The 72,089-nt window shown below is 38.8% G+C and overlaps 1 protein-coding gene and 1 long non-coding RNA gene across 5 annotated transcripts; one reads left to right on the forward strand and one right to left on the reverse strand.

The window, feature by feature from the left end:
* The first annotated feature begins 15,906 nt into the window (after positions 1-15,906).
* EMP2 (epithelial membrane protein 2) lies at positions 15,907-38,663 on the forward strand. 4 transcript variants are annotated; one of them, XM_082772094.1, is made up of 5 exons: positions 15,907-16,277; positions 31,131-31,242; positions 33,598-33,691; positions 35,350-35,496; positions 36,052-38,663. In XM_082772094.1, exons 2-5 carry the CDS (start codon positions 31,165-31,167, stop codon positions 36,234-36,236), a joined length of 504 nt encoding a protein of 167 aa, XP_082628220.1. In that variant the 5' UTR covers positions 15,907-16,277; positions 31,131-31,164; the 3' UTR covers positions 36,237-38,663. The 4 variants fall into 4 exon arrangements, with proteins under 4 accessions (XP_082628220.1, XP_082628221.1, XP_082628219.1 ...); XM_082772095.1 differs by having other exon boundaries at positions 15,907-16,204; XM_082772093.1 differs by having other exon boundaries at positions 15,907-16,200.
* LOC309883767 lies at positions 37,232-44,922 on the reverse strand. Its single transcript, XR_014318513.1, has 3 exons — positions 44,884-44,922; positions 43,888-43,940; positions 37,232-39,690 (listed from the first exon to the last, which is right to left on the reverse strand). It is a non-coding gene; the product is annotated as an uncharacterized lncRNA (long non-coding RNA).
* Between the last annotated feature and the right edge of the window lie 27,167 nt (positions 44,923-72,089).

A 72,089-nucleotide genomic window follows, 5' to 3' on the forward strand; every position in this document is an offset into this window, starting at 1 on the left:
TTGACCTGCTGGCCACACTCCTTTTAATGCACACTAGGATCCCATTGTCCCTCTTGGCCACGAGGGCACACTGCTGGCTCATGGTCAACCTGTCGTCCAAGGCTGAGTTTTGCATGTATGAAACAGGACGTACCTTTTGAAGAGAATGATCAGTGGTGCATATAAGTCTAGTACCCTGTAGACAGTGTACTTAGGAGTATTTCTTGTATGACTGTCAGACTGTAAGAGCATTTTCATGTGCATAAAGCATTTATAACACTACTTATGTAAATGCTTATAGTTAAAAGAAACTATTCCCAAGATGTCTTAAGTGGATCAGAAATTTTGGCCAAAAAATGGGAGACAAGTCAGACATCAGCTCCACAATTCACAATACTACAACTAAGTCAAAGTTTTCTATAGGAGACTTCTGAGAAGTGCATGATATATATATATATTTTTCATCTAATTCTCAGTGAAGCTCCTGTTTGGTAAACAATGTAAAAGAAAAGTCTTTTCATATTTAATAACATTTCCATTCCCCAGGTTTGGAGGGAGTGAAACAAATGAGAAAACAACCCATTCCGGAATTTTGAAAGTAAAGCTGATAGAAACAGCAAAAGCTAGAGAAAGGTAATTGCTAGCTGTGTCTGTAATCTGAATCTTTGTTTAAAATTGATGTTTCCTTCAGATATTTGCCTCCCACAACATCTGAGGCTGATGGACTCGCTCTGACTGACTTCTCCTAAAACACAGGAGAACACTGTGAATGAAAAGGCTTCAAAAGTTCAGTTCAGAAACTGTGACTGCATCTGTTTTGCTTGTAAAATCGAAGCCTTCAGGGTGACACACAGAATGGTCAGGATGTAATTCCTATTTTCTATTTCTTTATTCACAAAGATTTGCAGGTCCAAAGAAACTAGAGGTAGATTACAGCAGTGATCTTGCAAGCTACCTGCTAGTTTTTCTGCTCCTTATGTATTAGTTAAAATATTACTTGATCATCTCTCTAAGATTTACTGTAATAATATGCTCTTACAGTGCATTTTGTGGTTAAGCAGCATATGTGAGTTTGAATAGTTCTAAAATAAATATTACAAAATAGACAGAGCTTTTAGAATGATATAACCACTTTGTCTTTGGAATAGGAAAAATTTTGGAAGTTAAATGAATAGTAATAGTTACTGTAATATAACTGACTGTATGTTAATAGTGTTGCTAAAATTAGGCATTTTACCCTATGATATTTACTTTTTTTTTAAATTTGGGTATTTATTGCACTGTTAATGACCAGATTGAGTGCCAACCTGGTCTGTTTTTTTAGCAGCACTCTTCCTTTCAGTGTGTGTGTGCAGACCAGCATTACCTCCTTGAACAAAGGAGAAAACACGAGATGTTTCAAACATTCTTTATGTTCACTTCTCCACTACAAGGGCAATAAGTGGAAATTACTGGAAAAAATGAACAAACAAACAAAAGTATTTCATGCTCCACTTTATTATTTACTCCCTGTATTATCTAATCTCTTCCAACTTCTGCTCAGCAGTGCAGTCTGTCTGACTGCAGCTGGCAGATGCAAGAGCAGACCATGCATTACGCAGCCTTGCTATCACGGGAGAAATTCTGCTCTGTGATCTGATCTTGGTGCATTTTTTTTCCTTGTAACCTTCCAGCATGAAATGATATGATGCTCCTGGGATTTTGTTTCTCTGAGCAATTTTTGTTGATTGAATTATGGAAGACCGGTAGTATACAACCCATAGTGTAAATCTACATTGATTATAGACTATAGACTATATCTTCAGTGTATACATATTATATATGCATATATATAGTGTTTATATGTGTATATATTGCTCAGGGAGTGTGATTTATCATCGATGAGTTCACAGTTCTTTGCAAACCATCACATTGGACAAGCTAAATAATTCAAGAGATTCTGGAACAGATATGTCATTGGACAAAGGTTACCATAGAAATGCACTGCAAGCAATTAAAAACTTATTTAACATAGACTTGTACATGTTTCCTTACAAAAGGCATTCTTACTTTTATACTGAACTAAAAGTCCAATTCTTACAATTCCCACTAAAAGTGGCTAGAAATCTTGTGCATTCTGTGACTTCATAAATCATTAATGAACTGAAACATGTTTGCTAAGCAGTAAATCTTTTCAAAGAGGCACTACCGTTATCAACAAAGGATGAACATGGCAGACCCTGAAGAATTTTAACACCCTTCTCGTGAAGTTAAGCTAAACAGATTGCAGACTGCTGTACTGTTTGCTCTTTAAACAAAAAGGCAGATGTCTAATTAGCAGTCAGAAATGAAATTAGCAGTCAGAAATGATTGGGCTACAGGAAGCAAAATTACTGAATGATATTTAGGACTATACTCTTGCTTAATGTAAGTTTATTACAGAGCAGAGGAAAAGATTTTTCCATGTTTTTCAACAAAACCAGCAGATACTTATGAACTCCACTTAAGCCATTGCACTTAAATGGCTTAGAAATCTGAAAAATGATTAGGGCATCAATTTATTATGCATACAACTACATTTGCCAAAAAACACCCATAAATTTTGTCATGACTTCCATGTTTATCAGCTTTCCACAGTCTTGAATGCAAGAAGTGAGAAACCTACATTGTTTTGCATATATTTTACCCATTGTATGAAAGCACATACTGCTACTAGCTGAAATAACCTCCTTTACTTCATAAGCTATGAATATGAAATAACAGAGGAAAAGGAGAAGTAGCTTTATAAAGTTATCAAGTACTATTGGAGATAATGTACTGCATCTACAGTGACTGTCTATCTTAGCATGTCCCCATTCAGTTGCTCATAGAAAACAACAACACATCACTGTTACCTTCCATACAGCTACGTACATGAGCATTACTGATCTCTTATCCTTTCCTTGAAAGAATGCTCAGACTATGAGTAGAGGATGAAACCTTAAAACAATTTTTTCTCCTTTATTTTATTTATATATTCCTTAACATTAGGCTAATTCCAATATACAATATCACCTACACCTACATTCTTATGTCCCAACATCCCCTTAGCTTTGTGCTGTTGAAACAAATCATCTGTCTCTACTCTCAAAATCCTCTTAGGGTAGATACTTTGATTTAGTGAATTATATGTTTTGCCAACCATGCTTGTATATGGACAAAATAAATGCAATCAAAACCTGTAAACTTTACTAAAATGGAAATATTCTCTCACCCTGACACAGTGACAGATTAAACTAAAACAGAGTGGGCCAAACAGGTCATGTGTAACATTCTTATAGTGCTTTCATGATAACATATGGCGCTGTGCCACAGGGAACAATTTTCAAGTGCATATTATTACTTACATAAAGAAACACAGAGCTTTAAATGATGAATTTATACATAACTGGGAGCAAGATAATGTTGTTGCTGTTGTGCGATTAAGGGCCATAGTTTCTTTATCCCTAAGACACATTGTAGGTTATACAAAAATATAAATTAACATATGTCCTGACTGATTTAATATTAAATTTAATTCTCTTTGTATAGAGGCTTCCAGAACATGGGTCCTGCAGCCTCACAGATCTTAATTCCTAGAGTAACCTAGGCACACATTAACACATTTAAGTAGAGACAGCAGAAAATGGTTAGGCACATACCATTCACATTCTATGCACAGCTGTCATTTTTAGAAATGTCAACATTCTGATACCTATAATGATTCACTTATCTGCATCTAAAACCTGACCAAATAGGGAACTGATGACATAAGTATGTCCTTAGATTCTAAAAAAAAATGCCATTGCTAAGAAATTCCTTGTCATCCTCACTACCAAATACCCTCTGGTGAACTGAGCATAGCAAAGTGTCGTGCACCTCAACCCTACAGATACTTCAGTGCTACTCATGAGACACAGCTGCTGTGGCACCACGCTCTCATCTAGCTCTCCTGCTTATTCTCTCCCTGCTTGTTTCACACTGCGTAGTGCAGGAAATTTCACATACATTCTACAAAGAGAGCATTTGTTTAGCTTGGTGAAGAGGAGGCTAACGGGAATTCTAATAACTGCCTACAACTGTTTGAAAGGGATTTATGAAGACATTGGAGCTAAACTCTCCTACATGCTGTTAAACAGCATAGCAAGGGCAACAATCATGCATTGCAGCTCTGAGGGTTCAGGCTTGACATTAGGAAAACCTTCTTTACCAGGAGGGCAGTACAACACTGAGACAGGCCCAGAGAGAGGTGGTGGGATTTCCACCCCTGGAGGATTTAAATACTAAGCTAGACAGTCTTTCTTCTGTCTTTCAAGCAACATTTTTCTGTCTCTATCATTCTTTAGATAAAAGTAAGTCTCAGATCACCACGAAAGGCAAGGCAAAAGTGCATCAGTAAGAACCATATCAGTTCAATGGAAATAAACATACCCACCATCTTGAAAGGTTCATAGAATTAGTTTTTGACAGGCTGATTAAGCTTCGTAATAAGCCTGGATGGCAGGTAAGTATAAAGTCCGTTTCCTAGGTAAGAAGTGATGTGACCATTACAAGAAAAGTAAATCTAGTGAAGTCTCTGCAGTCTTGAGCTTGTATTCTAACCAACAGAATAATTTACCTCAAAAAGAAAAGAAGCAATCCCCAAAACCTTCTGCATTGTTCAATGAGCTCCTCAAGAGAGGGTTTTGGTTACCTGCCCACTCTCAAATAAATAAATAAATAAATGATCAGATTTTGAAACTTTCATTCATTGCTGTGAGTGCCCTCCTACCAAACTTTTAACCTTCAGGACAAGATGATCTCAAGAGAAGACCTTGGCCCATTTGGTTCCTCCACGAGCTAAGCACATCAAATGAGTTACACAACTTGTATGGAAATGTGAACTCATGTTATTCCTTTCCTTCTGAAATATTTTGGATTATATTTGCTGTCAAATCTTTGTGAAGACACACCTGTAAAATGGCTTTGCGCAGGAACAAAATTGAGATATATATTCGCTCAGTAAATCAAAGAGGAAGAACTGCAAGGCTAGCTGTTATATGAGAATACGGTTTTCCACTGGTAGGATTGTAAACAGCATCCTACGTGACATTTTAACTGCAGAGAAAAGAAAGCAACACAGTTTAGATGGGATTCTTAAAAGGTAGAGCTATGAGGCTGTTGTGGTTTTCTGAAAGCAGGCCAGCCTGGGCACTCCGGCCGCATCTCGTTCAATCTGAGCAGCCTGCATGCTGCCAACAAGACATATGTTTCCTTAAAATTGCCAGGAATGCAAAGCAATGCGAGACAAGTCTAGACTAATCGCAGCATAAATGCAAGAAGCAACGAAGTGGATCCAAGTGTGTGGTGGATGATATTTGCCTGGCAAGGAAACAGTTGCAAGTGTTCAAGTCCTGGAATGAGGTAGGGGAAAGGAGAGAGGGAGAAAGAAACCCTTTCCCAGAATAGCACTTGTTTCCACAGAAGATTTCACCTCCAATCAGTGGGGAAATTCAGCTTAGTTAAATTTGCTCTCCTCTTTGTTAGGCAAATACATCTCCCTCTTTCTCAACACAAGTATTTGCAGATCAGGTTGAAGAGCCAGGTCCTGAACGTAGGTACTGTACAAGCCATGCAGTTTGATCTCACTCAAAAATTGCTTTCTGTTAAACCCACCAGATTATGCCCTGAGCTGTTGCTCTCCCCTTCTTTTGCAGGTACCTCCCTGATGCCCCTCCACCTACTGAAAACTTACTTGCAAAAATCCTGTACTTTGCCTTATGTCACTTCTTGATCATCCTAATAACACTACCTCTTAAAAAATAAAAATACATTTTTTAATGGCTTTCACTTAAAACTTACAGTGCTGCTCCTACCTTCCACAAAGTCCTGTCCTTGATCTAAACCCCAACACTGCGCAGTTTGCTCCCAGGGATGCTGTTCAAATTGCCCAACTTATTCAGTACCTATTCTGACAGGCAGACGTCAGTCCTGGACAAACGGCCTGCCTGGCAGAGCACACTTCGATTTCCTCTGACTTACATGTGTTTGTTTCCTGTGGAAACAGGCAGCAGGTCAGAGGGAAAAGGGAGGAGGGCCACACACACCCAGGGCTGCAAGCACGGTGCCGACAGACCTCTCTTGTTAGTATTTTCCTTCTCAGCTTCAAAGTTTTTCCATTCATTAATAGTCTTTGTTTAAACTAACCAGTAGCTCTCGTCCATACCCTTTCTGACAAAGTGATCTTTACAGCTTGCTGCAACACTATGGCATTTACTTACTTCTCAAAGTTTACTTAAAATTAGTGTATATATAGGTTCCAGCTATTACAATACAGCTTCGCTTGCTTTGGGGATTATTTATTTATTATTTATTTATTTATTTTTGTACGAAGACCTGTATAATAGCATTTTAGTATTGCCAAGTACCTACATTCAAACATCACAGAATCACAGAATCACAGAATTTTCTAGGTTGGAAGAGACCTCAAGGTCATCGAGTCCAACCTCCAACCTAACGCTAACAGCCCTCCACTAAACCATATCCCTAAGCTCTACAAAGTACATTTGTACATTTTGTGATTTGTACATTTTGTGATTGGCTTAAAAAATGAGAGGTTTCACAAAATAATTTTGGGCTTCTTTTAGATGATATTTTCTTCTTTTTTTGAATATGAATAAAGCCTTTTACCCTCATACCCAATATTCCTGTGACTGTCTTTGAGAAAATGCTAAGTGCTTTGAGACTCCTAGTGATGTTGCAAGAATTACAACACATGGCTGTCTCTCAATACCCTTTTGCACTGTTTACATAGTAGAAGTTAAAATGTAAAATTTGCAAGACTTGTTAATACCTTTAATTTATGTTTGTTATTAGAATAGTCTGTAACTCAATAAAAACTTTAGTTCTTAGTAATGGTTGGGCTCATGTTATGCCCATTTAGTGTTAATTCTTGTAATCACTATGAAACAAATTCCACTCTGTAAGAAGTTTTTAAACGTACACAGGTCCAAATCCTGTCTGTGGCAATAGCCAGTTAAGTCAATGAGATTTAGAAATGCGTATCTGAGGTCAGAATCTAGTTCATTGTCGTTTCACACAGCACCAAAATGCTCACATAGAGCACATCCAAATCCAAATGCATATCCCACTGACTTTGGTGTGTGCTAAAATCTGTAGAGGCTGAGTTTTCTCCCTTTCCTGTAATGCTTTTCTTGTGAGATTTAGCAAAGTGATCATTAAATACTTAAACTTATGTAAGGCTTCAGTAGGAGCAATGTTCTGATCTTCTAACAGACAGCCTTAGAAGGAGCTAACACTTTGCATGCATGGAGACATACTATAATCGTAAACAAAGATAATGTATTTCCAAATGGCATACAGTAAGAGCTTTTGTAGCGTGTGCTAGCCCTCAGACAATATGTTAATCCAAAAATTCTTTTCAGATGACCCAGTTGATGGACTGGAATTTTTATGTGTACATATTTGGAAGTGTACGTGTGTATGTGTGCACAAATTTATATGCAGAGAAGTGTGTCTGCACAGAGGCTTGCCGTTTAAGTGGGAAAGCTGAAGGAATGCTGTCAGTTCCTGCATGGGCCCCACAGTAAAGCACCTTATAGATGGATGAGAGTCTAGTTCTAGGTATTTACAAGTGCATTGTACAGAACAGTCACACATCAGGACAGGGTCCTCACTGGTCGAGCTGCTTGTCATTCATCTTTTGCTGTGAATGGTAAGTCTCTTTGTGTGCTTGGACATTAATAGAAAATAGGAATCCTAAATAGCTTCTTTCACTTTACAGATGAGATGAAAAATGACATTTATTCATTTCCTACATTCTAAACATCTGATGCTATTTGAAATATGCTGAAAATGAGCAATTATCTTGAGGCACAGGCAAGCAAGTTTTTTAATTTGTTCTTAATGACTTGTGAGCAGTTCAAGATTTCTGCTTTCTGGGTGACAAGGTCAGTAACCAAACTGACAAAATATAATCTTTATCTAAGCAGTACAAGTGGCTACTTTTCAAAATTGTTTCTTTATTGGAGGGCACTTTGACCTTGTTTTGGATTTTGTTTGCCCAATCATATCCTAGTCTTGCCATTTTAACCACACACATCAGCAGATTTCAAACAATCGTAAGTTTTCTGTGACCAAGTCCTTATTTTTAATAACATGTCCTCTTTTTTAATATCAAGATCTAGACTACTGTTTTCATATCTCTAGCACAGTAACTGGTTAGAAGTCTTTTTCTTCTGTGTTTGATTAGTAAAGCTGATAGATTTAGAGGGTTGGGTTGCTATTGCGATTGTTTTGGCAGGATGGAAAGAAACATACAAGTTTATTTGTAATGTATGAAGTCCTTGACATACTGTACTGTACTTCAGAGGCTCCACGATTTATTTTTTAATTGTGGCTTGCCTTTAGTCCTTTCCAATTTCTTTCCTTTCGTTTTCCAAACAAAGCTAGGCTGTCAAAACCTAAGTTTACAGATTTTAACAGCTAGATCCAATTACCGAGCTTATTTTTTTATTTACTATTATCATGAGTCTGCACAACTCATGACTAAATAGAAGATCTCTGCATATGGGCTAAAGAGAGCCACTAGCCAGCAGAAACAAAATATCCTTCTGATTTCACCACTGCTGGACTGAATGCTTTTGCCATCATCATCCATAACCATTTTCTGAAATACTGCTTTTAAAAAGTTCTCATAATGAAATCACTGCACTGGCAAATAGCTTTGTCAGATCCAATAATAACTTTTCTAGGGGCAGCAACACAGTTTGCTTTGGCTAGTTTTGTCAGAATTTTTATTGGTTTCCTTAAAGAAATCTTACTGGTTTCCTACCACTTTAATACAAAAAGAGCATTTTTCAAGAGAACATGCAAGAGTGGGGAAGAAAAGGAAGGGCGAGCTCTTCCTTTTCAATTAAACAATCTCCACAGGTCCTGCAGATCAACATGGGAAAGAAAAGGAAAATTGGAAATAATATATCCTATATGTCTACTGCATAAATCACGGAACAGACTTCCCTGATATTCTGTGCTATTTACGCCAAAGTCTTTCACTTGTTTCAGCAAAGCCTTACTGCAGCTACCTAAAGGCTTTCATTTTCAGGTGTATTTTTGGGGAGGGAGGGACTCACACACCATTTGGTTCAGCAGGTGACAGCAGAATAAGGGGCAGTTGGGGAGTTGTACTCATTGAGATGGAGCCGGGGAAGTAAGAAAAAGAAAGTATCTTCAGAGTTCTCAGGATTTCCTAAGTTTCTCAGAACACTGTTCTATGCTCAGCAAGGCTAAATAAGGACTTCAGTTCTCAAACAATCAAGGATTATTGGGAAGCTACAGCTCTTACTTAACCTTGTTATGTTTCTTTGGGGGGAAGACAGAGTGCTCCCAAGGCTGGAGGGGTAAAGGGTATGTGAGTAAGGTTGTTTACCAAGGGCACACTAGAGGTTGTAAAGGTGTGAAACACTTTCTACAGGTATACCAGGGCTCTCCAGGACAAAAGCAAAGAACCCTCTGACACTGACAGGTGGGAAGAAGTGGTGAGGGCAAAGCTGTGAGAACCTCGGTGTGCCTCAGTGGTTTGTTAGGTGGCTGGTGGCTAATGAAGTCAGTGAGCTGATGTTCTACATTTGGCAGCTCCCTTTGTATGGCCTTTTAAACAACAAAGAGAGAGAAGAAGCCTTGTTGCTTTGTCCCTTCCTCCCCTCACAGAGCTGTCCAATGGTGGAATCATTCTCCAGCATATTTCCTAAGGCCCGCAGGAGGAAGAAATCATATTCATCTGGATTTTGAGCATTAGCAGATCGTGATTTTTCTCCAAAAAACATATGTTTTATAAGTAGATTAATTCTATCCCTAACACTTTGTGTGTTGCATAATACGGCATGGATGTTTCCAAAGAAAGTAGTTTAGGCATCTCAGTTCCAGATTACCAAACCTTCCGAGGCTGAGCATTTACAGTTGTGTTTCATATTACCTTTGAACTATCCAGGCCCTATTTTACAGAACGCCTTGTAAGAATTTTTAAGTCTAAATGAACAAAATATAGGTTTCACCTTTGTATTCCTGCATAGCTATTTGTCAGAACTTACACTAAGAAAAAGTGACTAACAATGGAAAGACTAAAGATGCAGCATAGGAAGCTCTGTGAATGACAGCACCACAAAGTGCAGTCAACTTTTACTGTTCACAGAAAGCACCAGACGAAGTATTACAAATGGCTGTTTTGTGCACCTCATGTGTAAGCTGACCTTTCAAAAACCTAAAGCTGTGTGCTCGTTTTCCCCATGCTACTATACCTGAAGTGCATATGACATTTCTTCTATCAGTGTTCTTTTAAGAATGCTTTGAAGTTCATTCTACACCTTCCTAAGCATTTGGCAATTACTGCCTCTTCACATGAAAAACTAATAAAGAAAAAACACAGCTCAAACAGGAATACAGTCGTTCTCCCTTTTTTTTTTCTTTTTATTTATTTATTTTTCCCAGCCATAGGAATCAATGACTGGGTTAATTCAGCATCCACCCTGCTGGGAGACAGAAACTAAGAGGAAACTTGCAACCTGCAGCCTACATTTTAGAATATAACTGTCAAAAAAAAAAAAAAAAAAAAAACTTGCTATGGAAAGGTTATTTTCTCACTCATTTATACACATCAATCACCAGAAAAGAAATGCAAAGGTAGAGATCCGATATCTCAATCAGATCTAATTTTTGACATTACAGAAGAATAGATGAGAGATCTTATTGGACTTCAATTCAACTAATACCTTGAGGAATATATGAAACATCTGCTGGTGCTTAAAAAACAGGTCTAAACTTGCTAAAGAAGGCCATTATATTCAGACTTTCTTTCTTCTAATTCAGATGCTAAAGTAGAAGTGTTGTACTAAAAAGTTTGTAATTTCAACTCAACCTGAAAAGAGAATAAATTTTTGGGTCATCTTACACAAGCTCCTTATATAAACCCCTTATACCAACCCATGTGCTACTGTTTATGGGTATACATGAGCCACCAAGTCTAGAACGGTAGCCATCCTATATTCAAACACGAGAGATGCAGTAAGTGGGAGGTAGAGCAAAACTAACCAGAACAGATGGAAACAACTACAGGAAGAGAAAGACCCCTTCATCATCAAAGCCCTCTAATGCCTTGGCCAAATGGTTAATATTATCATCATTTTGGTGACATGCAGACTGGCGAACTGGACAATGAATGTTTGGAAAATTGGCTGGCTCAAAGATTTGTGACCAGTGCTGCAATGTCCAGCCGGTGACCCGCAGAATCCTTCGGGTGACAATACCAAGACCATTAACTACTGTTTAATGTCTTTATTAGCGACCTGGATGGTAGCACTGAGGGCATGCTCAGCAAGTTCACAGACTATACCGACTTGAGAGATGCAGTTGATAAGCAAGGTGGCAGGGCTGCTAATCAGAAGAACCTTGACAAAAAGGAACAGACAGGAACTGCATAAAATTCAACAAAGCTCAACAAGTGCAAAGTCCTGCAATGTGGACTGAGTGATGACAAGAAACAATTTAGGCTGGGTGCCAGCTGCCCAGGGAGCAGCTTTGCAGAAAAGGGCCTGGAGACTGTGATGGGCAAGCTACACATGAGACAGCAGCATGTCCTTGCTACAAAGGTTTGTCACCTGCTGGGTCATGTTATCAAGAGCTGTCAGAAGATTAAAGAACGTGGTTATTCCACTGGATTCCACTGGATTCCACTTTTTAGCCAACACAGGGAATACTGTGTCCAGTTTTGGTCTTCCCAGTTCAAGTGAAACATTGAAAAATTATAGAGGGCCAAGAAGAGGGACATTAAGATGATCAGAGAGTTGAAGAACTAGACATATAAAGAAATCCTGAAAGAATTGGGTTTGTTTAGCCTAGGAAAGAAAAGCCTCAGGGGTGGCCTCATGGTATTCCAATACCTGAAAGATAGTTACAGAGAAGGTGGAGGTACTCCCTTCACAAGGACACACAGTGGCAGGACAAGAAGCAATGGGTACAAGATGCTCCACAGAAAATTGTCTGGATATAAGAAAAAAATCTTCATTGTGAGGTTGTCTAAAGAAGTGCTGAATCTACCATACCAGTAATATTCAAGACTTACTCAGACAGCCTCTTAGATAACCTGATCTAAGGCCCTGTTTTCAATACAAGTTTGGAACAGGTGATCTTCTGAGGTCTATTCCAACTTGGATTTTTCTATACTTCTGTAGGTGTAAACACAGCAAAAACAAATAATGTGTGAAAAAGAAAATTATACATAATGCTGTTAATACACATCATGAAAAATGTATTCCCTTCCCACTGTCCTTAAATTTTTAAGAAACTTTTCCATAAATTGATGAGAAAGCCAAGCTATTTTTTAAAAGCAAAATAACGTTTGTATTTCTTTACAATGGAAAAGCTGAGAGATTTTATCGTCTAGTCCCATTTATTTCACTAATGATACATTATGTCTGAAAAGCCTTATGGAAAGTAAGACTCTTCAGCATCATATCTGAGTGCTAAATTAAGGCTTCTATCGCCTTCTTCACATCCCTACATTGAAATCAGCTTTGTCTGCAAGTAATCCTATCTTTTGTCATAACAGTACAGTTTTGGATCTTTCAGCTTACAGATGTCCTGCCCTGTTCAGTGGCAGTGAGAAAGAGCAAGGATACAACTTTCAGTTGGTTGCTCACAGAATACAGACATCCATACCATTCTTCCTAGCAGATTAAGAAAAACTTTTTTAATAAATAATAAAAAGAAAAAAGGCAGCACAACTCACATATTTTTGGCTTGTCCAAAGAAATAGTAAGAATCAAACCCAAGGAAATGGCTTGAACCTGCAGGAGTGGTTCAGGCTCATTATCAGGAAAAGGTTCTTCACCAAGAGGGTGGTCGGGCACTAGAACAGGCTCCCCAGCGATATAGTCATGGCACTGAGCCTGACAGAGATCAAGGAGCATTTGGACACTGCATATGGTCTGATGTTTGGGCAGTCCTTTGCGGACCCAGGAATTGGACTCAGTGGTCCTTGTGGGTCCCTTCCAACTTGGGATATTCTGTGATTCTACATTTCTATGAAACCCTACTGAAATTTCTCAGTGAACAACAACTTTTGAGAACTCTGATATAACATATGTTCTAAAATAAACAGTAATGCTGGAAAGGAGAGATTGTTCTTATCAATACTTCTGTTAGAACACTGATTCTCTGTTTAACTATATCTCATTGTGGAACTTCACTGTTATTTCCTATTTCTACATATTTGTGAATGAAGATTTAAAAACTGTAGCTATGTAATCACTAAATGCAAAAAAAAAGAAATTACTATTATTCTATTTAATTCTAAATTAATCAGAGCAACACTGATATCATGGTCTTCCTTGACATATCTGCAAATCATCTGCAAGCTTTTTCACATCAAAATTTCAGTATCTTGTGCATACAAATATGCTACTAAGACCAACACTTTAGCCTGAATTTCTATAATACTGTCTTGGTCATGATGGCTACACAGCCTGCACTTTTGAGACCTTGTTCCAAAAGTCCCTTGATTATAAAAGTGAATACCTAATAGAAAAAATACTTATTATGGGTAAATTGTGCCCACTGCTCATTCAGAGTACAACAGCTGATAGTGGGAGAGAAACATCTGCTCATTTACAAATTACACCTGCTGGTAAAGATGCAGTCTAGGATATGACAAGACAAGCAGGAAGAACTGACACAGAATGGTTGTCTTGTGTTTGCTCACTAAGAATTCTATCATCAGTAACTTTGCTTTCAAAAGCTTATCCTTCCACATAATCTTGCCAACGGAGGTACTTGGATATGCCACCTTTTCCTTCACAGGGTTATTCTCCATGCAAACAGGTCAAAGAGGAGTCGGGAAAGAGGTCAACAGCACTTTTGAGACACTTAGCAATGCATTAAAAAAGATCACTCGAAGAACATCCGTCCAGCATAAGGCTGAAAAGTAAAATCTGGATAACTTGTTTCCAGTTAAAGCCTTAAGTCATCTGGCAGCGTGTTGATACTGCTTGAAAAATATTTATTCTTAGCTTCTAAGAATGAAATATGGATGACAACTATACAACAATTATAAACACAGGCAAGAGAAATTAATGAAGAAGAAAGATGAAGAAGATGAAGAAGAAAGAACTATTTTTACCACTAAATGTTACTGTGTTTTCTTATAGGGGCAATATTACACACATTCTAGCAAGCAATGCCTTTAATGCAGTATATAATGAGATAGAACAATCAATTTTCCTCTTTCTAGTCACTTAAGTTGTAAGCAACAACATCTTTTGTTTAAAAACCAAGTGTTCTGTTTAATAGCACAATTCCACTGGCACACTTAGGTCTGTGTATGAAGGGAATGTTTTAAATAACTGCAGTTCTAATGCTTCATCCTGGTGGAGGTCAGGCTGCCTATGCTGCTAGTGGTTGGCTCAGAACAAGGTACCACTTTCTTTCCTGAAATTCCCCGGGGATTAACAAGCAGGGACCCCTCTTCTGCTGATGCTCCCAAGCTTCCTTCTTCTGCTCCTTCAAATCTACAAGCCTCTCCTCTTAGAGCCACTTTGTATTCTTATTCCTGTCTAACTACATAGCAATTACCAGAAAATATTGAATGGTCAACAGTAGCAGCCACTAGAGGACTTTGTCAGTCCCTTCTACACAGAAACTTGGGATATATGACCACATAGAAATCTACAGTTCTGCAGTTTGTACTGTTTATGGTACTGGATATTCCTGTTTGTGGTTCTAAACTGATTTATGAGCATAACTTTTTGTTTGTTTGTTTGCTTTTGAAGTTTGGAAATTGTTACAGAGTTAAAGCTAATTGCAAACTGAGTGACTGACACAGCAGCAGGGATTTCTGTCACAATATCATCTTCTCCAGTTGAATTGCTCCTAGAGGTTGGCATGGTGGTGCATGTACATGTGATGGGACTCTTTCACCGTTAGACTGTAACTTTACTTTTTAGCAAGGCAGGAGATTTCCCACAGCTGCTTGTAGCCCCAAGCACTGCACTTCAGAGGGTGAAGGTGCAATGAAGTAATTCAGGTCATGCTACTAGTTTTTGAGTAGTAAATAACAGAGTGTTTTGCTCAACCGTATAGCTACTGTTTGTGTAAAGACTTGAGGAAACAACTTTAAGCAGTGATAGGAACTTACTAGGAACAGCAGATGAGACCTTCTAGCCCTCTGAGCAAGCAAAGAGGCTGTACCAACACTGAAATCTGCACGGCAAACAAAAGTTGAATTAGTCTTCAGTTTGTGAGTAGCATCGCCCGGCTGGCGACAGAATTTTTTTTCTCTCCGACGAAAAAGATGACTTCTGTCATCTCCGCTTCAGCGGAGTTAACGTTCTCCGTGAAGCAGGCTTTGCCTTAACATGACTGTCTCTCCGGTCGGCCTCGGGCCGCTCCCTCACTCCCTCAGCGGCTCAGCCTGCCGGCTCCCCTGGTCCCGGGCCTTTTCGCACCGAGCCCGGCCGGGAGGAGGAACGGGCGGCCTCCTGACAAGCAGCCGACGGCCGCAGAACCGCCGGTCCCCGGCGCCTCAGCGGGGCGGCGGCGCTGAGGAGGCGCGTTACCGCGGCGGGCTACCGACGCGAAATGGCGCCTCCCGGCCGCCCCGCCACGTCCCCCTGGGGGTCTCCCTTCCCCCCCCACAAGCTCCGCTGGGCGCTCCCCGCGCCATCCATCCTCGCTGGTACCACTGAAGGCGCTCGCCGCAGAGCCTGGCAGGCACCGCGCCGTCCCTCAGTGCCGGGCGGCGGGCAGAGCGCGGCACTCCCGGGCGGCCCGTCCCGCCTCGACGGACGTGCATCCTGCTCCCCGCCCGCCCTCGGCGGGCTGCCACAGCCTGCCCCGGGCACACCTTCCCCTTCTGCAGGGCGGGGATGGCGCAGCCCCGCGCTCACGGCACTGCCCCGGCCGCAGGGGACGGCGGAGTGGAAACGGGCGGGGTAAAGTTTCTCCCGTGCTCGCCCCGTCCCTCCCTCTCGGGGCGCGCACACACACACACACACGCACGGAGACACCTCTGCCTTCGCAGGCGGCCGAGGAGCACTTTTGAAAATTATTTTCTTTCCACACCCAGCCCGCGTCTGACATCATTTCTGCAGGAGGGAGGGCAGGAGGCAGCCGCCGCCGCCGCCGCCGCCGCCGGACGGTTGCACCCGGGCGGAGAGCCGCCGCCGGCCCCCGGCAGTGAGTACGGCCGGGCTGGGCGGGGGACGTGAGGGGCTGGGGCCTGGCGCCGGCACCAGGACCGGACGGGACGGGAGGTGCGTGAGGGAAGGGGGGAGCCGCTTTGCAACCGGGGGGAGGAAGAAACCGCGACAAAAATACGAAAATATAATCGGGGGGGGGGGTTGTTTACTACGCTGCCCCCCTCCGTCCCGGCCACGGAGCTCGACCCGGCCGCCCCCCAAGGGGCTGTGTGGGTCCGGGCCGGGCCTCCTGAAGTTCGCCGTCTCTCTTCTCCGCTCTTTTTTTTTTTTTTTTTTTTTTTTTTTTTCTCGTTGATGGGATTTGAAAGGAGTTTGCGTACACTACGGTAAGATTTGATTGTTTTTGGCAGCTCACCCCCTCTAGTGGAAAGAAAATACATTTATATATAATTCAGTGCAGATTTGGGTTTATGGCATTTTTGCCAGTGCTAGGCGTTTTTCCACTTGAGTCGAGCTACAGGTCCAAAAAGCCATTCTGCCTGTCCCGTTGGTGCTTTTTGCAGCTGTGATGCCCGGCTGACACCTGGGACATTAACGTGCTAGGTACTGGAGGGGCCATTCAGCTTCAGCAGCGCAGGCTGCTCGTGGAGCTGGGTATTCCATCTGAGAGGTCAGCTCCTTGTTTGGACATCTCTGAGATTAATACTGCACAGCTCGCCTTTCCCTGACTTCCCTGGGGCTCGATCAGAGCCCACTGCCACCAAGAAATCTGCCGCTCAGTCTCTCTGTTAAATTCTTGGCAGAAATGCTTTGTTCACATGGTGCAGGGAGGTGGTGTGGTTTGGTTTGGTTTGGTTTTGTTTTGCTTTGCTTTTCAGCACCTGAGAATACTTTGGAAATGATGAGTAATTACTGCAGTTGAGCATCGTAGAAGTATCTGACTTCATAGAGGTGTGTGGAGAAACCCTCGGGATAGCTATAATCTGCACATTTTGATGTGTAAAATCACATTTTCTTAGAGTTTTTTAGGAGTTTTAGAAATAGGGTTGGAGTTTTAGAACTAGGGTTGGCCAGTCTCCATCAAAAAAGAAAAAGCAGCACTTTCTCTTCCCTTACTTTCAGACTCCTTACATCCAGTGCTGGTATGTTAACTGTGTAAAGTAAGCCTTCTTGCCTGCCTGAGCAGATATTTTTGCTGTCAAATGAAAAATACCCTGTAATGACACTTCCATCTGGACCTGCTCTATGACTTGAATTTTGGAAGCTTTGTTGCCCAGGCAGTGTTGGGCAGTTCAGGAAAAGGGCTGCCGGGACAGATGGCAGGTGGCTGCAGAGGTGGGCAGGCATGTGATGAACACACGCAAGTGGTTCAGCATGGGGAAAAAGCCAAGGCGCCTTCTGCATCCCATTGTGAACTTGTAAAATCAAGCTGGAGAATGGATACCTGTAGGAAGGTTCCTCCTCTGTGCTGAATAAAGATGCATACAGGTTTTGTCACTTCAGCTGCATGGCTGATGTAGGTTTTATCAAGTAAGCTGCATACCCAGCCAGGCCGGGCTGATTTTGAGGAAACCAGGAATTATTCTGCTAACTGATTAGCTGTCAACATTAAGTGTGAAATGAGTGAAATGCATTAATACCATGAAATCTCTTCATTGGTTTCTTGTTAGCATACTCCTTCAGGAAAGAAAACAGTCTCTTGATATTATTTCAAATAAAAACAACACAATACTAGTAGGCAAGACACTACTGGTGGTGTATGATTTATTTGTGATCTCTGAAAGGAATTCTGTCATAAACACCCAAACAGTGTTGGTTGTGTTGTGGGTCTGCCAGTGAGGAAAAACACTGTATGCTATTTGCTTACACAGATTTAAAGCCTTGCTAATAATGGAAGTTGTTCAACAGACAGAGCAGGTTAAGACTGATGGCTGCTCTTGGCCTTCATATTCTCAGACAAGCTCTATTGCAATTCTCAGATGCCATAGTTACTGTTTCTGGCCAACGCTGCTTAAAAGAAATCATCTTCAGCTTCATCTTGTACTCAGTGATGGTTAACGATTGATCATGCCTTGATTTATTAGCATTTCTTGCTTCCCAGTTGTTTTGTATCCTTCTGTCACTTCCATTTTCATGCCTTTTATTTTGTGGTGTTGTTTGTCTCAAGGTTGTTAACCATCTTGGGTTTGAAGTTCCTACAATGATTAGAAGAATGTTGAACTGATGAGTCCCATATTGGTATTTAGAGGAGCAAGACCTTCCTCTGTTTTTGCTAACTATATTAGTTGTAGTCCGTCTCCTTTCTTAATGCTGTTTTCCTGTCCATTTAAAAATGAGAGGTATTTAAAAATGAAAGGCACAAGGAGACTTTTTTCTTTTTTTTTTTTTTTCACTTCTCTGGTTTGTGCATATTCTGGTTTTGCACTTAGACTTTGTGTTCTATTTGTGTCTAGAATGTCATGTAAGACATGATACCACCTCATAAATCACTACAAGAATGCTTTTAATTAGAGATAAGTAGGTCTCTGGGGACAAGGTTTTTGTATTGCTAGCCAGCAGAAGATATTCTTTCCAGGTCCTACTGCCACATTCCTGTTGGAAGAAGACCCAGCAGAAAAAGGCACTGTTTTATACAGGAACTAATAAGAAAGAGATTTATTCTGAAGTGTACCAAACACTTTATATATAAAATCCATATAATATTTCAACACAGCCAAATTTGAAAGTGGAAAGGAATGCACGTCTTTTATTGAAATCACATTGGTCTCAGATGGAAAGCAGCGCTAAGCCACAGTGCTAAGGAATTCCATTCATGGAGCTGATGGAGCTGTTCAACATTTGTTAGGTTTTGTTTGTTGTTTTTTTTGTTTTGTTTGTTGTTTTTTTTGATGCTCAAAGCAAACCAGTGATCTTTGTGGTGTGGTCTTGGTATTTACTGTCTTTGTTGAAAGCTTTACTATTTTAGAAAGGAGATAATTTTGTAGCATATATCTCACTGTATCAGGTGATGCTCATGACTTCATCAGGAAGATAAGCATCTCAGGTTTTAGAAAACAGATCTGGCTGGGTGGGATTCAAGAGAAAGCCTGATGGCCTGAATTCATCCATCAAAGGAATTATTATTTCTTCACTAAATAAGGAAAATGTAATTACACCTTTTTATGTTGCCTGTGAAGTTTCATGGGCAGGTTTAATGATGGTATGTGCATGCCAGATGAAGCCTCATAATTTGGGTGTGACCTTAAAATACAACCCTCTGGCTGTATAGAGACATTCATAGGAGTCTGTAGGTTGAGCAGAAAGTGGACTGACTCAAGCACCCTTTGGAGATGGCTATAGGATATATATTTGTGGTTTACTTCTCTGGTTCTTAAACACTACACCTTGTCTGGAACTGCACAGGGTGCAGACAGCAGAGGTGGGCGGTCTGAACGCTCCCTTGGGTGCCCAGTGCAGGCACAGAAGGGGACACATGCCCTTCTTCCAGGCAGAAGTCCCTGGTGCTGCTGCTGAGCTATGCGTTTTTTGGGCTCACCTGGTCTGCAAGGCTGGCAGCCCTCAGTCCGTGGAAGCTGTAAACCAGCAGCATAACTCAAACTCAGAACCAAGCCAGGCATGTAAGGGCAGCCCACCCGGCACAGGGGGCCGTGGGGTGGATCGCTGTTGGGGCAGGAGGTGGCCAGGCTCTGCTGCCACAGAGCCATGCACCTGCCGGGTGCAGCTCTGCAGCAAAAGTGGTGTTAGAAGTCCTGCTGATCTTGAAGCTTCCCTTTCCATTGCAACAGTTACAAAGTAGCATGTAAAAATGGTGTTCTGAAGGTTGATCCACTGGAACAGGCTACCCAGGGAAGTGGTGGAGTCACCATCCCTGGAAGTCTTCAAAAGACGTTTAGATGTAGAGCTTAGGGAAATGGTTTAGTGGGGACTGTTAGCGTTAGGTCAGAGGTTGGACTCGATGATCTTGAGGTCTCTTCCAACCTAGAAAATTCTGTGTGATTCTGTGTGATTGATTGCTGGGTTGAGTATTAAATCCAGTCACATGCCACGGTGTTGCTGTGAGACAAAACAGTAGTAGTGGGGGAAGAGTTTGCTTTCTGTTTTATAGCCAACTGTTCTACAGTCAATAGAGATGTTATTTTCACACTCCTGATAGATGATGTGTAAACCCTGAAATAACAAAAATCCAAATTTCTCAATACAGCGCTAGTCATAGCCAAATCAAAACAAGCAGTTTGAAAATGTTACAACAGTGAATGCAACACATTTAATTGCTAGCAATTTCCATAGAGCATCTGCCAAAGTTAAAACAATATCAGCTTTCATTTCTACTGAATTAAACACATTGCTTTCAATCTGGAAAAACAGACCTTTTCTGCCTTTGTTTGTTGGTTAATTAGGTGGAACAACATAAATCACTCAAGCTGTTCTGTTGTATCTGGATTAGTCTTTGGATAAGCAGAAGTCTATAGTCAGTAGAGCCCAGGTTCTTTGTTAATTCTGGAATTAACACTGCAGGTGTGGGTTATGCTTGTTTGTCTCTCCCCTCTCTCCCCTTTTCTCATTTTCTATTTTCTTTTTTGTTTCTTTACTTTTTTTTTTCTTTTTTTTTTTTTTAATTAGATCAGACAGATGACACATTTAAGCTGTCAACCCGATGAAAAAGGTCTGGTGTTACACGTGGTCTGTCCCTCCCTGCCCCGATGAGGCACTGAGTGGGGGCAGCCTCAGCACCGAAACATGGCCACGCAGTGTCTCAAGCAGGGGTGAGGCCTGGCCACACCTCAGTTCAGTTACTTGCTGCAGGAGCAGGTTCCCAGGCAGCTTCCCACAGCTCAGTAGCTCACTGGAGTACCCCATCCATGTCCCTGTCCCAGCTGCAGGTGGCTGTGTGCTCAGCCCCTGGACCTGCGGCAGGATGGTGCCAGCAACCTGCAGTGAGCTCTGCAGCCCCGCACCAGAGCTGCCAGTGCTGGGAGGCAACAGGGGCCTGTGGAGCACCTTCAGGAAGAGGTACAGGCCTTGCTCGTTGCAACTTTACCACCCACCCGAGAAATTAATCCTGCCTTAAAGCCGCTTGCATGTTGTTGGTCCCATGGTTGTGTCCTGTGTTACTCCACTGCACAGATCTATGCTTGGCTTTGCTCCCAGCAGCACCTGAAGTCTTTGAAGGAAAGAAAGGAATCCAGCAGTGCTAAGGCCATGTGTATCCTGCTAAAGCATGTTGCAGAAAATATGGAGACCCAAACCAGGCTGTTGGCAAAACCTTCATAGGTGTACCCAACTGGAGGGACCTCTCGGGTCAGCCCTACTCCCCAGCTTATTCCCACTCTATCACTTAATCCCTGTTTGCGAAGGCAGCTCTTCTATTTATTTATTTTTTTTATTGCTGTGGTAATGATAATGTTGTTCCAAGAACCTGAGAGCTCTGAGAGCTGTAATTTCCAGCCTGAATGTGCTCACACCTGATTTATAGCCATTTATTCTCATCTTTAGGTTACATGGTTCTTTTTCCTTCTGTGTGTCTGCCTTGACCTGCAAGCAAGCACATTGCCAGTCTGTCTTTGTCTTTGGAGGTGAACAAGCCAGAACGAGAAGTTCTTGTCTTGTTTAGCTTAGGAGAACTAGCCTGTAGTACTTTTAGACCAGCTTGATTGTTAGGAGGGTTTTAATGTATGCCACAATTTTGTTTATACTGAAGTGGTGTCTGGAGTACAACTTAGAGCAAACTGGCTGAACAGAAAGGTTGTATTTAATGCCTGAAATGGGATGCGTGGGTGTTTTCCAAATTTGTGAGTATACAATTAAGCTCTACACATACACACTTAAAGGTATTTAGTAGTGTTTTTTTCATGGCTCTGTGAAAGAGAAAACATGCATGTGTTGTAAGAGACCCAAACCTGTAGTATACAGGCAGTTCCTTCTTTGAAATTACTGCTGGATTTTCTCAATTTTTGCCTCTTGAGAATGGATCTCTTGAACAGAATGCTGCCATGGGGCATCTTTCATTTAAAAAGCTAGCATTTTTCTAAAGGCATGTGACTATTTAAAACTGAAGGTGAATGAGCAGATGGTGGAGGTCACAAGCAACAGCCACGTAATGGGAATGAGAGGGGAAGTGTAACCCTTCCAGGTGTTACAGCCACATACCTTACACCAGTGTGCTTTGTGTTGGACAGGTTAAGTCTGAGATTAGGATCTATTGTAAATGCGCAGGTACATGACAGCTTTAGGGAAAAAGCAGAATGTATTCTTTTCAATCAATTTTTTGATTGATTTGTGAGGAGGGTGCTGGTTTGTAGATCTGTCCACCTGGTATAGGTAGCTGGCTTGTATAATTGCAGCTTTTTACCCGCTAAATTTTCTTCTCAGCACGTGGTAGCTGGGACACTTCTCTTCCAGCTCTTGCTGGAGCATTTGAATACATCTATCTTGAGTCTTTTAAGCTCAAGACTCTTTTCCAGGATTTTCAGGTAAGGTGTCGAAAGGCTCCTTCTCCCTGTGAGTGCCACTTCCCCACACCACAGCAGAGCATTGTGCTAGTGTTTTCCCATACGCCCTGCCTGTTTTCTTTTGCTCTTCCCACAAAGGCTCCATGGCAAAGCGACTTTGTAGTGCAAGGCCACAGTGAAAGGAGTGGTATGGCAAGTCTAAACCCAGTCTGAACTTGTTTGCAAATAAATGACTGTCAGAGTTACAGAAGTGGCAGCAGCACTGGCATCCCTAGGTCAAAGCCTTATTAAAAGCATTCCTAAGGAATTAGAAACATCAATTTATTTGGTTCTCAGTAGCTAGCAGCTAGATAGCCAGTTTTGCTGCAGTTTTTTTTTCTTGTTTTTGATTGGAAAGGTATGGGATAGCAGGGTTATAATTTCCCAGACCTCAGAGTTCTGGTTTAATAGCACAGATCTGATGAGGAGGATATGCTGAGAGTGGAGGAAGTCCAGGGAAGATCTGCCAGGCCTCACTGGCAGACTGGTAAGCATGGTCTGTCCTGCTTTTGGTAGTGGGGTTTCTGAGGAGGAGCTAAGATTTAGCATGAAATAGGTGCTTCAGGATCCCCTCACACCTAGGTCATCAGTAGGCCAAGAACATGAGATTATTCACTGTAAGTTTACTGTTCTCCAGGCAGTCCCATACCATGGACAAACATCCAACTGCCATAACAAAAGGTTTTATTAAGCTGTGGGTACACATTAACGTTCACCTTGGTGCAAGCAAACAGCAGACCTCAGGGCGTTGGTTTCAAGGCAAGACTTCCTGAAAGAAGTTGGATGAAAACCCAGGTCACACTGTATTGTGCCAGTTTGTCTCCAGGCCCCCGTACTTCACTGTAAAATCCAACAAGCTGGCACTCTTAGCTGCTGAGATTGAGGCTTTTTAAGATAGCCTGCTGCAAGGGCACCAAAAACATAGATCTGGGGAATGATCCTGTTTTCATTTTTTGCCATTGGATCAAACAGACAAATATTGTAGTCCAAAGAGAAGAAGCTTTAGAAAATGTTGTGAATTCAATTTTTGTGGTATTGATTTCTTTTTCTTTTTTTTTCTTCTTTTTTTTTTTCTTTTTTTTTTTTTTTTCTAACGGAACAGCAGTGGTTGTATATTGAGAACATTGTTTCATTTCCTTCTAATTTCCTCGCTTTGTGATAAAGGACTTTGAAAAATAGCTGTATGTGTAAGGTTCCTTTAAGTCAAGTAACACATTTTACTACCTATTACTGGAAAAATTACTCTTTCCTGTCCTAGCTGATGGGATGCTATCTACAGAGCCAGAGTTCAGATGTATCCAAGAGCAAGGACACATGTACATTACATACAAGTTACAAATTACATACAAATCTTCAGTTCATAGACCTAAGGGGATTAATATAAGAATAAGCATTCTGAATCTTTTTAGATTTTAAAAGTTTGCATCTGACTAGTTCTACAGTATCTTCAATTCCCTGATAACAGAATACGAGCACAAATGGAGAGACTGCCACATTTGCTGGTAAACCTGTATTTTAGCTGCTGAATTACACTTACAAATAAGACTTTAACAAATGTGAAAACAAATTTTTCTTTGCAGGTTGTACATCTGTGCGCTCTAACAGTAGCAGCTCACTTCATGCACCAGAGAGCTATCAATGTGTTTTTCAGGGAATATCAGCAGCAGAGTCTTTACATGCAGTAAATCTACATGCAGTGTTAGTTTTGTGTTAGACAAATGATCCAATGAGAATTAATCAAATGATGAATTAATGTATGGATACTACCACAGACTGTGAATAGGGCCAGTGTATACAGTCATGGGCCACCAGTATTTCATACACCACTAGAGGTTGAAAATAGAAGTGTAACTGGTATGTGAAGAATTAAGGAAGTGATATTCTCTGCATCTCTAAGAAGTTTTAATCCAGTATCACTTGAATGAAAAAGCAGTTGGCAAGAGCAAGCAGTAAGTGTGACTGGAGTTTATATAAGTGGTTTACCAGGAGGTAACTGCATAGTGGTGGCGAGGAAAGGTGGCTGCAGGAGGCTGGTGGCACCTCCTGCATAACGAAGAAATTAACTGGAAAAAAAGCTCGTTAGCAGAGAATCGAGCATTAAAACCATGCTGTGGTACGCAGTCTTATGTGCTGGTTGGCTTGGAGAATATCGAAAGGACAAAGTGTAGAAAGGAAGTATGAGTTTGAGGATTATTTGCCTTGTTTTAAGGAACATCACTCAGTAAATTGTAGCTTGTAATGTTGGTGTTTTCATTTGTTAAATTAACTTGGGCAGAAGTAAGGAAATTGGAGTGAATTGTTTCAACTGGTATAATTGTCCTCTTGATGTTAAATTTCCTGAATTTCTTGTCTTTTATGTTGTTTAATATTTAGGCATTAGAGAACTGTTGAAACCCTCAAAACTTTTGATAGGCTTGCTCTCTGAAGTTACTCCACTTTTGGCTCCAGTTTGGGGAACCACACAAGAAAAACAGAACCCTTTGTATTTGGTAAAAGAAAAAAAAAAAAAAAGTGAAAATGTTTACTGTGTCAATCCATTCCTTGTTAACCAGGGAATATTATGGACCTTTAGAGACAATGGTACAGGTACAACATTCACTGACTCCTGAATTGTGTCTGTGTCATGAGACGCCTTGGGATGTGGCAAGAACTCAGAGCAGAATGAAGTGCTTATCATGTAAATCCAAACGTCTTATGATGCATCACAAGATGACAGGCTTCTCATGAGACCAGAATACAACCTTTTTCTCCTAGCTTCACAAATACAGTCTTAATTATAGCACTGAGGGGCAGAAGAATTGCTAATTAAGGAGGCTCGCTTTGATTCGGTTTTACAGTGGTGACCTCGAGAAAGTTCAGCCGAATTGAATCCTTGAATCCCAAAGACCTGCTGGGCTGGCTGTGAGGAGTAATCTCGGCTCAGAAGGCTGCAGTACGCTGACCTGTTCAGCAGGATCCCCAGCCCCTTCGCTGGGGTGTGTCTGTTCAGCACACCCTCCGTGGGCGACCAGCAGTCTGTGTGCCCAGCTGCCATCTGCACCGAGCAGGAGCTGTGCTGTGGGTGCTCGCCCTGCTATGTGCTGCTTCCAGATTTTCTCTGTGTGGGAGCTCAGGTGAAGATGAGAAAAAGAAGTCATCTTAGGAAGTGAGCGAAGGAGGCGGTGTGGTGGGAGAAGCTCTGGTCTTCTCAATGCAGATGAGCGTGGGATAAACAGACCGTATGATGTACATGCTTCTCTGGTTGCAAAAACTAAGGATGCACAAACATGAGAAATAGCCTGGTAGCAAAATGGAACCACATGGGATGAAATTAAAGCACAGCCTGTGGAGATCACATCTGAACTGGAAAGTAGTGATTAACCTTCTGCTGAGCTGGCCAAGGCAGAGCTTTCCTTTTTTCTTGCATGCTGTACTAAACAGCAGAAGAAATTCAAATAGGCATGCCTCTTTGTACTGCTGGACATTAAAGATAAAGTTTATCTTAGAGATAAAATGAAGCTTTTTTTTTGGAGGTGTAGGGGTGGAGCTTGACATAGAGAGGCAAGCCAGTTTTTGCTTACTACACAGAAACGTTGGGAAGCATGGACTTGATGCCTTTTTTTTTTTTTTTTTTCTTTCAGCCATGTAGTTCTGTGAGTGTTGTATTGTTTTATCTTGTAAAAATGAACTTGCCTCTGCATGTCTTGAAGGCCCTTAGCCACCTCTTATAAAGCACATCATATCATGCTCTAATACTGCAAGTGGAAATTACTGCTTCCAATACTACTGTATCACTGAAAAAAAAATAAAGATAACTCCAACTGCTGCATTTATGCTCCCTGGGCAAAATCAGGCAGCATTAGAGTATTACCCAGGAACAGTTCTTTTGCATTAATTGAAAAAATGTTTGTTAATATAACTGGCCTTCTCTTTTCAATGTGTTTTATGCAAGTGTCCCGCAACATAACAGCATTTGTGGGAAACCTTATTGCCACAGCAAATCTGGATGTGTTCAATAGGATTCTCATAACTTACTCTTCCTGGATTCAATGGTAGGATGCACTTTTAGCTCGGCTGGACCTGTACATTTGGTGTTACCACATACTTTGTGGTGTTAAATGCTGAGTCTTGCAACTGAAGAATTCATATTGTCATCCAACGTAACTCTTAGCACAATCCCAGCATCTCTTTTTAATGTCAACTGCAATGAAGTAAGTCATATTTTAAGCTCTCTGTTCTCACAGCTTTGCTGGACTTTCCTCCAGTGATGCAGTACAGGGTATCCTGAAATAGGTGCTGAGTGGCAGGAGAGCAGAGCTGGAGGCGCCTCTGGAAGTCTCCAGTCCGGAGCCCTGCTCCAAGCATGGGGTTGGCTCAGGATGCTCTAGGCCTTGCTTCAGTTGACTTACAAAGATGTCCAAGAATGGAGAACCCCCAGATTCTTGGGCTCAGTTCCAGTACTTGATCGTGCTTATTGAATATGTTAAAGCATTTTTTTTACGATTGGATTATTCCTTGTTGTAACTTGCGACTGTTGCCTCTAGTCCTTTTGTCATGCATGTCTGTGAAGAGTGGCTCCATCGCCTCTATAAAAAGATATCCGTAGTGAGTCCAAAAAGCTTTTTTGTGTTTGTGTAGAAACTATTAAAATAATTGAAACCAATTTGGAGAAAGATGAATAATATCTTTTGCATCATCCCAGTCTCTGTTCATGCTTCAGGGCAGTGTACTTAAAATTTAGAAATACCTTGACTAGAGAGCATCATGCGTATCACTTCAAATGATAGGAAGTACGGGTGATTCTACCCAGAAAGCTTTTGATCAACACAAATACTCTTACCTATAATCAAGCAACTGAAACAGGAAAGATGAGCAATTTAAGAGTAAGAATCCTGGCAGAGCAAGAAGCCTTTTTATAGCAGCATGCACTAGCACTGGTAGATAGGGCAGTGCTTCCACGTCTGCAAAAAAAGGAAATGAAAAAATACTCCATAATCCTCTGTCACATTACACATCGATACCAAAATTTTGTTTGAAAAGTCTGATCGTTTCTATGAATCTTCTTAACATAGTTGTAGGTAGATTCTTGTTTATATGTAATACTATGAGGTGCTAGAGCACTGGGATTTAAAAAATGTGTTTTCTGTTCTCATTAGTAACCACTTTTCAGCAATATTTTTTCCTGGCTGCATATATATTAAATATAAAAGGTAGAGTTTTAATCTAACCTGAACTGCTGGTGGTTCTGCTGAGCAGAACTGAGCCAAGTTAAGCAGCAGAGCAAGCTGATCTGTTCCAGCAGGTACCCTCCATTTTGAGAGAGGGAGGCAAAAAGCAGATGTTGATTTCGCTGCCAGGTGGCATGCTGCTGGCTTGGCAAGCTTCAGCAGGCATTCAGACTGCTGCTAAAAGCTGGAAACAATTGTGAGCCTGAAGAGAACCCTTGAGGAACAGTTAGCAATGAATAAGAAGCAGAGAGGACTACAGCTAGCATGCAGACCAGGATGCTACCAAAGCATTTTGATAGCAATGAATAATTAAAACACTAAGAATTCTGAATGCAAATGCAAACAGCGTTCTCTGAAATTCTCCATGCAAAAACTTAAGGACATAATTTGCCAGCTCACAAGAGAGGAAAGGAGCTGCCTTCTTCTAGGAGAGGTACCCAGGCAGGCTGCTCTCAGAGGACCAGGGGAGGAAGAGCTTCTTACTTAGAGAGTAAAAGAATCTTGAATATCCAAAATAAACTTTTAAATCCCAGCTTTGTCTGGGCTGAAGTAGGACTGGTTGCTAATGGGCCGAGAGGTGAAGTCTTTTGTGCCTCAAGAGGGGTGTGGATACTGTAGGAGCTCCTGCATCAGCACCAGCTGCATCATAGGAGAAAAGGAGAGATTGAAATCTGCAGGTCTTCCTCTGCTGTCCTGGGAGCAAGCAGTGGTTGTCTTCCCTTAGTATGAACGACCTGGGTTTGGTCTCTCTGCTTCCTTCCCCCCAGGGCATTTAATACCTGTATTTGTGTGCGGTTGCTGTTGTACGGTGTGCTGGGTAGTTGTAGCAGCTCATGAAAGGAGCCAGGCCAGCAAGCCAGGAGGAAGTGTCTAAAAATGGCTGTTAGGAAGGTTATTTAGAAGAGAAGCATGAAATTGCTCTTACTGGCCTTTGTGGTTTTATTTTGTGAAAACAAAACTGAATGCTCTTTCATTTAATCTTGTCTTTATTTGGGAGAAACATACACTATCTTCTCATCACCCATACATGTTTATCCATCCTGTTTGAAACACTTCTGTTTATGGCTGAAAGCAGTAAAACAAAAACATTCAGTTGATTGAAATTAAGTGGATTTTTTTCTGGGCTGGCAGGTCTCGATTTTAGAAGATTGGTTTTAATTAGGTTACATTTTCTCTGTCTCTCTTAATTCATGACACATCACGTAATAAGATATATTGTTAGCCTTAAAATAATAGAGTGCAATTTGATTCTCTCTCCTTATAGGGCAGATGACTTGCATTATAGTCTGCTTAGATGCCATCTGTGCAACAAATGAAACTCTGGAAAAAAACTAACCACAAGACAAGAGAGTGCAGTGAGAAGACTGGTACATTTTACAATGAAAATATTTTGATGTGGCATTATACAAAACCACAAAATATCTTCTTTTCCTTCTTCCTTCCTTTCATTCAAGTAAGGCTCAGTAGAGAGCCATGAATGACATTTCTAGAAGCAGAATGCGGCTGGTAGATTCAGAAGATCTTGAGTCATGTGGTGGAATCAGCTCTTTGGAGGAGGTTACCACTTCTGGTTCTTGTTGTGGCTGAAAAGGCAAGTTTAATAGCGAGAAAGTTGGAAGGGGTAAAAATTTGACAAGCTGCTTTCCTTGTTTTAGGATTTGATGTAGCTTTCCAATGCAATCATTCAAATTAGATATAGAAGTAAATTTCTTGGATCATTTTCTCAAAAGCTCTTTAACGTTGTTTGGCTTTTTGCTCGTTAAACACGGTGCTGCAGTGAAGTGCTATCCTGCAGTGCAGAGGGTGAAGGATTAGTCTGGAACTTCTAGTCTGTATTTAGCATGTTTATATGCTGTCTGTTAACTTTTTGTTAAAGTTTTGCAGAGTAGTTGTATTTTGGACTGATGAGAGTGCCTGTAGAGCTGCTATTCTCTTCAAAAATGCTGTCAAAGTAGTCCTTTTATTTGGTTAAATTCTCCGTCTGCATTACTTGCGCTATGTGTAGTCTGTGAGTGTAGCACACAGCAGTAGGGGAGAGAGTGTTAGACATGAAAAAAATAACATATTTTAGTGTGTTGCATGGATATGATCATTTGACATACAAGAAAATTTCAAAAGCTAAGGAAGTGGAGAAACATACATTAATGTACTGATGAGTGATAACATGCAGATAGTGACACAGATGGTACACATTAAATACAAAGAAAATATCAGCAAAACTGGGGATTCTTTGTAGAATATTGCATATGATAATTGTTAAGAATTTATGTACAATAAGAAAAAGATAACGAATATGCCAAGCAGTTGCATATTCTTATCTGTTAATAACTAGTTTGCCATAACTATTTGTTATCTGTCCATAGATTTCCTGGGGATTTCACATCAAAAAAAGTTCCCTTGTGCCTAAGTTTTTTTTATTTCTTTTTCATTTGAGATTTGAAATGGGCTATATAAGGTAAGAAGATAAGAGGGGCACTAGAGACAGTATTAAGTTACTGAACATGAAATAACTAACTGGATTGTTATGCTGCTAACTGATTTATTCCACTCTATCTGTCCGAGAAATTTATTGGAGAAAATGGTAGCCCTAAATCATTCACCAGTGGGTAAAACTTGTGACTGTATGAACAAAAGACAACCTGTGTGAAGCCTAAGGTACAACACACCTGTTCCTACACATAGGAGGTAGTTCTTTACACACTTAATTTTGTTTTATCAGCATCCTATTGAAATCTGCAGTTCTTCCTGCTTTGAAAGCGTGGTGAAAACAGGACCAAAGCCAGTGAAAATGCCAGGACTAAAACAGGACTAAAGCCAGTGAAATTCTGGCATCAAATGAAAATGAGGCCATAGTTTGAAAAGTACTTCTCTAAAAGTCAACATGAAGGAGTGTTTTATACCCTTGCTGGAGAAGCTTGCAGAAACTTCTCTGTTTGCTCACTGCAGCCATCTCGCTGGCATATTACCTAATACACCTCTTGGCTTCACTTCAAGTTGAGCTTCATCTTAACACCAGTGGTGCTGGCTACCTGTCACAGGTAACAAACTGAAAGCTGTAACACTGATTAAAAGTCTGATTAAGTGAAATCTTGTGCCTCTGGAGACAGAATGTGTGCTCTGGAGCTGAACTGCCTGCGATGTTCCGAACAAACAGCATCAAACACACTCGTGATGACTGTGACCACTCACAGCCACTGTGAAATAGTGTAATGACAGGTTGAGCAGTTAACAGCTTTTAAAGAATGATCATATATACTCTTTTTTTTAAACAGATCTATCTTGGACTGAAGTCTCCTCAGCTCAAGGATGTTGATTCTTCTGGCTTTCATTATTGTGTTTCACATAACTTCAGCAGCACTGCTGTTCATCTCAACTATTGACAATGTATGTGTCATTTCTTCTCTTTGTCCTTCAAACACCCAGGTTTTTCTTTGTTTTATACAATGTACTCTTACTTACAGAATTTCAAGTTATTTTCTAGGTATGTTTTGAATCTTAAAGGTCTTCCACCAACCTGGTAGAAGAACAAAAACATGTATAAGAAAAAAAAAAATCTATTCCCGAGGTTTGTTCTTGTGTAACACTTAAAATCATGCAACTAAATAAAGAGGTGGCAGCTTTTCTTCAAACCAGCCTCAGATGAGGATAATTTCAGACATGAATTTAACTGTCTATATCCACTTGAAGCGATTTCAGCACAAAGTTTCTGAATCATGCAGCTTTCTTTTCAAATTTCCTTTTTATTTTTGTGACCAGAAGAAATTTATCTTCCAATGTTTATATCTAACTCTCAATCTGAATGACCTCTTTCTGAAGCACAATGATTGGTCCTCTTAACAGTGCACTGGAGTCTTTATTTCTTTAAGAGATTCAGTGAATACACAGGCTTGACAAAAAAAATTGTCTGCTTGAAATACATTACCTTACTCACTGAAGCCGGTTTCAATCCCAGTCTTTCCAGACACTATGCTCTAAGTGAAATGATGTATTAGCCACAACTTTGTGTTGCAAAATTGTACAGACTGAGTTGTTATTTTTCAGTCAGGTGGTTGATTGAGTACGTTGAAGTAGGTCATTAACTGAGCACTAAAACCAGGTTGTCTTAACCTGATCCTTTGGATATTTAGAAAGCTAAGACAGTGGACAAGTGAATAATTCTTAGTTCAGGTCTGCTAGATTAAAAAAACAACAAAAAATTGTTATAGAAGTACAAACCCACACACTCTGCTTTGTGTCATTGACTACTTTAAAACAACTGCAAACTTAAACTGTGTAACTACCTCCTATTACATTATATCACCTTCACAGGTTTTATGTTGTCATGAAAATCATTTTGAAAGGATTAAAAAGCATTCAAAGCTGAAAAAATCATATATTGGACTGAAATTAATCACTTAGACTGAAAAAAAAAATGGCTTAGTACATCTAGAGAAAGTAATGCTTTTTCCTAAAGCCAGTAATCCAGTGCTACTATGACACATTTGGCTGCTGTCGTAATACGCTAGTGTTTTTATTAGTGTATTGTTTGCTAAGCTGCATGGTATTCTGTGAGGTTTCTGGAATGTCTGCATAAGCAGCAGATGCTACCAGGAGTCATATTTAAAAGTCATATTTTTCCAAATCTAGTCAAAGCAAAGGCCTGGGTAGCTATTGGAACTGGAATGGATTTCCTGAGGAAATGCCACTTTTGTGGAATGCTTGCTGTATTTCCCAGGCTACCAAAAAAATCTGTTCAGTCACTGTAGTTCTCTTTTGCATTAAATGTTAAAAGACCAAACCAGAACTACCACAGGGAGAACTTGTCACTGCCAGTCAGATGCCATAGTCTATGGACTGCATTTGCACATTGTCAGCACAGCTTCATTAAGTTGAGATTAGTTCATGTCAGTGCCAGGAACCAGAAAATGTATAAACAGGGCTTCTGTTTCACCTGCATATTACCCTGCTATTTCCCAACCCTTTAAAGAGCTGTGCATCCCAAAGAGGGTATTACGGATGAACAAAAGCATCATTGTCTAGATATCTTAAGGAGCGAGCAATCACCAAACATCCAAGATTTCTGTCCAAACATAGAAAATCCCTTGTGCTTCAGGACTGCCATCTATTCTATCTATTCCCTTTTTTTTTTTTTTTTTTTTTACCTTACACAGCTCTAAAATGAAAATGATACATAAATAAGGAGATACCTTTTATTCCAAAATACCTAATAAATAAATATGGAAACCTCAGAGTTGTCTGGCTTTAAATTCCTCATGTTCAAACAGATAGCAACTGATGCAGCCTTTAGTTTCTTGGTCACTAGATGACTCAGCATGAAATTTATCAGGAAACATGTAGAAAGACATCTGATACCTTTTCTCTGCTTGTTACTCCCCAAATCCAGATCTCAAACAGGGGTACTGAGGCTTTCAGTTCTATACTGAGAACACAAACTTATTTTCTAACTCCTGAAGCTGTTGGCTTCCCCTCCCATCTAAAGATACAGTAGAGTAACACCTTTCTTGCCCTCACTTTCTTGATACCTAACCTGTATGAATGCTTTTAAGCACATTAGAATTGAAATTTAGTTTGAGTGGTTAAGTAGCAAAATGAACATTGTTCAGTTGTTGCATCTGATCAGGAGCCACTAGGATAACTAAGGAGGGAAGGTTTTTTGTTTTGAAACACTTCCGTCCCACCCCCCTATTTTTTATTTTTTAATTTATTTTTGTGTAAGAGCCCTTTGCTTTTATTTTGCAGGCCTGGTGGGTAGGAGATAATTTTTCTACAGATGTCTGGAGAATGTGTACCACAAACACTAGCACCTGCAGAGCTATAACTGATCAATTCAGAGGTGAGTATTTCTGCATGTGTATGTCGCGGTTCCATTAGTGGGAGATTGGTAAAATCACTGCAAAGTAATACATTTGTTCAAAAAAAATGCATATGCTAACTGCTCCTGTTTTCTAAAATCTTTAGTAGTGGCTCTTTGGAAAAGCCAGCTACTGCAACAGTTTCTGTAAGAGGAAAACAGAAAAAACTGTAGCCCAGGACAAGAGAGTAAACACAAACAATTGTGAATGAGTGCCAAAGTACTCTTACTCTAGATCAGGTAAAAACAGTGAAGTCATCTGAAAGTGGCTCTGCAGTGATAGAAGTTGCCTCTCAGAACTGAAGTTTAGCTTTGAAAGAACATGAGAGTACTGGCTGCTTTACAGGGATGGGAGGAAACTAAGACTGTAATCTGAAGTTTAACAAAGATAAATTAACACATAGCACAGCCTAACTTACCCTGCTTCACCAAAATAAATATTTTTTTTATTCTCAAGTGCTACATTTGCTGCATTCCCACACTTTCAGTCTTTGTGTATATTAACGAAGTAGATGAAGAGCCATATAGCTTTAAAGTAACTTGGCTGCTTGAATGTCAAATTGGCTTAGGGCATATCCATACTGCAGTGAGACAATCCTGCTATGCACAGGCCTATCTAAAGTAACGTGAATTACCCCATGCTTGGGGTAGGTTTGAATTACTATGCATTCATTGAAATTAGGTACCAGAACTAGGTAGATTAAATGTAGCTCAGGTATGTCTGCTGTTCACAGACGTGCTGACAGCTATGCTAAAGCAGAGGTGCTATAAGCAGCTTATCTCTGCAGGTCGGCTTGTCCATATCATTGCAGCCAAGTTACGCAAACTAGCTGCATGTTGTTAAAATTTTATTGGTTATTTTAGCTCCTAGTTATAAAGGATGATTGGCAGGAGGAAAAACCTGTAAGGAATCTTTTGTGCTGAGAGTGGCTCTCACATCTGGATACTTCTTATGGAATAGAGCTGTCTTCAGCTCTGGTGAGAGGCCTGGTTCTGCAGCTGCAAGTCACTTTGGACACCTGGCACTTCCACTGTGTTTTTAGTATATAGAGGGTAGAAAAGGATGCGGTATGTGAGAATTCGTCTATCTGGGGTTTTATTCAGAGTTATAAAAAGCTTTTAAGTCTTTAATCCACTGGCTGTATTACAGAATCACAGAATCACAGAATTTCTAGGTTGGAAGAGACCTCAAGATCATCGAGTCCAACCTCTAACCTAACACTAGCAGTCCCCACTAAACCATATCCCTAAGCTCTACATCTAAACGTCTTTTGAAGACTTCCAGGGATGGTGACTCCACCACTTCCCTGGGCAGCCTGTTCCAATGTCTAACAACCCTTTCGGTAAAGAAGTTCTTCCTAACATCTAACCTAAAACTCCCCTGGCGCAACTTAAGCCCATTCCCCCTCGTCCTGTCACCAGGCACGTGGGAGAACAGGCCAACCCCCACCTTGCTACAGCCTCCCTTGAGGTAGTACTAAGAAAGCAGAGAAGGGCCCTCCTAGGCAACACATGCCCAACTGATTTGCTATATGTGCTGAACTCCTGTTTAGAGAACATAGCTCTGCCCCTCTGCTCATTGCAGGAGTAGGCAGAGAGAGAGACTGTGTTTTTAACCAAGGTTGCTTTTGTTTTTGCAGAGTATCAATCAATTCAGGCTGTTCAGGCCTCCATGATCCTATCTACTATTTTCTGTTGCGTGGCATTTCTGGTTTTCATTCTTCAACTCTTCCGTCTAAAGCAAGGAGAAAGATTTGTGTTAACCTCTATTATCCAGCTCCTGTCATGTAAGTGATTTTTCAACACTTGTGAATTTAATGATTACATAAAAGTAGGAAAGGGAAAAAGGTTTCCAAAAGAATGAGCTGCATGAGTAATCTGTAGGGCTCTGGAGGTCATATATTCTCCTGCATATTTGTTTAAAAATGTAACTGCTCCATTCTGTACTATTTAGTCAGTTAAAACAAGGATAATATCACAGATCAGAAGTAAAGTAACTTAAATTTTGAAGGGAAAATATCTAAGATTCTGAACATCTCGATAAAATTGAATAACTCTGCAATAGTTATAGGCAGGTTCTTCCTTAATTTTTGTTAGTCCTTAAAACTATCCAGATGTTTAGAATCATTTTGTGTTCTTTGCAAATGACATGAATACACAACAGCACTTCACATTTAGTTCCTGCCAAAGAAATGGAAAATGTGTCCTGAAATGCTCCCAGTTTAGTCTGAGAATGGAAAATAAGTGTTTGCAGAAAAGGACACTGGTGGAAGTCAGTGAATAGTTATGCATATTGACAGTATCGAAGGTTACTAAATCTTGCTGTTTTATTTCTCCTCTAGGTCTGTGTGTTATGATTGCAGCTTCCATTTATACAGATAGGCATGAAGAACTGCACAAGAGCAATGAATATATCCCTGAAGTTTCTGAAGGCCAATATGGCTATTCCTTCGTCTTAGCCTGGATTGCATTTGCCTTTACTCTGATCAGCGGCATTATGTACCTAATATTAAGGAAGCGTAAATAAATGTCAGCAGCTAGTTATTTCTGTCACTACAGTACAAAACCAAATTCCAATAACCATTTTGTATATAATCATTTACATGGTTTTGTAGTAAAGGTATTGTTTCTCTAAAAATGTACTGTGTTCTTGATATGAAACAGAATACCAAAAAATGGCAGGTTTAATGGAATGCCTGGCCCCAGCAGATCAGGGGGCTGAGCAGGACAGAGGCAAGTTTTTTTTTCCTTTTTTTTTTTTTTTTTTTAAACATATTTCATCATCATCAATGGCTTTCTGTTTACTAGGCATTAACAGTTTGTTCTTGGCCTCTGCCAGATTACAAATAAAACCTCTGCAAATTAATTTGTAAGCAATATGCTAACCATATTCCTGGCCCAGATCTAGCCCTTTGGGATGGGAAAAATATAGGGGAGTCAAAAATTAGACCAAAATCACAGTGCAAAAGCAAACAATTTTAAAAGCCCAAAACTGCAATCAGCATGCCTGTTCTAGCAGAAGACTAGTGTTCTGCTATTTATAACATGCAGTAAGTGTCATCGAGCTTTTATTAAAACCACTTGCTTTGCAAAAGTAAACAACTCCTTTTTGTACTCCAGCAAATCATTCTCTTGATTCTCCTTCACATTTCATTTAAGCATACAGAGCCTTTGGCAAGAGAAGTTACCAGCAAATGCAGTGTACAACTTGGGACTGGAGTAGTCTGAGGAGTAAGAGATATTCCACTCAAGTCCTATATCCCTCTATTTTTGCATTGTGCAGTCTTTCTGGGGGAAAAAAAAAAGAAAGAAAGAAAAAATGGCCAAAGTCAACATGTTTATTACACTGGGCTTTGATTAGATAGTAATTTCCTGGCTAATATATCATTTACAAAAGCATTCCCTGAGTCTGCCCACTAGGAAATTGGCCTTTACCAAACTAATTCTAAATTCTTTTGTGGATTTTACTTGAAAAGGAAAGAAATCAGAGTGTAATAGTTTTGTTTATGAGTTCCAGGATAGTTTTTCAAAATAAAACGACTTGGTGATTTTTATTTCTCAATAACTTTGTGAGAGAAATCTCTACTGTAATACCAGGCTTAACTGTTCAGCAGTATAATACTAGCTTTGGCTAATGGTGATTTCAGAGTTTGGAGACCAAGGTGGAGAATAAATGAAGTTGCTTTTTCTGGTTAGTCACAGTTTTGATGTTTAAATACAGATTTGACTTTGTAAAAGCACTAACCATGTATTTACTTCAGTATGTTCTCTACAGCTGGCCCAATACATAGGCAATAAAAAATAAATAGGTCTTGGATGAGGTTTTACACTTAATACAGAATAAAGTTGCTATTACAAAATAGCGTAGCTCTATTAAAGTTGATAACTTACGCTGTTATATATCAGCTGATGGTTTGACCCATTCCTGCAGATAATTCATCCTTGATTTCCTCACAGAGTAAAAGTTCAGTTACAAAACTGAACCAGTATAGGAATGGTCTCCAACACGACTAATAGAGATGGAACTAACGATAGTTCCATCTCTATTCCTTGAACATCCTAAAATGCTTTGACATGTAATACTTATCTTAGGGAGCGAAGAAAGCCCAACAAGACTGGTAAGAAATTACACATGTAAGTAGAAGAGCAAATAAAAGTAATAGTAGTTAAAAAAAATGCAATAAATCGGTTTGAGCAAAATGCGTTCTCACCAGTCTAGAACGACACTAGTATTTTGTCAGTTTTTCTTTCCCTCTTAGTGTGAACACTCTGAAATTCAAGCATTACTACCCTACTTTTTAAAAGTGTTTCTACAGTTTGCTGAATACATTTCAGATTCAAAGCCTGAATTTTGCTAACAAGTAGAATTTGTTTTAAATAAACAGATGTAGGTTTAAGGCTAAGAGTAGATAGAGTATAAGCTAGACATTTTGCTAGCCTTATTCAAACATGAAATAGTACAACAAAAATTCTAAAGCAAATAGGGATTTAAACTTTTGTATCTAGAATATAGTTCTATAAAACTATAACTTAAGCTACTATGACTTGAAGAGATGCTTCTTCAGTTTATTGCCTTGACAATGCTTAGGTCATTTATAGAATGAATATTTAAAATAAAGATGTATATATACCTGAACTCAGCTTCAACAGTAAAAGTGCAGTCCCTTTAGTTAGAAATGAAAATCACGCTCACTGTAGCATACAAACAGCAGCATATACATGATTCCACATAGAACAGATGTGAATGTTCTAAGTACCAAGAAAATGCCAAAAAGCTTGGATTAGAGTTAATGGGATAAACATACTTTAGGATATTATTTCTACCTGATGTGCCTCTAAAATATACAGTTTTCTATGCTCTATATATTCTGAAGCTGTACATGAAAATAAAGTTAAAACAAATTATTGTACTGTAATAGCAAGCTAGATACATTTAGCAGTTTGACCTTGTTTTTAAGTTTGGGATATATTTACACAATGCTGGATGAGAAATAGTTGAGTATTTGTGTGAACAGGTAAAATTAAATTCTTCCTGCCTGTACTAGAACCATAAGCTGGTTATTTTTGTCCTTTGTTGAAGGCCTTTCAGGGTAAGCAGAGAAAACATTAGTGTATTGAACCATGTAAGTGCATGGCCCCACAAGAATAGCTATTGAATAATGCAACATCCACACCTGCTGTGATAGGAAGATTACTTGTAAACTCTCTTTTCCTCATTTGCAGAAACAGCTGTGCATTTAAGATTATTCTGAGTGCCTTGACTATGTGAGAGATGTTAGAAACAAGCCAGTGCTTCCATATCTGCTGCAGTCCAAGCTTTGGGTTTGCACTGAAATGACAGAAGCACAGATGGGTTCCTATAGATTGTTCTAAAGCAAACCCTGTTCCCCTCCCTGCAACTCCACAGAAACAATTTCCCAAACTTCATAAAACTTTCAGCATTCTAATCATAGTGGACAAAAGGGAAAAGTCCAAACTATTAGAATATAACCTAGCAGTTGTGAATCCACCTTGACATTTTTGCCCTCACGTGACTCAAAACTCACTGCAAGTAAGAATATAGTAATTAATAATGGAAGAATAGAAGACCAGTTCATAAGGTAGTCCGGGACTGAGAGAGAGGAGTTATAGATTACCACAGAATGATCTGTAATCTCCACATTTCTTTTTAATCAAATGACAAATTAGTACTTCTTTGGGTGATAACCTGCCACTGGAAGTGAAAAGGTCCTTGTTTTGCCTGTTTTCTTCCAATGTGATGCAGAACTACTATTGAGGTTTTCATGGAGAAGACACAAATTATAACTGGGTAGGGGAGCACACTTTGGATCAACTTCCGTTAAGTGTCCATGACAACAGTTGCACATAGGCCTCTTCTAGTTTCAGGATTCTGAGGAAGAGCAGTTTTGCTGGTTTTCAGCAAGCTCTGGAGAAGGAAGGATCCTTGGCAGTGGAGGTTGATGTGGAAACTGCTTGAAAGTCTAGGCACCAAAACAAAAGCAGTTGTTATTTAACAACAATAAGAAGAAGCCAAATGCACTAATTTTTATTCATACAAGCTTGCCTTCACGTAAATACATAAACTTCTGAATTATTACTGTCTATAGTTTCCAAGCTAACAAGTGTTAGAGATTATCTCATGTTTGCATATTAACATTCAGAAACCAAATGTCAGCAACATGCTACCTTCCCAGTAGGTTTTTACCTGAAGTAGAAAATACTCCTTGCATGCTCATAATAACAACTTAGGAAAAAACCAACCAAACAAAAACTTGTGTGCTATTGAAGGGAGTGCCTTACATCTAGAGGGATATTTGTTTACCATGGATCATTGCTAACTAACTGAATTTCTGAACCTTTCCCCCATTAACAAATTCAGAAAAAAAAAAAAAAAAAAAAAAAAAAAAACATGCATGTACGTAGTCGCTTAGTTTTAAAACAGGTGTATGTTGCATGGCTGAGTAAACCAGCAGGCGCTGTCACAAAATTAAACTATTATTATCATTTTCAACACATATGAAACAATCCTGATGATGTCTGGACTGTATCATGTAGTGCAGATGTTGTTCTATTTTACTGCTGTTGCTTTGAGAAGAAAGCTTGTGTTCTATTTCTCCTCCAAAGCAAACAAACAAAACAACAACAAAAACCACCAGTACCAAACAAGTGAAGCTGTATTTTTAAGATTCAAGTCAGCAAATTTGAATCAAAAACAAATACCCCCCCCAATAAAATAAATAAATAAATAAATAAATAAAAAGCAGTTGTGCTGCTGTCATAAACGCTAAGGTTCAGAAAACTTCATTCAAACTGAATATGCACATATTAATACAAAGGACAAAGTAGGAATATAATGCCTGTGTTCACTGCTTCACAGATTCAACCTTTTTAACATATTATAGGCAAGAGGTAAAATAAAAGAGGTACTATATTCTCTCTCTCTTTTTTTTTTAATATGTTACTTTACATAGTTTTATTTACTTTTTAGTAAAATATTTTCAGCAGCAGAAGTCATATCCATGATTAAATATCTGTGTTGAAGAATCAAAACTGTTTTGTTCATAGAGTAAAAATTTAAATCCTGTTAGCAAATAATGTTTTAACACATTTTTAGTCATGACAAATTTGGAGGAGGGAGAAGCAGAGGGGAGGAAGAGGAAATGGGAAGGAAAACTGGGACAAGTTTAGGGGTTAGGATTTTTTTTTTTTTTGGGGGGGGGGGGGTTATTTCTAGCCATAATACTTCCTAGCATTACTTATTTGCCTGCTTCTGTCAAAGTTTTTACTATTCTTTGAGCATTACAATAGAGCCTCCTCGTGGTGAAAGAGCAGCCCGCTCCTTCAAAGCCCAACTACTTAAACACCATTCCTTTCCCATTTGAAAATATCTTTTAACATGCCATCCAGTTCTAAAGCATACTGCAATACGCAAATCCACAATTAATACCATACTAAGTTTGAGTAAAATCATTTGAGTTTGAAAGTAACTCATTTGATACTTGTTCTCCCAGCTTTGGGAACCCTTAACTGAGGCACACTGGCTTTGAATGCCATTAGTTTGGTAAAAATTTCTGATCTTTTTCTCTGCTCTGCAAACAAGAAGCAAGCTTTAAAAACTATTTTTCTATCCCAATAAACTATCATAAGACAGCTTTACTATACAAAGTAAGGATTTTACAAATGATTTTTCTTCACAGGTTGTGACTTTTTCCCTGTTGTGAGAAGTGTCAATTTCAGGCTAATATTCCTATCTTTACAAATCAATCCACCAAGCAAAAATTTCTTCAAACTGGCAGACTGCTTAGTCTTAGTTAACAATAATCTAGCTGGACTAAACTGTAAGTGAAACAGAATCAGTCATCCTGAATCCATGTAACCACTGATTTTTATCTTCCAGTCATAGATACTAGATGGATACTACTTCATCCCATACAGAATTAACTGCAAATTTCTTCCACCAGCAAAATGGCTTTCAAATTGTTCTCAAAGACATATACCTGTTATCAAAGCTGTGAAACCAACTAAAAGACACAATACAGATGTGTGGATCCAATAACACATTTGTTTAGATTTTTCACGTCACTGGATTTAAAAATTATTCTAATATGGAATGTGCTTAGTAGTGATTGCAAAGAATCTGGACCCAATTTAAAATTAGCACAAAACAAAACCACCAAAAACTAGGCCTACCTTCACCAGAAGTACTTATTTAATACATGTTCGTAGCAAGAATGAGAATCAGTTCCTATCACGCTGAGAACAAGCCTACACTTAGCTGGCTGAAGAACAGGAGTCGCTTTTGTTTATACTCAACACTATCCCTTCCAATGACACAGTGTGACTAACTTTATTACCAAGCAGTTAACAAGACTGTTCAGCGTAACAGCAACAAAGTATAAATATGATAACTTTCCTGTTAGGAGTAGAGGTTGTGAGAGCAATAGACAGGATTTGTAGCCAGTAAACAGATATCTCTTATAAATACTGCTTTTGATCTCCAAAATCCATTTGCTGCTATTATGGAGACATGCAAAAGCAGCTGCTATTGCATGAGTGCTTTTTTTTTTGAGAAATGCATACAGTTTTATGATTTTATAAAATTATTTTATCCTTAAATAAACTGAATAACACATAGCTATACTTCAGATATTAAGTTTAGAGAGATAAGGAAAAAGTAAATGAAAATATTTTTGAAAAGTAAAATGAGAATATTGAAAAGTAAATGAAAACATTTTTCTTTTACCTTTGCTACAGTTATGGCTTTTTTCTTGAATTATACCCATCACTTTGAATTTTCCTCCCTTCATTTCACTCTGATAAAACAATATACAATTTCATGATAAAGCTTCTCTTTTGGTTTTAAAGATCAAGTAATAAGAAGATTATTTAACAGTTTGCAGAACAGAATTCTATATATTAGGTTAGATTTCTTAAAACAAGAAAAGTCTTGTAAAAATGTAAAGTTGTAGAGCCAGGCATAGTATATACCCAGAAATTCAAAGAAGTAAAAGCAATACCTGATGTTTAGCAACAAACTATTTAGAAAGTCATCTAATTGTTTGGGTCCTGCTGTTCTTGAAAGTGTCCTCAGTACTAGATACACAAACAAAAACTATATAGGACCTAACAGTTTAAGAGCTAAATTGTACCTTTTTATGTTCTTTGATATTCTCATGGAAAATAGTTACTCAGCTGATCAATTTAATTAACCATTAAACACTATGTGTTTTTATACCAGTATATACAAATTTAGACCAATACAATTTTGTCTACTCCCCCTTCCCAGAAGAAGAAAAAGCACTGCTAATTTGATCCCATTGACTAAGCTGCTGTCACCAATATTATTTCACTGACTTAACTCACTGGTAAGAAAGAGGTCACTAAACAAACTTCAGTCCCATTGTGATCTCTGGATTTCTGAGGACATAGAGATTACTGGGGTAAAAGCCATCCATGTTCCTCAGGACTTAAATTTTTGCAATTGTTTATGATTTTCTCAAAAAAAAAAAAAAAAAAAAAAAAAAAAAAGATAAATAAGAAAATAAAAATAAAAAACAGCCAGGATGGACTACAGAGTCAGATTCAAAATTACTGAAAAAGCATTCTGCACACAGACTACCAAGTGGCTTTTCAGATGGGAAAGGTTTAAGGGATTGAAAAACAAGTCAGACTAAGCTGTCTATGGTGAGAGAGACTGATAGTTTTGATTTTTTTCCTTGAAATATTCATGTTCTATCCAAAATGAAGAATAAATGAAACTGAATAAGTAGATACAAAACTAACATGGTTCAAGACTGACCAACATCTCCATCTCTCATTTGCTCAGCTTCCTGTGCCCACAACCCAATTGTTTCTGCAGTTTTTCATTCACTACAATCATCCAGGAGACAAGGTTTCAATTTCCAAAGGGGAAAGCAGCATGGTATTTCTTCATCACTTTTCACATCGTTCTTTTCCTTGTAAGTTCACCTTTAAGAACGTGATAGAATAATACAAGCCAGAGGTAATGACAGTCCCCATACTGCCATTCCCATAATGGTGTTCATATATTTGCCTCAAATTTAAGCACCTATAAAACTAACTCAAAAGTCAGGATATTGAAGCAGTCTATGCACCATCAACTAAAATAGGTTTTATTTGAATAATAATAATAAAAAATCTTAGTTTATTGTTTTTACCTGAACTTTTCTTGTCATTTCTGCTTGTGTGGGTATTTGGTAATGTAGAATCACTGTAATACAAATTTCCAAAGAAGTTTAAAACATGCAAACACATTTGATCTATAAATCTTAATGTACACTGTGACAAGAATCCTTTTTAGAGCTTGTCAGAGCAGCAGAATATTACCTGTCCCCACTCCCAGAACACATGGGACAGCAGTCTTATTGAAGTGATAGACTTGCCAGGAACACTTGGTGCTGCCTCTAAGCAGCAACTATCTAGCAAGTCAACCCAACCCTCCCAGAACCATCTCAGAGGGGTTCTAAAAATCAAACACATCTCTGTAGGGAAGCAGCATGAGAAAATTTGCATTCTGAGCATGTTTGTCAAGATTTTTGGAATAACATTTTTCTTGACATTACCCCCACCCCCCCAGTAAATTTGTCCAATTGTAACGAACGTTTACTGTGCATTATTCTTGGTTAAAGGGTGATATTTAGTTCCTTTAAGTAGCAATCTCAGAATGAGGGAAGGGCTGCTCAGAACTCTCACACTGTCACTTACACTGTTTATATGACAGTTGAACTTATTACAAACAAACAAACAACCTAGAGTTTGTAGTGCTCTGAAACATCTATTGTTATACCAATTTATTACAAAGGCAATTAAATTACTTTCAGGGCATAAGAAATTAATGTAGTAGAAAAACAGTGTGTTGAATATATACAAGTTTCCTGTTGTGTCCCATCATACAAGAGTTTCAATTGTTTTAATTTCCAGAATTTTAAAGTAATGCAAATCCGCTGATGGACATCATCATCAGTGAAGACATGCTAATGTAACTTAAAAACAAAGAAACAAACAACTGCCATGCCTATAAATATTTTGGAAACACAAGTGTATTTTAATGATATTTTAAACGAAAAAAAGTTGCTGACAATATTCTAGATGTATTTTGTATATTCTGCAGTATAGGAATTAGCATTCATGAATTCCACGTTAAATTTCAATACCTGAATTTTTTGTAGTTGCTGAGTTTTGTCTTTCCACAGAGTTCAGTCTGACTTCATCAGAACTAATAAAACAAAAAATATAAAACTTAGAGATGTATAAGAATCAATTCATTTCCAAACAGGCATTAAATATGGTGACACAAATACATCAACAATGAAAAGTTGAACTTGTTGATTAAAACATAATTAAAATAACAAAGTAATGGCTCGGTAAATCAACCATTAATAAACCATATAATTTATGTCACCAACAAAACATTTTGAATCCATTCTACTGACTAAATTGTGAATTCCTACATTTTATTTTTTTAACAGTGAAATATGCAATTAAGGAGCATTCATATTCTAGACATCTTTTATAGATATAAATTCTACTTGCTTCCATCTTAGTAAAATAACAAGTTATTCAGTTTGTTTCTTAAAAATAGGGGTATGCATTAATTGAAACTCTGTCCACTAGTACTACAGTTTGTGCTCTCTAAACTGTAACCATTAATTTCTCACACTGCACAAAACCCAACAACTTCATGGCATTAGTATATGCAATAGTAAATTGCAGGTACACGGGGATCTATGAAGGCATATTTTGCTGTCTCAGTTCCAAGGTCATTTAATACTCAAAAATATCAAAAATAGATGCCCTTATGCAAACCAAAATGCATACCTGCTAATAGGTCAATTTTATAGTGTGGACAGCAAAGCAAATTCCTGCAGAATTTATATTATTATAATATATATATATTATAATACTTTCATATATTATATATATACACGATATATATTATTTACTTTTATTATTAATGGCTAAGCTAGCCCAGTTGATCTGAGGTGTAAAATATCTGTCTAAGATGGACAGGAAACATATTATGTGTAATTCTACTGAGAGAAAAAGATACCTAAGTGGGCATCCGTTCTACATTTGTGCTGCCCTTTTTGAGGTGCATTTTATCTAGCACTTCCTGATGCCATGTGTCAGGAAGAACAGACATCAAATCAGCAGGGCAGTGCTACTTTATAAACAGGTTCTGCACATGCAGATATTATATAAATTGAGGAAATTTTAAGTATCCAGGATGCACCAGTTTTATTGCATTTGTTTTGATCAAAAGAAAAGCAATTTAACACAGCAGACTCAGAAGATTTCCCCAAAGAAGAACCCTAGCCAGATTTTGTGACAGTTAAACCATATAAGCTCAGTTAAATATCAGCTCTTTCCTCTAAATACTCTGTTATGATCAAGGAAATTACAACCATACTGGTCAAGCTGTGTTAAATTACTGACCTTACTCATCTTTGATTATGAACTATCAAATTCCCTTTCTGATTTTATTTTAGCCATGAGCAAAGATTAATTTGGTTAAACAAAACAAAACATTTTTCTGTAAAATAAAACTTGAAGTAACATGGAAAAATAAGAGTGATTACTACCTTTCAGAACAAACTAAGGAATCTTGTGCATTCTTTCATCAATGTAAGTTTGAGATCAATGATTTAATATATTCTAACCTAATGTTTCATAATATAATAAATAGAAGTATTTATTGGATTTTGGATTTCTCTCATTCCATAAGTGTGATAAAAATTAAAGTAAGTTTGTGATTTTTTTTAAGAAGAAAACATTTCATATTAAGAAGTTACCTGGAAAATTTTCCATCTATGAATACTAAAATACCTTTATAGAGACTTTTTTTCCTGACATTCAATAAGAAATCACTGCCCTAACAGACTTAACAGGTTGCCCAGAGACGCTGTGGAGTCTCCTTCTCCGGAGATAATCAACACCCGCCTGGATGCGATCCTGTGCAACGTGCTCAGGGTGACCCTGCTTGAGTGGGGGGGTTGTATTAGATCATCTCCAGAGGTCCCTTCCAACCTCAACCATTCTGTGATTCTGTGATATTTTTCTTGAAGCACTTTAAGAACTGATGATCTAGTGTCAGCTACAATGGATAAATTGGAGATACCAGGAACAGCACTGGACACCCAATGGCAATCAAGTTTAAATTCAATTATTAAAAAGAATTTAAAATTAAATTAAAAAAAAAAAAAAAAAAAAGGAAAAACAGTATTATTATTTTTTTTAAGAAAATAAATTTCATCATAAATAGTTTGAAGCAATGTATGGATATTAACTACATCTCAGTATTCAAATCTAAATATGTACCTTTTATATCCTGAAACATTTGCTGAAGTGAAACCAGTATGAGATGACAGCAAAAATGTATTTGAGAAACTTCCTTGTGTGTTTATGATATTAGGAAAAAAAGCAGAGTGTCCAGGATGGTTTAGTATCATGTTTTGATCGTCTGAACTTGGAAGCATTATCTGATGAAGGAGAAAACAATACTGCATTGTCATAAAACCTACGGTATAAACATGGTCATATTTGTAGTGCAAAAGTAATCAAGATGTATTTAAACATAGCAACAAAACAAAAATTACCCAAAGTGCACAGTGATGCCGAAGTAAGTTAAAAAATAACCGGAAGCTTAATTTGGTTAAATAAATAAATAAACCCAGACATCCTAATATATTTAAGAATTTTAAAATAAGCATCTTAGTATACCTTATCCTATTTTATGCTTTCCATTTAAAGATTTTGGGCAGAAACCAAGAAGATATAAAGAGAATTTTGTAAAATGCACAACAGCCTTTAACAAAACAACAAGCCTATGTTTGTCACATGCAACTCTTGTTACAATTTTAGATGTGAAAGACCAAAAGACTTAGACTCCAAAGGCTTCTTTTAAACAAGCATATTCCTGTAAAAGTGAGATTTTTCACGAAACATACAGTCAGCATGGAAGAGGGTGTTGACAGTTCACAGAACTCGTTCTCCTATAAAAACACAACAAAATATGGTCAACCTAATCACGAGAAATTTCTGTTCTTCTTAATATTCAAATATTCCCACAAAAAAAGATGTTTTGTAAGCTTCTTTTAGTACTAATGTATCAATACCTTCCATGAAAGTACACATGTATTAACAGCTATTTTGCTAACACTTAAATTTATCGTATTTTCAATTTGAAAATCACCTAAGAAATTAGTTTTTGATTTGCAATTCCTGGCAGATTATAGCTAAGTGGCTGATCAAAGGTAATGCAAAGGGGTAAGTATGCTGCACTTAGCTTTGGCTTTGTAAAAAAGAAGTCTGACCCTTTGACAGAAAGAATTCCAATGTCTCTCCAACAAAACAGCATCAAAGCAAAAGCTGTCAACACATGCAGCATCTATGCTGTTCTGAGTTTGTTTAATCATGATGACTGAAAAGAAATATAATAATCAACTGAAAATAAACAAATCCTCAAAAGATCAACCTAACATCTCTGCACAGATTTTTCTGTTCTTAATGTAAGTGACAGCAATGTAGCAGTCACTGTAAACATCCACACTTATCTAGCAGGTTACAACTAGGCATTAATGCCTATACTAGCATATGCATCTACATCATACCCGATGAACAGCTATTTTTGAAAACACTTCCTCATGAAGTGTTATCACAGCATTAATATGTCTCTCAAGTTTTGATAGTTTCCTCTGCAACAGAAAAGAAAAACAGTATTACTTCAAATGTTCACCTGAAATAAAGTTATATATTATTATTATTATATAAGACAAGTAGATGGTGAAACAATTGCAACAAACAAAGGCTGAGAATAAAGCTATTATTAACTTATCTTTATGTCACACAAGATGAAAAGATTGTATACGCTTAGCGTCTTCTTTCTCTAAGGTAACATAACAATCATATGCAATACAAGCAAAACATTCACACAGTTATCCAAAGAAACTTACTAGGAACGTCATAGCTATTTCTCCATGTTTTTTTTTGCATTGAGCTTGTAGAAGTCTTCTATTTAAACTTTCTAATTTTTGATTAAAGAAGTCATTATTTAAAATATCCATCCATTCATAAGTTATAAGTCTGATCTACAATAAAAATAAAAAAAATATTTCAAATCTAAAAATTGATCAACATTTAAATGTGTACACATATATACACAGTGTTAATTTTAAAATTTAGAAAGTTGCACTCTATCCCCTCCTTCAGAATCTGTCAGTCTTTCCTCTCCAGCTTCAATGCAGAGAGGAGAAAGCTTTGTACTAGCAGAAATTGCTGTCAATTGAGGACTAAGCTGGTATCCCTTAAATTCCCCATCTCCCAAGGATTCCTGACATCTAACTGATGAATGCATCAGCACCTCCACAACCCCATGCTCTCCGTGTCTTTTTTTTTTTTTTTTTTTGTATAAACACAACTACTTCTTTCAGATTCTGCTGAAATCACATAAATAATCACATGATTTTATTTTATTTTTTTATTATTTTTTTTCACTCAGTTCTGGTTCCTCATCCCTTCCTACCAGCACCGAACACCACTTAACCTGTTTCCACAGCCCTTCAGTATTTCCCTCCCCCCTTTCTACCAAGTCTTGAGCACATTTTCCTCCTAACAAAAATCTCCTTTTTATGTTGGACCAGGGCAAGGCAGCAGTCATGGAGCTAAAGGAGAATTTTCAGATATTCTCTGCAAATGGAGAAAGAAATTGTTATTACTTCAAGTAATTATTCCTACTTCTATCTTCTGGAAAGAACATAAGTCTGGTTTGCCTAAAGCAAATTACCAAATGCAGGAGCAAACCTACTGTTTGACACACTTTCAAGTTATACCAAGATCCACTCACAAAGAAAATGTTACTTATATATGAGTGCATCCAATTCTTGCATATTTTATGTGAAATTTTGCCTTATATGGCAATCAAAAATATTTTAAATTTCAGATAAACAGAGAATCCATTCAAAATAATCCCCCCTTCAAACACCCATATGATTCTCCCTAGAAAGACTGTCACCAACTCATTAGTCCTCCCCTGAAGTCATTAGTCCTCGCCACAAACACACCTTGTTATAAACATTAATGAATCTGTTTTAAAACACACACAAAACAACACTTCAAACATTCAAAGCACTGCAAATTACCTTTTCCAAAAGTTTTTCTTCTTTTTTTGACACTGTACAAATACTTTTTTGTGTGATTTCACTAGAAGTTTTCATGTATTTACAAGCGGTATTTTCCTTGCTTACGAAGCTTACCCTCTTCCTCTGAATGTTCACTGAGGAGGAAAAAAAAAAAAAGAGAAACCTACATCAACCTTTCAAACCTCCTTCTGAAGTACAACATAAAGAATTACAACACACGAAGGAACAGTATCCATCAAATCACCTGATGTGCCCCCCTAAAAACACTGCAGTAGTTTGAACTAGAACTGGGACACAGTATTTTGTACAAAAAGGCACAGAAATCAGGAACTCAGGAAAAAGTGTGGAGGGAAGGAGGAGGAGGTGGTGGTGGTAGCAGAAGATGACGACGACAATGACAGAAACAAGATTTGTTTGCTAGTATTAACTTTTTCACTACTAAACTTTATCAGAGATACTGAGATCTATTTTACCCCCCCCCCTTTTTTTTTTCCTTTTTACCCCTCCTTTTTTTCCCCCCCCAGTGACAACAGCACTCTTTCTACCTTCATGAGACAAGCAAATAAAAGAAAGTAATGTTTTTCTTTTGCTGAAACAGCAAAATTTGCCTGAGGGCTATGCTTACCTTATTTTAGGTTAGTGCCTCTCAGCTCTCCTTTACTAAGAGCTCTTTGACATACCATGGAAGCCCTTCTCTTGGGAACAGGGATCCCTTAAGGCTTATCACCTGAGAAGTCAGCTTCTGAGGCATGTCAGGAACCGTCATCTTATCATCAGCAAATGAACTTTCTTCCTACCCTTCTTTCTCTAAGCCACATTCAAATGAAAAATAGATAATTAATCTTTAGGGATTTCAATGAGGTAATACTTTGTAGTCAAGAAAGAATCTTGAACCTGAAACTTAAAGATTCTACTTACCTTGCCAAAATAACTATTCCTGTCTTGTTACTTGGCCATGCTCTATGTAAATTTAATGACCATACAACAGGTGTTTTGCATCATACCCAAGCAGAAGCACATCCAGAGAATGGGGCATTTCTGTTTTACTCCACTGATCACCACTAAAGCAGCAGCAATGGCAGTAGAGGCAGTTACTGAAGTAACAGGCAGGTCTGGAAGAATAACTCCCTACCCTGAACAACGTAAAAGCCAGTAACCTAGCTGAAAATTAATAGGCTAGTAAAAATACTAACCTCCAAAATATTTGAATATTTGATCATTTAGAAACATAACTAAACTACCATTACAATACTAAGGGTGAAAAACTTGAAGTTGTTTTTTCTAAATAGAATATTAAGATGCAGAGTGCTATTAAGCAAACACAATCAAAACAAGATAATTAGGACTATATACAACAAACATGTTTCAAACTGAAGATGTACTTTAATTACCACCTATACTTTGGTGATGATTAAGAAGAGCTCCCGTCCCGTTGCCCACCTCTCGCGTCCTGCGCAGCTCTCGCCGCCACTCCTCTCACCCCGGGCCCTAGCCCGCCGCTGTCCGCAGAGCCCCGGCCCTCAGCCGGAGCCGAGCAGGCGGGCCGAGGCTGGCCCCGGGGCTGGGGCTGCGGGCCCTGGTCGCTGCCGGCGCCCCGCCGATGCGGCGGCTCCATCTGTTTCTCCTCGCGTGGCGAGCGGTTGGCGGAGCCGGGCGAGCTTTGTGCGGCCACAGGCGTTCCGTGCTGCCTGGCAGAGCCATGACAATGACGCCTCCGAGGCGGTGACATACAGCCGGCCAGCTGAAGTGATGAAACGTTGCTGCGGGCGCAGCCAAGGCCACCAGTTCCTGTTCTCTGTCCCCTCTGGGCAGAATATTTTCTCTGTTTTCTTTCTAAAATAACATTTATTGCTTATTTGTTGTTATTATAAATAACAAACACAGGTCTGATGTATGTCCCTGCAGCTCACGGTGCACAATAAGCAGACGTCTCCTCAAGACACTGCGTTCCTTCACTTACCTGAAAAGTTAAGGCTGCCCGATCTTCTCATTGCTTCAGCCTTGCCCTTGATATTCAGTCATTTCGTATTAGTTTTGATTTATCTGCTATTCTTTTAAGTGTCAGTAGCATTAGCTTTCAAGGTTTGGATTTCAAGTAGTATTTCATATGTTTATCACTGCGAGGGGGAGTCCAAAGTCATAAGAAGATGGGATGGCTTCCAAGGCTTAGAAATTCATCTTTTTCAAATGAAGCATAGATACCTCATTACAAATCTTGCTTTCATTCAAAGTGAAACTTTTGTGGCCAGAGTTTGTTCAGAACATTTCAAGTTCCCTACATTTGAATGGAACTGTACATTTAAGCCAAAATTGAAATGACATGATCTCACTCTGTGAACATGAATCCTCTCTAGTGAAAAGGCATTACCACATTTAATATTTTATGTTTTCTAATATGCATAAGTGAAAGAAAATGCACTCTAAACAATTATTTTTACATCAGCACATGTTGCCTGTGGACATGTAGCAGCCATAATTAAGAGAGAGTCCATGCAGTGCTTCAAAGAGTTCATGTCTCAAGGCAAAAATGCTCAACTCATCTGGTTCAAATTAAGCTTGGGATGAAGTGATTTATTAAATTACGGGCCAGCAACCAATGAGCTGTATGTGCAAGATCACTATCTGCCATTCAGCACATAAACATAAATATTATGCACTTCCAACATGTTGATAAACACCAATTCCTTAACACCATTTTGCAACTAGATACAAACTGTTCCAACATCTCACCTTCCACCCCACGTTGCTGCATGTACACCCCTTGTCATGGCCCCATCTCCTAAGAGTGCAGCGTCCTCTCTTTATGTGTCTGCCCATGGAGGTGTGGAGGTTTTTTCAGATGGTCCTCCCTGTGCAGTCTGGATCTTCATAATGAACAGGGATGTTGACTATATTCAAAATCTGTATTAGAAAAGGGACTGTTGGTTTTAATATTTTAATCTTTCAATGAGAAAAGATTCTGCCCAGATTTTGTGCAGGCTTCAGAGGATGTCCCACACACATAACCATGTATGAGGAACCAAAAATATGTCCAGAGCACAAGCACTAACCTTTCTAAACTCCTGCTTACAGACAAGAGACCCACATGATTTCAGAAAATATCTAGAAGAACAGCATTTTTACCTGTAAATGATAGTTAATATTTTTATCAGTTTAATCATGATAACGTTTAGCAGTACACATTGACAAGGACAAAACACCCTGAAATTCACATTTTGAACTTAAACTTGTTCTAGTTGTTCATGATGACTATCCTGGTTCCAAAAATCAGTGAAACTTAAACCAATTAAACATGAGAACAGAAGCAGAGAGGCTGGCCCTTTTAGCAAATAGGGAATGAACATTGGAATAGACCAAATAGAGGTGTTTTAACTCCTTTCTTAAGAGGAAAATGTCTTTAGAAAGGATTTATTACCAGAAGAATAACTGCTTGTTAAGCAGAAGAGCCTGTATCTGGACCTATTCAAGTCTGATATATGACAGACCGACTAAGGAATCAGTCTCCAAGAAACAGGCTGTGCTTTGAACACCTGCCAGTTCTTGGTACTATTATTAACCCTGCAAAATAAAGTTTGTCTTGCAAAAATTTGTTTTGCAATGCATAGTATATGTTTTTGTTGTGTTTGTTTGTTTGTTTGTTTGTTTTCCCTCCTGGGCAGAACTATAATACCCTCTTACTTGCTGTTTTTATTTACAAATTTAAAAAGAACAGGGAAGAATATTCAACTTGCTGCTTTCACAACTTGTTTCTTTTTAAGTATACAGGCTTATAAACTAGCAACCTCATAAACTGGATTATGTTTGTGTTGTATCCCATGCCTGATAAACTTTTGCAATCACTGTATTACACTGAATATATCATTTAAGTACTAGTTTTAAATATTGTAAAGAATAAAATGATTTATACGGATATGTTAGCAGCAGTTGAGTGGGCTCCTCACCTTATTCTGTTATGCAGTCATTTCCTCTGCTCTGTTCTGTGGAGGGAGGTAAAAGCACTTGTGTCTCCTCAGTATACGCATCTACCCCTCACTTTAGACTTTGGCTTCTCTCTGCATTAGCAATGAAGTTCAGAAGAGTAGTGCAGTTTTTAAGGGGGTCCCCTGATTACTTCTAGTTAGGGTCCTGTTGCTTTAGCTCTTAATGCAGTTTTTGCATGCATAAATTAGATTATTTTCAAACAAAAGGAAACCAGAAGCTCTGCTTCAAATTATTTTTAAAGCCTGATGAGCCCATTGGGGTCTGAATCTGCCCATAGAGCCTCTGGAGTAGGGATAGGAGTAGTCAGAGCTCTTTCTGGAAATGTTTCATTACCCTGTAGAGTGAACATAACCCTGCATCTAAGGCACATGTGCTGGGGCAGCTGTAGGAGGAATCAGAGAAGAAATGAGCCTGGCCCAGCACTCAGTGCCCACTGCACAGCTCCAGGAGCTACTGGAAGGACAAGGTGTGATGGCAGGCTTGGACCACCTTGAGCACTGCCAGGTGTTCTCTTCTCCTTTCCTCTCAGCATCTTCAGGCATTGTGCTTGCTGCTTACGACACGTTCACTTCAGCAGAATTGAAACAAGCCAAGATCCACAGGATAATGTTATGAAGTTCAATTACAGTGTCCTGGTTTGTAATGTTTTAGCACGATACTCCATCTTCTGGAGAAGAGATGGAAGAGGTGACATTTGACAGGCTTAGAATGACTCCTTGGCTTTTCCTTCCTCTTACCTAAAAATTAAGAATCCTTAAACATACTGAGCCTAGTTTTGGAGGTTTTTTATTGAGAAATATATTTACTAGTAATACATGGTTTTCTGCATCCTTTCCTATTATATGTGTTTTTTGATCCCCATTAGCCAATTTCCACTGTATTTTTTTATTTTTTTATTTTAGGATTTTTTAATTTCTTTTAATCTTTTTATTTCTGGCCAAACATTTTGGTGACGACATGATATTTAAAAAGTGCCAAAGAGTTTTGAATTTGCATTGGTAAAAAAGCAGATGTTTGCCAGCTTCCATTCAGTTCAGCCAGTCACAACATGTTAAAGAAAAAGAAAGATACAGGGAAGAACTTTAATATAATTAAAAACATAAACTTAGGTTATTAGTTAATGAGGCAGTGTAACAGATCTCTCCAGCCTCAGGGACAAAATCCCCAAATGTTTGCCCATTTTGTAGTGGGAGATTCAGCTCTGACCAGGTTTCAAACCCAGGGCCTGAATGTCATTTTTATGATATTAAACTGATCCTCGGAGGCCCTAATGCCTGCAGTTCATACCAGACTTCTGTCACATTTATAATGGTCTATCCCACTGTATAGGGAAAAAGAGAAACAATAACAAGGTCAGTTCTTGATACATGAATTTGATGGAAAGAACATTTTAAATAGAATTGAAGGTGGTATCTGAATGCTATGAGAAATCACCTTTGCTGAAGAAAACCCTGAAGCAAACAAAAATAATTTTACAACAGTAGTCCCAGATAGTTCTTAACTTTTTCCAAATCTGTATTAAAAGTATGAAGTAGTAGTCAAGGTCGTATTTGATTACTTTTCATCCACAAAGGTACTTGCAAGCTGCCTGCTGAGCAGGCCGGTCTGGGCAGGGTGACAGAAGGAAGCTCTGAAATGGCCTCTAGTAACAGCAACTTACAGAAGGCTCCCAAAGCACTTGGGCAAAGTAACTGAAGTTGCTGAGGCAAGTTAATGTTCTTTTGATTAAATCTTGAAAATTTAGATGTCCTATTATGTGCTGATTAACGCTGACTGTGTTAGTGTCAACCAGGCAGGAGGCAGCCAGGAAGGCCAACCGTATCCTGGGGTGCATTAAGCACAGCATCGCTAGTCGGTTGAGGGAGGTGATTGTCCTGCTCTACTCTGTGCTGGTGCGGCCTCACCTCGAGTACTGTGTGCAGTTCTGGGCACCACAGTATTAAACAGTATTAAACATTAAACTGTTGGAGAGTGTCCAGAGGAGGGTGACAAAGATGGTGAAGGGCCTAGAGGGGAAGACATATGAGGAGCGGCTGAGGGCATTGGGCCTGTTCAGCCTGGAGAAGAGGAGGCTGAGGGGAGGCCTCATCACGGCCTACAACTTCCTCACACGGGGGAGAAGAGGGGCAGGCACCGATCTATTCTCTTTAGTGACCAGTGATAAGACCCGAGGGAATGGAGTCAAGCTGTGGCAGGGGAGGTTCAGGCTGGACATCAGGAAGAAGTTCTTCACCAAGAGGGTGATCACGCACTGGAACAGGCTCCGCAGGGACACAGTCACAGCACCACGCCTGTCATTGTTTAAGAAGCGTTTGGACTGTGCACTTAGTCACATGGTCTGAATTTCTGGGTAGACCTGTGTGTTGCCAGGAATTGGACTCAATGATCCTTATGGGTCCCTTCCAACTCTGGATATTCTGTGATTCTATGATTTTTAATTAGGTTCGTGCGTCAGAAAATGGGAATTTTTCTCCTCCCTCCTCCTCACTTCCAGATTTTCATATATCGCTTCTAATGCAGGATGCTGTTTGCAATACTGCTGACTTTTGATAGTTAAATTTATGCTTAATTTGTGGCAAAGTGGCAGTCTGAGGATCTCATTTAATTTTACTTAATTTACTATGGAAATAGATAAGCAAGTTATATCTGATATGCTTGGGTCCACAGTGATTCAATATGTTAATATTTTTGAAGAGATCTAGCCAAGAGTTATTCTTCACTGTGGCTTCAATTGCTCACATGGGCTTTCATTCTCTGCTTCTCTGCAGAAGCACGCCTGGTTTGCAGAATGAAAGAGCAGATGAATACTGCATGGAGATGCGGAGTGGTTCTATGTTGTGGTATTTATATTCAGATTTAGGCTAACTGTTTGGAAGGAAAAAAATTCAGATGTTTGTGGTGGCAATTATGGATATACTCAACAGATACTTTTAGAGGCTGGACAGGAAGCTTTCCTTGAAAACAAGAAGCCTGGGAAGTCCTGAAGACGCGTGTTGGTCTGAAAACTGATCACAGTCAAGAGAAAGTGTTTTAAAGCCTTCAATAGTTTTTTGAATGTATCTTCTGTTCCTTCCCAGGGTCAGTATTACTCATAAGAAAAACAGAAATGATTCCTGTTACACTTCCTTGTCTGGCAAAAACTAAAATGTCTTTGCTTAATGTCTTCAGAGAAGTACTGGCATGATATGAACTATGGTTAACAAAAGTAATCTAGTTGAATGTTATATGAGTCAATTCAAACTGTTAGTTTTCAGAAAGACTGAATCTGGGATGTTGTAGATTTCTATAAATAGCTCTGCAGAATTATATGAAACTAAAACAGGGCAGTGACATTTAGGAAAAATATGCAGTTCGTTGCCAGTTGTTTATGAATCACATTTGATTACATTTTTCTGAACTAATTTTTGGGTTTATGGTTATACAAGACTCTCATCTTGTAAGAGGGATTTTAGGTCTTAGGGAAACATGGGCACATTGCCTTTAAAACACATTAATCTTATATTCATAGTCCCGAACACAGAATATGTGTTCCTGACTTCTGCTTTTTACGTTCCGGTCATAATATTATCATATTGTATTGTATTGTATTGTATGATGCATACCTTAATACAGAGCTTCCATCCTGTACCTTTTCATGTGACAGTGCTTCAAAACATGCGCTGTGCTTCAAATTCATGTCAATTGATTACCAGCTGTAATGACAAGCAGAACATCAGAAATATAAACAAAATCCACTACATGCTATTCTCTATATGCATTTCTATTCTTAAATTGAGTTCAGCACACAAATTTTCTGAAGCCATGATTAGTCAGGCTAATATATAAAAATTTAAGGTAAGTTCTGATGTGCTGTTGAGAAAAATGCTACAGGATAATTGGGATTCCACTCCTAACTCCATCAGGTGGTGCAATTGCTGCATAGGCTGGATACAAGATCTTTCTTCAAAGGCTGGGAGCAGGGAGTAAATGGAGTTTTCTTCTTATAATGTACTGAAAGCCAGCTCAAAAGAAATGCCACCCTGCAGCAAGTAAACTAAGTTTAATCTGTCATATAAGCATCAGTTGTTCTGTAACAATTTTTAGGGCAGAAGATGATCTTAACAGTCAAGAATGAACTAGTAGAATTGCCCAAAGATTCAAGGTACTAGTAAGTACTCTGTTTTAGGACTGAAGACAGCATTCAGCATCCTAAATGAAATAGAATTGCTCAGATAAACCTTTACATCTTACTTTTCCCAATTCTGGTGATGAACTTAAAAGTATTGAGGTATTTTCTTGTGTGGGAGGAAAGAGATAAAATGATAATGGAGTAGTTTGTATAGAAATTATAATTTTCTGTAGCTTTTGTATAAAAAATACACTCAAAAGGTTATATGAAATAGCCTTGTATCACATGAGGCTTTTTTTCAAAATTATTATTAAGAGGTTTTCAGAGATACATTATTCTGAAATTTGTTGCTGTCCAAAAGATTAAAAAAAATAATAATACAGAGCTGAGTAAAATATTCCTAGGAGCTAGGGAAATACTTGTTTCCCTACAGCACAGGTCAATAGGCAACCAGGATAAAGATAAAGCCATTCATGCAGAAAATCTGAGAACTGTTGTTCCCTCCAGCTCCGCAGCTCTAAGAGAGGGTATAACGTGCTTCTGTTTTTAACTGTCATAAACTGGAGATTTTGGTATAATAGTAGAAAGGGCAATCAGACAGAGATTTGAGTTAACAGCCATATGAGCTGCAGAAGTGCCAGTGAGACGCAAATCAGATTGAGCACATCCACTGATGGCTCATATTTATTAGTGCTTTAACTATGTAGTGTCTGCAGGAGAAATCTCTATGACTGTCAGAATCTATATGACAGAGCAAAAGAGGATGCTTAAACATGACTCTAATATTTGTGAGTCTACCCCATCTGTAGAAATCTATTTTGTAGATAAAAAACTGGTGGATATAAGAGAAATATATGATGATTTATTTGGGAATAATCTGTTAAAACTAGGTGGCATTTGAAGTGTTAGAAAAAAGAAAAGTGTTAGAAAAAGAAAACATCCAGTTGTTCCCCTTAACTGTAACAAATTGCACTAACTGCAGAAGTCCACTTCAGTGTAGTGTGAATGTTTGATAAGACAATGCATTTGATTTTTCCTCCTTACCTCTTGGGGAGTGGAGGATGGAGAAAGAAAGCAAACTTTAAATGGTAAGTAGGTAAGTAGAACTTGGTTTGTACAGAAGCCCAGTACAGATCTTTGCATGACACTTTTGCCCATCAAGCATCTCACTTAGAATTAGTGCTGTTAGTTTTTACCAAGCAGTGATTGTCATAGTAAGCTGGGAGAAGAGACATGAAAGAGAAATAAGTCAAAACGTGGTGGCAGTATGATAAATAATTTAACAGTTTTTGTTATCTACCAACTCTAACCTTTTGTCTAAATACTTAATACAGACCTGGAATAGTAATAATACATCTAAGGGAGAACTAATTAAACATTTATTATCCAGATTAAAAAGCAATTATTGTTATTATTTTTAGTAATTAGATGTCATACATAAATTTGTAGGCTACAGATGTTTATTTCAAAGCTTTGCAAAACTTTGTGCTTCAGAAAATTAGTGGACATATTAAGTAACTTTCCTTGAAATTGTGTTGGGTAGGATTAATTATGCTTAATTGTTGTATTTTTTTTTGTTTATGGATTGCTTTCCAATAATATCATCACCTTCAATATGACTTCTACTTCTAACGGCTGTTACACTAGTAGTGGATATTGGCACGCTCCACTTGTCTCTATAGATTTGTCATTCTTCTAGGGACCAACTTCCAAGCTTTCTATATATGTTTTGTTCGTTTGTTTTGTCTTCTACAACATCAGTTACTGTTGTGACAGAAGGAAATGAAGGTCTGTTTGCCTTCATTTTGCAAATAAAAGTAAGCTGTTGATAATAATATATGCTATTCAACTGCATACATTTCAAAAGAACTATAACTTTTTCATCCGTAACAGTGGATAATTAGTAAAAATATTTTAAATTGTGGAGTTTGGTGTTTTTTGGCCACCTCCAATTAAATGCTATGTTTGTGCAGTAAATGTGAGAAATAACTAGGGATTTGGCAATTTTGTAAAGGAGAAGGCTTGACAGTGCTCTTCAAAAACAGGTGCCCAGACTCTTGCTTAAACATGTCTGTCAATGAGGATGTTGTCAGACTGGGGAGGACATGCTTGTTTCTGAGGTCCTAGCAAGTCTCCAAGTCGCTGCGGCTAAGCCTTTCTCATGGTGACCATGACAGTTTGAGTCTTAGGGTCTCTTTCTGTCTTGGGTGTTTATGGCTGCCTTCCTTGGGGAAACCTAACATGGATCTATGTACTTGAGGCTGAAGAACTTCCTCTCCTGACCTTCTCAACATTTTTGCAAGTTTTCATATCTTTGATTTATTGCTGTAGCCATTTCCTCTGTGTTGTCACATCTTTCAGTAGTTAACTTGCTTCCTCTATTAATAATATCTAAAAACCATTTAAAACTTTGGGCTTTTGGCTAGGGAAATAGAAATCAATGACACACTTTTCTTTAAAATAAAGGTCTGAATGAAAGACTTGTTACCATCTAGAAAGCACAACATGGCTTGTCCTTAATACTGTAAGTTAAGTAACATTAAACATCAAGCCTGAGCACAAGTGCATATTGAGATCATCTGTGCAATTTTTGTGTATGCATAGTCTGATGGAATCTGACTCATTCAAGTCTTCATTTTCTAATCACTTTAAGCTACTAAATAAGTAGCTATACATGTCATTACACAACAGCTTAAGCTAACTCAAGTCAGCACTGTTGCAGTCCCACCTTTCCCCTTCCCTCCCTATGATGCAGTCTCATATTCTCTTTACAGGGCATGTGTGTAATCTGTGTAGAGCTAGTTCAGGGAGCTACTAACAGGATGTGGATTATGCTTTCATTCCAAGTCTGTTTTGTTGGGTGAGTATAGTGCCAGCACCCAGGTGATGGACAGACTGATAATGTGGGCTGTGGTAATGCTGACTTACATTATTACAGGTGTTTGGAAATGCATGAATGGCAGGAAGGAAGGAAGGAAGGAAGGAAGGAAGGAAGGAAGGAAGGAAGGAAGGAAGGAAGGAAGGAAGGAAGGAAGGAAGGAAGGAAGGAAGGAAGGAAGGAAGGAAGGAAGGAAGGAAGGAAGGAAGGAAGGAAGGAAGGAGGGAGGAGTAGTTCTCTCCTGCTTCCCAATCAGGCAAAAACCTGGTTATGTTCCCTCCCTGCTTTCATTGTCACTTCTCAAGTCGGTCTGATGTGCTGATTAATTTGCTATGAAGGCAGAAAAATAACCCAAGATGTTAAGTAGCTTGCTATATGTTAGCAGAATAACATTGTTTACAATGCCTTCAAATTAACTCCAGAGCCAGTGCAAAAAAAGTAGGTAGAAAGAGGAGGTAACAGGATCCTCCCTCTGAATGAGAGTGAACTAGTAAATAGAGTGTAGTTAGGAAATGTATCTAAGCTTGAGCATGACTGTTTAGATCTATGGCATTTGGCCTGTGGCTTTAAGGAGTAGTTCAGAGCCAGCCTCAAAGCAAGTGAAAAGATGTATTAAACAACAAGCGCAAAACCCATGTGTGAAGCCAAATCTCAAGAGAATACTGTCACACAGCATTAGTAGATAGGACTAGTTGCTGCTCAAAAATAAATAAATAAAAATCACTGGCCTTTGAAGAATAAATGCAATTTAGGCCCCTACTTTTTCCTGTTTGCCTTACTTTCTGTTACCTTATACAATTTAGTAGTTAATACATTTCTGGCGTCTGAAGACTGGGCCTTGTATGATGGAGAAAAGTTGATGTGTCATTCTAGAACAGTTAACTTGGCACTTTATACTGTAAACTCAAATAGGTCCAGAAGTTTTCTGCCTGGCTGTCGTGTATTGGTGTGCCACTGTTCATGTCTTGAATTCAGCATGCTTTCTTCTTGACTAGACAGTCATCCCAGAAATTGCAGGGTACAGAGATGCCAGTCATCTGTCTTGCTTTATATAGGCTTCATTAGCAAAGTGAAAGCCTATCTTGTAGAATATGCTATGTTTAGTAACAGTTGTATCCTCTCCACATTCCTGCTTGTAATAACTAGAAAGTTTTCACAGTATAGATTGTAAGCAAACACATAGATTGTAAGCGAACAGCATAGATTGTAAACTTCCGGGAATACATTGCGTAAGGAGGTGGTAAAAATTTTCACAGTGTATGTAGACTGTAAGTTTAAAGCTTTTGGGAATATGTTAAGTAATAAGGCAGGAAACAGACTTCGGATGCAACATTCAGTAGTGAACCAAGTCCTCTAAGTGATCATTTTTTCTCCCTGTGATTAACATGGTGTTAAAAAATGTGACAACTTATGTAAATTTACAGAATTTCATAAAACAAACTTTTTTTTTTCTTTCATATAAGCAATGGGTGATCTTGTATTTAAGGGAAATATTTTAAAAAATCTTCAATCTTTATTAGGACCAGACTCAAAAATTGTGTTTTAACTTAAAACTACTCTGTCTAGCTACATTTTACAGTGAGATGTGTAGCTATCCCCACTCTTTATATCAAGAACTTTGGTAGGAAATTCTAGGAAGTACAGTTCAGTTATCAGAATTTATATTCTTAGTTAATGAGCATAGTGAAACACTGCAGTATGACAGAGATGTCACTTAAAGCTGTGAAACTGATAATGTATCTTACTTTTTATAGAAAGAAAAAAAAAAAACACGTAAAGGAAATGTGGAAATGGGCTGTTGCCCAATAAATAAATAAATAAATAAATAAATAAATATCAGCATAGACAAAGAACAAGGTAGCTTTCAGATAGATCTGGGCAGACTTAGCCAATGTTACAAATGTGATACACTGGTTGCAAAAACCAATGAACAATTGCTAGTCTTGCAGTTGAAGTATGTGATACTTGGATAACTTCTTGTGGAATAAGCTCAGCTTCATTTCAATTTAATTTAGTTCAAAATATATATCTTCTCTTGAGACAGAAAAAAATACATATTTCTGGTGGCTGATCAAGTTAAAATTTTAATGAAAAACTAAAAATAAGATTAGTTTTAAATTGAGAAGAGCTTGGAATGGTTTGAGGATTCTGTATTAAATTCACCTATTACTTAGAAGTGCTAGAGATACACCCAGATGAAAATACATCCAAGGATTGACATGGCCATTCATAACAAATATACTCTACAGAATAAAATTATTTGAGAAAACCATAAGTATATTAACATAATAGCTAATCAAAGACTGGAGAGTCACTATAAAGTAGAAAATTCCTGCAGTACAATGTAAATAAAGTCATGTGTGCATATGAAAGCTGACTTAAGGTAAATGTTAGTAAGGGTACTATTGTACTGTTGCAGCTGGAAGAGGCTTTCTGGCTCCAGAAAAATAGGGAAGTCATCATGGGAACAAACCCCAATCTCATGTAGATTTGCAGATTTGCATATTATTTTGCACAGTGGAATGATGATCTTGATTGCTTTTTGATTTATAGATATTTCCCAATCCCTTCTAAGGGTGCTAAACAGTGCAAGTATTTTAACTGCTTTTTCTTTTTCAAGCTTTATCTTCAAAGGTTTTAATAGCATAAAGAAAAGAAGTGTGGGATGGTTTTGTCTAAGTTCATGATCAAAATGTAGCTCGGGCCATACTCCACTTAAAGCTTTGGTAGAGGGCTTATGCCTCTTTTTTAAAGACTGAGAAAGCACCATGACTGATGAAAATTCTCATCTCCCACCAACATCAAAAATCAAAAGAAAAATTGAGTCAAGCTTTGTGAGATACATGTCCTTGAATTGGCCTGGCCTGACAGGCCTGCTCATGCAGGGAACTTGGGGATCAGAGTGTTTTTGTGTATGCCCTCCTTTGGCTGCAAAAGTCAAAGGAGCTCTGCTGCAATCTTTCCTATAAGGGACTTGGAGTCTCCAGTCACATGGTCATAAAAGCATGCATAAAATATATTATGGGTAAAAAAAAGCGAGAACAGTTGCAAGAATCAGTGTACAGTGTACAGCTTTCTTGAGAAATACTATGGAATAATCAGGAAGATGGATGTGTGGGTAGGATCATATGTGTCTTTATCTTTTAAGCCCCTGTTTTGAGTTTAGGCCACTTTATGCTTTTGAGATTTATGCTACACTGTATGTTCTTTTTCCATAAGTTATCCAAATAAAGACATGGAAGCGCACTGGCTAATGGGCTGAGCAGCAGTCAGGGAATACAGAAGTCTTGACTTTTAATCCCCAAGCAGATTCTGTAGCCCAGGAAGGAGAGACTTTTTGATTGCCTGAGTCAAATTGCCACTGCACGGTACCATTCAGTTCAATGTTAGGGCATTCACTAATTAGAATTTGATCACTTAGAAGTGAAAGAAAATGCAAGGGCTTGTATGCATATTGTTTATACTTGTAAAGAAGATTCACAATGGTAGGAAAACATTTGCTGTTCTTAGGAAAGCTCTGGAGTCTGCCTCAGGTATTCATTTCAACGTGTTCAAATTAAGATGCTATTATATGAGACAGTTTCCAAATTATGTCTGTTGAATTATATACTGAAATAGCATTAGGGCTTTGAAAACTGCTTGAAGAGTAAGTTTGGGAAAAAGTAAAATGTTAATCCACTGAGTTACTGTTTAGCAATGTCTTTAATTTCTTGAAATATAGTATAATGTATCTCAGACTTGGAAGTGGGAGAAACTAAAGTGTGTTAACAATTGGTTATTTTAAATAGTGTGAAAAAAGTCCACCTACTACATGAGTTAACATCTGAATTGGTATTCAGAACTAAGAATCAGTGGTGCAGGTTGCTTTTAGGGGTATTATTAAGAGTGTCCCTGGAAAAAATGCTGGTTTTAAGAAGTCTATTTCACCCGTGCATTAAGAAATACATATTCCTCTTCAGTGGATATATTATTAGAGAAGATGAGGTGAGAAGAGAAAGACAGATCATGCACACAACATTTAGGGCAGAAAGTGGTTGACTGTAGCTGTAGGCAACAACAGCAATGAAAAAAATGTATACATGTAGAGGAAACTGAAAGCGAAAGATTAGAAAAGTTTAAGATTTTGATGGATGTGAGTAAATTATAGGCAAGTAAAGAGCAAAATGGAGCAGGAAAACAGTATCCAGGACAAACTTCGATGCAGATGAGTCAGAACAAGCTGACACGCCATAGCTGTATTATCAAAGACAAAATGAAACTCCTGTCTTTGCCTTATTTTAGCAGTCAGGCAGTCTTTAAAGAGAAACAAGTAAACCAGCAAAGAGGATAATGCAGGTCTTAGAGTTAATGCTTTGATTGTTGCTGCCAGGGCACTAGTAGGTCTTAACTGCCCTGACCAGCTTCACCTGGGGCCTCCAGTCATACCTGGGGCCCTATTTAAGCTCAGTCTTTCAGGCCCTAGTGTGCTGCTACTTTGGGGGGGGTGCAGGTGCAGGTGCAGGTGCAGGTGCAGGTGCAGGTGCAGGTGCAGGTGCAGGTGCAGGTGCAGGTGCAGGTGCAGGTGCAGGTGCAGGTGCAGGTGCAGGTGCAGGTGCAGGTGCAGGTGCAGGTGCAGGTGCAGGTGCAGGTGCAGGTGCAGGTGCATGGCCTTGAGGGTAGCAGCAGTTTGGCCTGGCTGTGGGCCTTGCTGAGGTAGCCCCTAGCTTGTAGGCTGATGCCCTGCTCTGGGCCTGTTTCTGTAGATCTGGCTGCTACTGGGCTGTGTCTGAACCTGGCTCTCATCACCAGGGCTGGTCCTGATGCATGGACTGACTTTTTAGCTTGGCATGTGTTGTTACTATGGCTTTGTTCAAGGATCTGGGCTCTTGGCCCAACATGGCTATGGCCTGCCTTGTTCCCTTGCTTGGGTGGCAAGGCCCTCGGCTGGCAAGGCCCTTGTCCTGCTGCCTGAGCTCTGTGCTTGGCACCCTAGCCTACAGGGAGCAACTAGCCTCTGCTGCATCTCAATGGCTGCTTTATTAGCTGGAATATGGTAGGGTCAAGGAAAATTGCTGGTTTCTTTTTTATTTATCCTTTCAAAGGATTAGGTTGGGTTGGCAGAGGGGAGTCAGTATGCCTCTAGATGTGAACTGCTTTAACATTTTTTTCAATTCTCTGGTAATTAGTTGCATAATAAAATAAGAAAAAATAAATGGTATTTGGTTATTTTCCCAAATATTATACTTCCATTAAAATAATGCCCCTCCCACCCCCAGGTTTACAGGTCCACTAAAATGAGATGATTCTTATGGCAATATGCATTACTCTGTTGTTGTAGTAGCTGGAGGAATACAACAGTAGATGTTTGTTGATCAAAAGGCAGTAATATTTCTGTAGTCCAAGACCTTAGATCAAAGATGTTAAGTACTATGTTTTAGGACAGCTTACCTGGTGTGTGAAAACAGTTTCTTAATATCTTTGGAGATTTCAGCTGAAACTGTATAGTAGGTACTAACATGTTAACTCTTTTATTAGCACACCACGCAATAATTTGGTATAATTCTACATCTTGAGAAGTAGTTTATTTAACAGTTAACAGCTATACAGAGCTCTTTTTGCAGTGATTCACTTCTATAGTCTGTTCTATTATTTTAGTAACATATGACTTTGCCGCAAGAAAGACTTCAGCCTTTGCTATTCTCTTGCAAAAGGCTTATTGTATTCATTTCTTCTTTATTTTATTAGGAGAGAGCCTTGATATTAAATCTAGTTTCCTTCCTTGCATTTACAGTGCATCTACTTTCTTGAGGAAGTATACCTGGTTTTACGTTAAACGCTTAACGAGATGTTTCTTTACATTGAACACTTCTTATTCAACTATCTCTTCTATTACTTCTAATTTATAAAATGCAACAAACATTTCCATTCCCAGACCAGCTTTTTCTGTCCCAATGATGCATTATGTAAACTGTCCTATTAACTAGGCTGCATTAAAATGAAGATAAAGCGATAACAGGCATCAACCACGACCCTCAACTTTTGCTGGATATGCAAGCTCTGCCTTGTGAATCGTCTGTTTAGGAGACTGAAATAGGGTATGTGGTTGCTAATACATGTTCTTATGCCCTTGTTTTACATGCAGGTGTTGATTAAATTGTTTATATTAACTGGTACTCTTTCTGACATTGCAAGTACTGGTGCTTCAGAATATCACTTCTAGACTTGAGTTTGCTTTCTAGTTCAGTAGCTATTGTTTAATGGTAGCATTATCTTTATTCTGGCCTTGGTAGTTGATTCTGCCCATTCTCCATTTTCGGAGGTGCAGTGCGTGCTTCAGCTGTGTTATGAACATGTTGTAGAGACATGCAATTACTTAAATTGTTTCTTGATTTTTAGCTATGTGCTTACTCACAAAAACAGTAACTTTACTCATCTCCTTGTGAGATACGGGAGGGTGGTTCTGGGAGTAATACAGCACTTCAGGTCTGATGGAGAATGTCAGAAAATGAACTAACTCTGTAAAGGACTCAGTATTGAGCTGATTTGCTTGTCCCATACAAGGGTTCATTTTCTTTTAGTTGTACAAATACAACAAACATTGCCACTTTCCAAACTTTTTTGTTTGGTTTATTGTCTGAATAATAAGCAATACACACTCATTACCACTGCCTATTACAGTGGAGGGGTGAAATCATAGAGTAATAGTGAAGGCATCAGCTGTAGCAGGAGAAATGACTTAAACTTAAGATTAGTGAGAAATTAGGAATAAGAACAGTATTTCATCAAAACCATAGCTCAAAAAGTAAAAATTGGAGCAACATTTGTGCTGCTACTAGGGAACTTTAGTTTCATGCCTTAGGGCTTCTCCAGGAAGCAATATTGAAGAAAATCTTGATGATTTGATTTTTGGGCTGTCAACCTACAAGAAAAATCCAGAGCCATTAAACATACTATATTTCGTTGCCAGCTGATCTTGGTATTCTTCTGGTACTGATGTCTCATGACAGGACCCTGAGTTCTGGCTGGCTTTCTTTATACTTCAAGGGAATGAAGTAACTTACAGACTTGTTCTTAGACTTCCTGTGCTTCTTTCTTTTAGTGCCATTAGTGAAGTGTACGGTACTTTGTAAACACATAGAGTAATAGTGGAGGGTCTGTAAGCTTGCTCTCTTTCATGACCCTGAGGAACAGGGACCTTTTGTTTTGTCTTCTACCCTTCTAGCGTTTCCAGCAGTACTGGATCATGGTCTTTCGTGGGAAGTTAGCAAGTTAGTGTTTTTACAATTTAACTCTACTTTCCTATTCCAGAAGATAGGAAACTATAAGTAGAGCTTTATTAAATACAATTTCAGTCACTCTAGAACAAGTATCCTAAAGAAGATCCATGAGTAAAAAAGGCTTGAAAGTGATTTAAAAATGGGTTCTTTGGGTCAGTTGCACAGTGATGTTACTATAATAATAAAAAAAAAAATGAACATCAACAAAAAAAAACTCACTACATTTCTCCAATGAGATGGAGTGCAGGAAAGCACTGAAAACCAGGTTCCAATTTTATTGAAATGTCAAAACATAGATAATGTAACTTAAACTTGAAGCGTCAGTTCATTACATATCATCTGCTGAAAAATGAACTTTGGTGAGATTGCAGTGACTTGCCACTGAATAGTTGGCTGATTATAGCCTCTCTAAAATACTTAATTTAACTTGTTCATGAATTATTGAAAGTACATGATAGCCAAACAGATCTCTTGGTAATATTATTGATGTTCTGTCCTCTCCTCATTTAATCATGTCTCCTACTTACTGTGACTGCTCTCTATAGAGCAATGAAATGATGCGATTTTGTCATTTTCTCATAGATCTCAAAGGATGAAGTATTCCATTTTCACAACAGATGATCTAACAACATCATGTCCCTGACTAAAGAATGTTCCACCTGCACCCACCACAACTTCCAGGTATGCATCCTTCCTATTCTGTAGCAGTGTGCTGTCAGACCCATTGCTGAGCCAATTCAGCTTACTTTGCTGCACAGCCAAGAAAAGTTACATGTTTTTGCTAGGTCAGGGAGTTGTATCAATTCAGCAAAGACTCACAGGATTAGAAACAGGAGGAGCTGGGACTGTTTGCTTTTGGCAGCATTGGAATTAGCTACATCCTCAGTCTTCCGTATCATTATATGATTTGCTGTTGCATTGAATATCTGGCTATTTTGCTTTTGTTGACTATTACAGTTTTCATAATTAAAAAACAAAAGTTTTAATGAAGATAGATATGGAGTTACTTGGAATGAGAATCCAGAAGTATGGAGCCTTAAGGCTTCAAAGGCAGTAGTCTAAACTGTATTTTTATCTTCAAAGTACAGATTTAATTGTTTTTGCTTATTCCTGAAATTAATATGAGCCAAGAGCTCCTGCCTTTCACAGTGGTGAGATAATACTTTGGTGATGTGCTAGCTGGCAGCACAGTTGTCTAGGTGTTGTCCTCTAATTCTGTCCTTTTCCCCCCAAGTTCCAGCAGCCATGTTTTTTCTTTTAGTCTACCAATAGTTGTGCTTATTAATCAGTCTTCAGTACTGTCCTTCCTTATCTTTTTTTTTTTTTTTCTATTAACAGTTGTTTTATTGTTCTCCCTTTTTTACTTATTCTTGTTCTCAGAGCTTTGATTGCAGAAGAACATAATGTAGAAGTTGTCACATCACTTAAAATACACTATGCTTCCCCTGTGTAATGGCTGGAGCTTTTGGAGAATGTGTAGTGATTTCAGAGATTCAAGTGATGCGGAGATGTTATTCTGCTTACTGGTATTATAATGAAGCTTAACAGACATTTAGCTATTCTATTTAGTTTAGTAAATGAAACATATATTTGCAGACAGTGAAGGTGACTTTGTTTTTGCTAGTCAGGTGGGCTTGCTTTACGAAAGTGTAAGTAAAATGGGTTAATAAAATTATATTAGCATGGCTCTCTCACAGCCCTCCTTTTCATGAATATAAGACACAGCACAGAGGAGTCTAGCTCTACATAAATGATGCCATTGTGTCCTGGTTTCAGTTAGGATAGTGTTAAATTTCCTCCTAGTAGCTGGTAGGGATGTTTTGGGTTAGGATGAGAAGAGTGCTGATAACATGCTGATGTTTTAATTGTCGCAGAGCAGTGCTTACACCAAGCCAAGGACTTTTCAGCTTCTTGCTCTGTCCTGCCAGCGGGCAGTCTGGGGGTGCAGCAGGAGCTGGGAGGGGACAGACCCAGGACAGCTGACCCAAAGTGACCAAAGGGGTATTCCATCCCATCTGGCGTCATGCTAAGTATCGAGGGGTGGTTAGCTGGGGTGGGGGACCAGCTGCTCGGGGATAGGCTGGGCATCAGTCAGCGGGTGATGAACAATAGCATTGTGCATCACTTGTTTTGTACATGTTCTTATTAGTAGTACTATTATCGTTATTATCATGATTATTTTCCTGTCTTAATAAAATGTTTTTATCTCAACTCACAGGCTTAATTTTCTCATTTCTCTCCCCCATCCCAGAGAGGGAGGGGGGAGGATGAGCAAACGTCTGTGTGGTGCTTAGCTGATGACCGGGTTGGTCAGCAACAAGTTTGCTTGAGCAAAGGTCTACGTATGCTTCTGTAATATACACCTTATAGAATTGGCACAGCACATTTTCTGTCAAAATCGTTCAGCCTGTCCTAAATATAGTTTTAATGGCTGTGGGGGAGTAGGTTGGAGCTCTCCTTCCTCTATCAATTCCTCAGGTTGTGGTAACTCCTGTATCGTGAAGGACAGATTGCACAGTGCTGCCTTGTGCTGGGGGCTGCATTTGTGCTTGTTTGCTGTGGTTGTTTTTGTTTTTGTTTTTTTTTTGGCAGGATGAACTTGTGTGTTAATCTGCATCAGGAGAAATTACAGGCAATTGCCTTTTCATCCTCCTTTTGCATGATTAGATTCATATACTTATTATTCTAGGCAAAAAAAATACGTAGTATAAGCAGAGTTACTGGGTGTGTCATAATGTTCTTGAATCTTCAGGTTTTTTTTTTCAGTTTCTAGACAAATTTCCTCATAGCATCCTGATAAAAGTGAACAAACACTTAAAAGTGTTCAAATGTGTTAATGGCACTACTTTTCCAGTAGTCACTGTGTGGGAATAAAAATGTTGTTTTTGCAGAGTCACATTGTTTAAAGGTAAGGATTGTGGTACTGAGATATGCTCGCAGTGATAAGAAAACTTAACAGGCGACCTTGTAAAATGCAGGCAACCAGACTCCTTAGAACAATTAAGTGAAGATCATGGTGTCAAGTCAGATAAGTGAAGAAACACTACCACTTCAAACAGTAAAGAAGTCAAAAGAAATTTGAAATTTTACAGGCCGGCAACTGAAGGCCATGTATTGTCTGTGAAGCATCAGCTAGGTTGTGAACCTGGATTACCTGCTCAGTGGGGAAGCAGGGGAGGGTCCTGTCATCAAAAAGTATATAAACAGTGTTTTGGAGCTAGTAGGGGTGCTCTCCAGCTTGTGGGGTGCCCGCCATTGCAATCACAAATAAATTACTACTTCACTGAGATCCTCGCCTGAGCCTAAGTTATTGGCTACAGAGTGTTTCTCACAATTTGGGGGCTCATCTGGGATCCAGTCACCTGCTGAGGAGCCCCACTGCCGCAACAGCAGGAAGGCATGCCCTGCTGATTTCAGCAGCCCTGTGCATCAGTGGTGACGGTTCTGTGGAGAGCTCACAGAGGGCCTGAGACTGATTAAAGAGGGAGGATCCATGAAGTAGTGGGGAAAGGAAGAAGGTAGGCACTCCAGGTTTTAAGAATTGATCTGGTAACTCTGTGCACAGACCAAGGTAAGAAATACTAAGTATTGCCTTGGGGGTTGGGTGATGTGTGATTGAGATGTACTTCTGTACGAAGCGAGTGTGGAGTCCTGATTCGCGGTACCATAGCTCCATGAGAGGCATGGCCAGAGACAGATGAAGCATGAGATAAGGAAGAGAAAGGAAGAGTCTTGGGAAATTTTGTGTACGGTAAGCCCTTGCACAGGGAAGTGCTTGGCAGTACACGCCCATTTTCCAGAATCGGAACATTAGTGTGTGGTACCCTGAAGGAAGGAAACTTCTGTAGCAGCACACTGACAAGGGCTAGGAAAAATGGGAAATATGAGTTCCAGGGGACAGGGAGATATCCCTGGGGGAGTGCCTACCAACAGTTCTTCCTGAAGAATGATAAGAAATTGGAAAAATAATCTCAAAATTAGTGGAGATGATTAAAATGGT

Source organism: Aythya marila (assembly GCF_965140915.1).
Source record: "Aythya marila genome assembly, chromosome: 15".
Lineage (NCBI taxonomy): Eukaryota > Metazoa > Chordata > Aves > Anseriformes > Anatidae > Aythya > Aythya marila.

Excerpts from the sequence above, each read along its gene's own strand:
- EMP2 (XM_082772094.1), top strand. The coding sequence starts at position 31,165 with ATGTTGATTCTTCTGGCTTTCATTATTGTGTTTCACATAACTTCAGCA. Across the intron at positions 31,243-33,597 it reads TCATCTCAACTATTGACAAT|GCCTGGTGGGTAGGAGATAA; the intron begins GTATGTGTCATT and ends TTTATTTTGCAG. Across the intron at positions 33,692-35,349 it reads TATAACTGATCAATTCAGAG|AGTATCAATCAATTCAGGCT; the intron begins GTGAGTATTTCT and ends TTGTTTTTGCAG.